Genomic DNA, 72,089 nt, shown 5'->3' with positions numbered 1-72,089 from the left:
TATAATGTTTACCAATTGGTATTTTTTAGTGTTATTAACTCACCTCAGTGTGACAATCTGTCGCTTAATTTCTGTTAGTTTTTCGTGTTTTGTACTTTATTTCCTGTTCAGTGCTCTTATTTTGTTGTACTTCCTGTTTACTCAGCTGAGCACTGTTTTTCTCTCACTTGCTGTTGATTGGCAGCGGTCCTCAGCTGCTGTCAATCAACATAGGTCTATTTATGTTTCACTCAAGCACTCCTCAGTGCTCGAAGTTAAAACCATGTTGGGAACATCTCCATGCAAGACTGCTTTCTGTTTATATATTTTACTTTGATGAAATTAAAATCATCTTACCTGCTTTCTGCTCTCCTGGATTCTTGCATACTTGAGGTCACACAACTGCAGCCATGCGAAGTCCTAACAGTAACTTCGAGCCAGAAAATTGTGACCTCGCGAGAGTCCCTGTCGGCAATCCTCATTCGACGTTCTGGACCGCACAATTCCTGGTGGACTTGAAGGCCAGGTTTGTGCGGTCCCAGCCTACAGACGCGAACCCTCTCCCCGCGGCAACGCCACCGGCTTCGGCTCTCCGACCGGCGCGTCCCCCGCCGCCATCTTTCCTCTTGGCTCGACGGCTGGCTATGGCTCTGTGACCAGCACGTCCGCCACTTCCTGCATGCCTCGCGGCTCCCGCGGCAACGCTACCGGCTACGGCTCACCGACCGGCGCGTCCTCCGCCGCTATCCTTCCTCTCGGGAACGCTGCCGGCTACGGCTCACCGACCGGCGCACCCGCCTCCTCCTTCACGTCTCGCAGCTCCTGCGGCTCCGTCGCCAACTGCGGCTCTCCGACCGGCACGTCCGCCGCCGCCATCCTTCCCGTCGTCTGCTGAGCTGATTCTCCCTGCTCCTACGCAGCTTCCAGCGACTGCTCCCCGGCTGCTCTTTGTGCCAGCTCCCGCTCTCTTTTTTGGTCCGCCGAAAGCTCCAGTGGAGCCCACAGTTAGGTCGCTTTTGTCCTCCTGCTGGGACTCGGCACGGGACGTGTCTTCGTCCCTCCTCCTGGCCCCTCCCGCCCGTCCCTGGTTTTCGCACCGGGGGACTCCGACGAGCAGGCACGTCTTCCCGCAAGTGTGAACGGTATCTGGCAGCCACCTAGTGGAGGGGGGCCCACTACACACTGCGGTGTAGCCAGGCACACACCGCTGTCATCCCTGCCAGCGTCTCCTTCCACGGAGACATCTACGTCCCTGGCGGGCTTTCGCACAGCTCCAACGCTGGCTCCACGCAGAGTTCCAATGCCGGCATTACGCACCGCTTCAATGCCCGCTCCACGCCGAGTTCCAATGCCGGCATTGCGCACAGATCCAACGCCGCCAGTGGCAGCACCACGCCGGGCTTCGTCGCCGCCGGCATCTGCTGCTCCCCAGCCGGCATTTGCGGCTCCTCCCCCTTCGTCTTCATCTGCCACTTTCACGCCGCCGATGACGCCTGCCGCTTCAACACCGCCGATTACGTCTGTCTCTTCCACGCCGTTGATGACGTCTGCCGCTTCCACGCCGTTGATGACGTCTGCCGCTTCAACGCCGGCACCAACATCGGCTCCTCAGCCGCCTCCTGCAGAGGTATCTGTTTCGGCTGCAGTCCCCGCCGCTTTGTCTGCGGTTTCCGGGCCTGCTTCAGCGCGCCCGCCTCCACGTCAGCCGCGGATGTGGCCGTGCCCTGGGCGTCCTCCTCGCGGGATGCACTCATCTCTTTTTCGGCCAATGATGTGGCTGTTCCGTGGCCGCCCGCCGCTCCAGTTCCAGCGGCGCTCAATGCGCCGCCGCCATTTGACTCTTCCTTGTTGGGTGCGGGGACATTGGGTTTGGCGACCCTCCGCCAAGTCCTCCCTCCGCCCTCCCTTAAATGTTGGATTTTATTTTTCTATTTTTTCTAGGGAACATCTGGAATCTGTTCCTTGAGGGGGAGGTCCTGTGACAATCTGTCACTTAATTTCTGTTAGTTTTTTGTGTTTTGTACTTTATTTCCTGTTCAGTGCTCTTATTTTGTTGTACTTCCTGTTTACTCAGCTGAGCACTGTTTTTCTCTCACTTGCTGTTGATTGGCAGCGGTCCTCAGCTGCTGTCAATCAACATAGGTCTATTTATGTTTCACTCGAGCACTCCTCAGTGCTCGAAGTTAAAACCATGTTGGGAACATCTCCATGCAAGACTGCTTTCTGTTTATATCTTTTACTTTGATGAAATTAAAATCATCTTACTTGCTTTCTGCTCTCCTGGATTCTTGCATACTTGAGGTCACACAACTGCAGCCATGCGAAGTCCTAACACTCAGATTCTTAACGTCACCTCACTGGGGGAAGGAGCCTGAGCTAGTGCGCGAGGTGGAGAAGTTCCGGCTGGATATAGTCGGACTCACTTCGACGCACAGCAAGGGCTCTGGAACCAGTTTTCTGGAGAGGGGCTGGACTCTCCTCCACTCTCGCGTTGCCAGCAGTGAGAGGCAACGGGCTGGGGTGGCAATTCTTGTTGTCCCCCGGCTCAAAGCCTGCACGTTGGAGTTCAACCCAGTGAACGAGAGGGTAGCCTCCCTCCGCCTTCGGGTGGGGGGACTGGTCTTGACTGTTTGTGCTTACACACCAAACCGCAGTTCAGAGTACCGACCCTTTTTGGATATACTCGAGGGAGTACTGGAAAGTGATTCCCTTGTCCTACTGGGAGACTTCAACGCTCATGTTGGCAACGACAGTAAAACCCGGAGAGGCGGGATTGGGAAGAATAGCCGCCCGGATCTGCTCCAGAGTGATGTCTTGCTATTGGACTTTTGTGCTCGTCCCAGATTGTCCATAGGACCATGTTCAAACATAAGGGTTTCCATATGTGCACTTGGCACCAGGACACCCTAGACCGCAGTTCCATGATCAAATTTGTAGTTGTGTCATCGGATTTAACGCCTCATGTTTTGGACACTCGGGTGAAGAGAGGGGCGGAGCTTTCTACCGATCATCACCTGGTGGTGAGTTGGCTGCGATGGTGGGGGAGGACGCTGGACAGACCTGGCAGGCCTAAACGCATTGTGAGGGTCTGCTGGGAACGTCTGGCAGAGTCTCCTGTCAAAGAGAGTTTCAATTCCCACCTCCGGAAGAACTTTGAACATGTCACGAGGGAGGTGTGGGACATTGAGTCCGAGTGGACCATGTTCCGGAACCTCTATTGTCGAGGCGGCTGATTGGAGCTGTGGCCGCAAGGTAGTTGGTGCCTGTCGTGGCGTTAATCCGAGAACCTGTTGGTGGACACCGGCGTTGAGGGATGCCGTCAAGCTGAAGACAGAGTCCTATCGGGTTCTTTGGGCTCATAGGTGTGATGGGACACAAGTAGGGGATTTTATTCTTTATTTCATTGCCATGCGAGTTTTATAGTGTTTTTTGCTGTGGATTTTAAATTGCATGTTTTTATATTTTAAGATTTGATTATATTTTGAATTGCATGTTTTTATATTTTAAGATTTGATTATATTTTGAATTGCATGTTTTTATATTTTAGAATTTGTATTTTGAATTGCACGTTTTTACATTTTAGAAGTTGATTGTATTTTTAATTGTATGTTTTTACTCCTTGTGGGCTTTGCTGGTATTTTAAGACATTGCCCCTTTTAGCTGGTTGCCCCTAACAACCAAAGTGCCCAATCAAACGGCACAGGAAATTGGACGCACCTGAGGAGCATTAGGACTGCACGTTTAAAAGGAGCAACAAGAGAAGGAGTGAGAGAGGCAGGGGCGAGAGGAGGAAGGATCGACAGAGGGAAACGACAGGCTTGGACGACAGGAGAAAGAGGACAGCAGGATTCGGCAGGTTCTGGCCGGAACGGAGAGGAATCAACAGGCTTTGCCAAGGGCCACCGAGTGAACGCACGCAGGCTGGGAAGGAACCCTCGGACCACGCAGTAGACCCCGCAGGCTACCAGAACGAACCCCAAGACGTCCACAACCGGCAGGGGCAGAGGAAACTCTGCCGCCCAAGTAAGTGCCGTACTGTTGTGGATCTGTGGGGACACCCAACTGCCTTTGGCTGTGGGGTTGCGGGCTCGTGCGTCGTACGCTGGCTGTGTGGTTCTGTGGACAGGGGGCGATTTGGACCCAGAGACTAGCGGTGACTCCCGATAGTGACCAAGAAGCGGAGCGGGACGGGTGCGGCCACGTAGGTCCCGTGAGTGACCGAGACTGGCGAGGAGAGTGGGCGTGCCCCAACACTTTGACGTGGAACTACAGCAAAGGCAGGGGAAACCCTGCCTTGTTTGTAAGTGTGACGTCAGCCCGGATAGCGTCGCAGTTTTTGTTGATTTTATCTCCGTGGCCTGCCTCCCTTTTTAATTTTTGTGCAGGACGCTGTGGAAGGGGGCGTCGCCAAGACACCCACACGCCTGTTGGCCCCTCGCCCATCAAATTTGTACCATCTGGTATTTTAGCATCAACAACGTGACTGTTTTTTGTATTTTAATAAATTGTGAACCGGTTAATCATCTTTCCTTATTTTGGACAGCTGCTCACACTACATTGGGTTCTTAATATTTATATTGACAATTTTATTGGTTTTAAGCAACAACTGCATTAGATTTTAATATTTTTTACCACTCGGGCCCATTACACGGGTCCATTACATTTCTGGCGTTGTTGGCAGGATCCATATTGTGAGAGCACTGTTTTTAATAAGGACATGATGATGCCGGTGTATCCGGGCGCACCTTGGCTGTCCAAATTTAAAGGGCATGGGGCTGATCTTAAGTATTCTGAGTGGAAGGAGCAGATAAAGGGGCTCCTGGGCAGCCAGGATATACCAGAGGCACGAAAAGTAGCCATTTTGTTGGGAGCGCTTACGAGTGAAGCGAAGCTGCAAATTTCGGTTTTGGATGCGGAAGAGAAGGATAATACTCGGAAAATGTTTACTTATTTAAATTCTTTATATGGGGATGAAACTCCAACACCGATCTTGAGGGCACAATTTTTTAGCTGCTCACAAAACCTGATGAAAATGTAAAATAATTTATTTTGAGGCTGCGTGAACTTCATTGTAGGCTTAAATGGGGTGATAATGATGATCCCCCTCAGACTGTGCCCTGCGAGAGCAATTGCTGCTTGGATTCCGAGACGCACCACTAGCCCAGGCTCTGAGGGTATATGCACGACGCAACCCAGACCAAGACTTTACTGCTCTCCGCACAGAAGCTCTATTATTGGACTCCAAATACAGCTCAACGCCATTCGAGGTAACCTGCTCGGTAGTCAATAGACAATTTGTTTCTCAGAGAATAGAAGAAAATTGGAAAGAGCAGTTTAAGCGGGAGTTAATGGAGGACGTTAAGGGATATATGAAGGGTCTCGCTCAGGAGATTATTACTGAACTAAAGCCATGAACTGCCTGTGTTTTATGGGCTCCTGCCCCCCAGATGCTTGACTGGAGGCACCGGGTTCTGTGGAACAACCCGGGCGCTCCACTCGGACAAACAGTTGCCTGCCCGCTATGCAGACTAGAGCTCCCCCTTTGCAGGGACTGACAACGAAGGTGTGGGGGGATGTGATGGGACACAAGTAGGGGATTTTATTTTTTGTTTCATTGCCATGCAAGTTTTATAGTGTTTTTTGCTGTGGATTTTAAATTGCATGTTTTTATATTTTAAGATTTGATTATATTTTGAATTACATGTTTTTAAATTTTAAGATTTGATTATATTTTGAATAGCATGTTTTTATATTTTCGAATTTGTATTTTGAATTGCACGTTTTTACATTTTAGAAGTTGATTGTATTTTTAATTGCATGTTTTTACTCCTTGTGGACTTTGCTGGTATTTTCACATAGGGACCGACAAAACAAGCGGTGTGCGGCTTCAGCGGTCACAGAGGTAAAAATTCGGACATGGGAGGAGCTCGGGGAAGCCATGGAAAACTACTTACGGACGGTTTCGAAGAAATTCTGGACCACCATCCGCCGCCTCAGGAAGGGGAAGCAGTGCACTGCCAACACCGTGTATGGTGAGGATGGTGTTCTGCTGACTTCGAGTGCGGATGTTGTGGATCGGTTGAGGGAATACTTTAAAGACCTCCTCAATCCCACCAACACATCTTCCTATGAGGAAGCAGTGTCTGGGGAATCTCTAGTGGGCTCTCCTATTTCTGGGGCTGAGGTTGCTGAGGTAGTTAAAAAGCTCCTCAGTGGCAAGGCCCCGGAGGCAGATGAGAACCGCCTTAAGGCTCTGGATGCTGTGGGGTTGTCTTGGTTGACAAGACTCTGCAGCATCGCGTGACATCGGGGGCGGTGCCTCTGGATTGGCAGACTGGTGTGGTGGTTCCTCTCTTTAAGAAGGGGAACCGGAGGGTGTATTCTAACTTTTGTGGGATCACACTCTTCAGCCTTCCCGGTAAGGTGTATTTAGGTGTACTGGGGAGGAGGCAACGCCGGATTGTCGTACCTCGGATTCAGGAGGAACAGTGTGATTTTCGTCCAGGTCGTGGAACTGTGGACCAGCTCTATACTCTCGGCAGGGTCCTTGAGGGTGCATTGGAGTTTGTCCAACCAGTCTACATGTGCTTTGTGGACTTGTAGAAGGCATTCAACCGTGTCCCTCGGGAAGTCCTGTGGGGAGTGCTCAGACAGTATGGGGTATCGGACTGTCTGATTGTAGCGGTCCGCTTACTCTACGATCAGTGTCAGAACTTGGTCCGCATTGCCGGCAGTAAGTCGGATACGTTTCCAGTGAGGGTTGAACTCCGCCAAGACTGCCCTTTTTCACAGATTCTGTTTATAACTTTTATGGACACAATTTCTCGGCGTAGTCAAGGCGTTGAGGGGGTCCGGTTCGGTGACTGCAGAATTGGGTCTCTGCTTTTGGCAGATGATGTGGTTCTGATGACTATCTGGCCAGGATCTTCAGCTCTCACTGGATCGGTTCGCAGCCGAGTGTGAAGCGACTGGTATGAGAATCAGCACCTCCAAGTCCGAGAAAAGGGTGGAGTGCCATCTCCGGGTTGGGGAGGAGACCCTGCCCCAAGTAGAGGAGTTCAAGTACCTCGGAGTCTTGTTCACGACAGAGGAAAGAGTGGATCGTGAGATCGACAGGGGGATCGGTGTGGCATCTTCAGTAATGCGGATGCTATATCGATCCGTTGTGGTGAAGAAGGAGTTGAGCTTAAAGGCAAATCTCTCAATTTACCGGTCGATATATGTTTCCATCCTCAACTATGGTCATGAGCTTTGGGTTATGACCGAAAGGATGAGATCCCGGGTAAAATTAGTTTCCTCTGCCGGATGGCGGGGCTCTCCCTTAGAGATTGGGTGAGATGCTCTGCCATCCGGGAGCAGCTCAAAGTAAAGCCGCTGCTGCTCCACATCGAGAGGAGCCAGATGAGGTGGTATGGGCATCTGGTCAGGATGCCACCCGAACGCCTCCCTAGGGAGGTGTTTCGGGCATGTCTGACTGGTAGGAGGAAATCGGGAAGACCCATAACAAGTTGGGAAGACTCATCTCGGGTAGGCTTCGTGATCCCTGGGGAGGAGTTGGTCAAGGTGGCTGGGAGCAGGGAAGTCTGGGCTTCCCTGCTTAGACTGCTGCCCCCGCGACCCGGGAAGAAAATGGATGGATTATGACACCGTTACATTACAAATATTTGTCTAGTTTTTATTGATTATTTATTCAGTTAAAGAGCATGATATAGTCAATAGTTCTGAGTCTGTCTGTATAAAGCCAAATGTTTTTTATAAAGTAAATTATTGCATATAATTCTAAAGGGTGGCACCTTGAGACAAGAATATGTTGATTGAGTAATTTGCTCATGGTAAATTCTTAATGACAGGCGACACATTTCCACGGCTGCGATGAGTTGGCGACTTCTCCAGGGTGTACGCCGCCTTCTGCCCGATTGTAGCAGAGATAGACACCAGCGGCTCCCGCGACCCCAAAGGGAATAAGCAGTAGAAAACGGGGAAGAACCAGGACGCGTTGGAAAGTATGTCTCCCGGCTGGCCTGGGAATGCCTTGGGATTTCCCGGGAAGAGCTGGACCAAGTGGCTGAGGAGAGGAGATTGGATAAGCGGAATAAAATGGATGGATGGGCCACTTTCATTTCTTTTGTAAATCAAATATAACAAACCTATACAATGAATGTTAGAGTTCAATCAGTGTATGCTAAACCAATAGTTTTCAAACTTTTTTCACCAAGTGTCACTTAAAAAGAAATGTGGCTCTCCAAGTACCACCTAATGACCAACATTAAAATACAGTAGCGTAGTAGGCCTAAGTATTCAAAACAAGGCGAAGTATATTTAATATTTTTGGCCAATGCAACATTACACAGTGTGAACACTGGCTCTGTTTACACTGCGCACCAAATCTGAAGTGACAGATCACATTTTTTTCTGCTGTTCAAAATCCTCAAAATTGCTTCAAATCTGATCTTTGCACAGAAGATTCAGGCCACATTAGGAGGTAGTCCAATTCAGATAGGAATCTGATCCTTTCAAATGGGACTTAAGTTTAAGCCAGGCCTAAACCAGGGCAATTATTTGGACTCAGGGGGGCGGGGGGATGGGGTTGGGTCTTGGGCACAGTTGGGTGATCCAACATGACAATGACCCCAAACACACGTCAAAAGTGGTAAAGGAATGGCTAAATCAGGCTAAAATTAAGGTTTTAGAAGTTTAAGTCTAAAGGTTATAAGTCCTGACTGAAACCCCCGTGAGAACATGCGGACAATGCCGAAGAAACAAGTCCATGTCAGAAAAAACAACAAATTTAGCTGAACTGCACCTATTTTGTCAAGAGTGGTCAAAAATTCGACCAGAAGCTTGTGGGTGGCTACCAAAAGCACCTTATTGCAGTGAAACTTTCCAAGGGACATGTAACCTAATATTTACAGTGCTATATGTATACTTGAGTCACATTTTCAGTAGACGCATTATAAATTCATAAAATAAGAAAACTTCATGAATGTTTTTTGTGACAGACATTATTCTTTACAAGTGTACAAAGCCCATTTCCATAGGCGTTGGGAAATTGTGTTAGATGCAAATATAAACGGAATACTATGATTTGCAAATCATTTTCAACTCATTCAGTTGAATATGCTACAAAGACAACATATTTGATGTTCAAGCTGATAAACATTTTTTTTTTTTTTGCAAATAATCATTAACTATATAATTTGATGGCAGCAACACGTGACAAAGAAGTTGGGAAAGGTGGCAATAAATACTGATAAAGTTGAGAAATGCTCATCAAACACATATTTGGAACATCCCACAGGTGTGCAGGCTAACTGGGAACAGGTGGGTGCCATGATTGGGTATAAAAGCAGCGTCTATAAAATGCTAAGTAATTCACAAACAAGGATGGGGCGAGGGTCACCAATTTGTAAGCAAATTGTCGAACAGTTGTAGAACAACATTTCTCAACGAGCTATTGCAAGGAATTTAGGGATTTTACCATCTACGGTCTGTAAAATCATCAAAAGGTTCAGAGGATCTGGTGAAATCACTGCACGTAAGCGACCATATTACGGACCTTTGACCCCTGAGGCGGTACTGCATCAAAAACCGACATCAGTGTGTAAAGGATATCACCACATGGGCTCAGGAACACTTCATAAAACCACCGTCAGTAACTACAGTTGGTTGCTACATCTGTAAGTGCAAGTTAAAACTCTGCTATGCAAAGCAAAACCCATTTATCAACAACACCAATGAACGCTACTGGGTTCGCTGGGCTCGAGCTCATCTAAGCTGGACTGATGCAAAGTGGAAAACTGTTCTGTGGTCTGACGAGTCCACATTATAAATTATATTTGGAAACAGGCAACTTTACATACATACACCCGTATTCTTCATCTGCTTCATGCCTTGCTATGCTGTTCGTTTTTGTCCACGCCACTTAGGTTTTGTATTTATGCCTCAGTGCAAGTTTTGTTTTTTCATGCCACAGTGCAAGTGTTTTTGTTACATGTTTGTAGTTAGAAGGCTTTTGTGGAGAGGGGCGTGGCCTACACGTTCCCTGCGGGCGGGGCATGCGCAGGAGCCGGTCACGAAGCAGCAATCAGGTGAGCAGATACCTCAGCTGGGACGAGTTATCTAATCACCTGATCCTTTATCAGCAGGGCTGGAGATCATGAAAGGAGACGACAGGAGGGAGAGACTGGCGGACGGACGGGGGAGTGGAAGGAAGAGACAATGCTGTATAATCTGAGTGAGCTGAAAAGCCAAAAAGAGTATTGAACAAAGTGACTGTGTTTTATAAATTAAGAAACATTAAAAAGAAAGTGTAACCACTGAACAAAGTGTGTTGTGTCCGTGACAAAGTGGAGGATCCAGGTCGGAGACCTTCTACAGTGGCGCCCAACAAGTAGGAAAAACGCACAGCAAATGTCGGCACCGACCCCCCTCGAGGCACTTGGGCAAGTGCTGGCACAGGTGTCAGCAGCGAGCCAGCAGCAGACGCAAGTGCTAAAATTGTTAATGGACAGAGCGGAGACAGGAGGAGGTGGTTCGACCATGAAGCGCATGGGAGAAGGAGAGGATCCTCAAACATTCCTGGACGTCTTCGAGGTGACAGCAGTGGCAAACAAATGGCCGGAAGAGGAATGGGGAGCAAAACTGCTGCTGCTCCTGGTGGGGGAGGCACAGCGGGCGGGGCTGGGTCTCCCGGCAGCGGCCCGCCTGCAATATGTCAACCTCCGACATGCTATCTTGGACAGAGTCGGCAGCAGCCCCGAAGACCACCGCCGAAAATTCCGGGCGATGTGGCTGGAGCCAGATGACCGGCCGTTTGTATTCGCCTACCGGCTAAGAGATGCGGCGACCCGGTGGCTACAGCCCAACGGGCAAGATCAGAGCATGTTGGAGGCCATAATCCTGGAGCAGTTTTTGGACGGCATCCCGGCCAGGACCTCAGCGTGGGTGAGGTACCACAGCCCTCCGGAGGTGAAAGCGGCAGTCAAATTGGCGGAGGAACACCTGGCGGTGCAGCTGGAAACGATCCCAAAGACGGCCGCAGGACCCACCTCAGCGACCCGCCGCCGACTCGCCCCCCGATGGGGGGGGACGGAAAGGACCAAGGCTCCCGGTCATGAGGACCAGGTTTCCCACCCGAACGTTGAAAAATCAACATACACACACACACACACACACACACACACACGAAAAGGGTGGGCACAATACAGGGTATAACCCAAATGCCGTTTGCATGTTTCAGGATGCCAGCACTGCCGAGAGGGGGCTTCCCTCGCAGAGGGCACCTCAAATGCCAGGGCCGGGGTGTTGGGGGTGCGGACAGCCCGGTCACGTGCGAAGAGAATGCTCCGTGATGGAGGTGGGGCAGGTGATGCGGGTTGCCGGGCCTCCAGCACCCGCCCTCGATCCAGGGGAGACGTACTACGTCCCGGTAAGGATACAAGGGAGTACACACCGGGGGATGGTGGATTCGGGCTGTAAGCAGTCCCTGATCCACCAGAACCTGGTTCGGCCCGGGGTTTTGAGGCAGGCAACACGGGTGAGAATTAGGTGTATCCATGGGGATGTGCACGAATATCCAATTGTTCCAGTAGAAATTATATATGGCAACCAAAAGCATAGAGTTCAAGTTGCCGTAAGCGCGCAACTCACGCCCCCCGTAATTCTAGGCACGAATTGGCCGGGGTTTAATGTATTACTGACACAATGTGTGGGGGTGCGTTCACGGACAGTAGGCGAGGGGAGTATCCGCGCTGTTCTTAGCGGCGACGCGGTTTCATCCGGGAGTGCCGAGCGGGAGGCTTTCTCGGCTCCCTGATGGCCACCTACGGAGGACTTTCCCCTCGAGCAGTCCCGTGATGAAACTTTGCGCGAGGCCTGGGACCAGGTCGACTTTATTGACGGTCAGCTGGTGCGCCCGGGGAAAGCGCGGGTATTCCCACATTTTTCAGTGATTAGGGATAGACTGTACCGAGTGGCCCGTGACATGCAAACCGGGGAGGAATACACCCAGTTGTTGGTGCCAAAATGCCGCCGGGAAATGGTTTTCCAGGTGGCACATTTTAATCCCATGGCTGGACATTTAGGATATGATAAAACACTTAATCGGGTCATGGTCCGATTCTATTGGCCAGGCCTCCGGGCGGATGTGGGGATTCACCAGTGGCCAGCTGGTGAATCCAGTGGCCACTCCATGGGCACCGTTACGCCCATTGCCGCTCATGGAGGTTCCATTCGAAAGAATTGGCATGGACCTCATCGGACCATTTCACCCGAGTACACGGGGATATCGCTTTGTTTTAGTACTAGTGGATTACGCAACGCGGTATCCCGAGGCAGTGCCGTTGCGCTTTATTTCCGCCAAAAGTGTTGCGCAAGCACTGTTTCAGGTCATTTCCCGCGTTGGAATCCCAAAAGAGATTTTAACCGACCAGTGCACGTCCTTTATGTTGCGCACAATAAAAGAACTGTACGGATTAATGGGGATAAAAGCGATCCGCACCAGCGTGTATCATCCATAAACGGATGGGCTGGTGGAGAGATTGAGTAAAACGCTGAAAACAATGATCCGTAAGTTTATGCACGAGGACAAACAAAATTGGGATAAATGGTTGGATCCCCTAATGTTTGCGATGCGGGAGGTACCTCAGGCCTCGCTTGGTTTTGCACCGTTTGAATTATTGTATGGCCGGAGGGCTCGCGGAGTCTTGGACGTCATTAAAGAAAGCTGGGAGGCGAGAATCTCACAGCGCATGGTGTAGTCCCATTGTGTTGGTGGGGAAGAAGGATGGGACCGTGCGTTTCTGTGTAGATTACCGCAGGGTGAACGATCAGTCACGTTTTGACGCATACCCAATGCCCCGGGTCGACGAGCTCCTGGATCGGCTGGGCACTGCTAAATTTTTTACCACACTGGATTTAACCAAAGGCTACTGGCAGATTCCTTTGTCTCCAGAGTCCCGGGAAAAAACGGCCTTCTCCACTCCGGACGGATTGTACCTATTCGTGACCCTTCCGTTCGGCTTGTTCGGTGCGCCTGCCACGTTCCAGCGTCTCATGGACCAAGTGCTGCGGCCCCACGCTGCATACGCCTACTTGGATGATGTCATCATCCAGAGTGGCAGCTGGGAACAGCACATGCAGCGGGTGGGGGCGGTGCTCGAGTCCCTGAGGCGGGCGGGGCTCACTGCCAACCCGGCGAAATGCGCAGTTGGCCGGAGGGAGGTACAGTATCTGGGGTACCACTTGGGGGGGGCAGGTGCGACCGCAGGTGGAAAAAACAGCAGCGATCGCCGCTTGCTCACCTCCCAAAACTAAAAAGGAGGTGAGGCAGTTCCTGGGGCTGGCGGGTTACTACCGCCGGTTCATTCCTCGATTCGCGGACTGGACCGGCCCATTGACTGACCTCACCCGAAAGGGTGTTCCAGAACTGGTCCAGTGGACGGAGCAGTGCCAGCGGGGATTTGAGCAGGTAAAGAAAGCACTCTGTGAGGAGCCGGTACTGCGCATGCCTGACTTTAAGATCCCTTTTTGTTTACAGGCGGACGCGTCGGGTCGGGGGCTGGGAGCGGTACTGTCTCAGCAAGTGGAGGGCGTCGACCGCCCCGTGTTATATCTCAGCCGTAAATTGTCGGACCAGGTACAGCACGGTGGAGAGGGAGTGCCTCGCCATCCGGTGGGCGGTGGGGGCCCTCCGCTACTACCTGTTGGGGCGCGCCTTCAGCCTCTACTCGGACCACAAACCTCTCCTGTGTCTCCACCGCATGAGGGATACCAACGCGAGGATCACCCGGTGATACCTGGCACTACAGCCTTACAACTTCCGGGTGGTTCACAGGCCGGGTGCTCAGATGGCCGTGGCCGACTTTCTCTCTCGGCCCTCCACGGAGGGGATGGGGGGGAGTGGACGCGGCCGGACGGCTGCCCGGCCTGAATCGGGCGGTGGAGGCATGTGGAGAGGGGTGTGGCCTACGCGTTCCCTGCGGGCGGGGCATGCGCAGGAGCCGGTCACGAAGCAGCAATCAGGTGAGCAGACACCTCAGCTGGGACGAGTTATCTAATCACCTGATCCTTTATCAGCAGGGCTGGAGATCATGAAAGGAGACGACAGGAGGAAGAGACTGGCGGACGGACGGGGGAGTGGAAGGAAGAGACAATGCTGTATAATCTGAGTGAGCTGAAAAGCCAAAAAGAGTATTGAACAAAGTGACTGTGTTGTGAACAAAGTGACTGTGTTGTATAAATTAAGAAACATTAAAAAGAAAGTATAACCACTGAAAAAAGTGTGTTGTGTCCGTGACAAGTAGAGGATCCAGGTCGGAGACCTTCTACACCTTTATGCTAGTCTTTTGTTTTTTGTAGCCTAGTACTCGTACCTCCTTGTGAGCGCCCTTTGTTTGCCTTTTTGTAGTTTTGTTAGAATATAAATAAAATGTACCTTCATTTACGCCTTGCTCGTGCCAACCATCCTTTGCATCGAAGAAACAATCCAAGTTAAAGTCCATGTCTGACAGTTTTTTTGTTTTCATGTTAGTAATTTTTGTTCGTGCAACACATATTTGCTAATGTTTACATTTTGCTGCTTAAGGTGGACACTGTGCTGCTGGTCTGCAGGTCTGGGAGGCATCTGGCAGAAACCAGTTTTAATACTGGCTGACATGAGAAAGGATATTTACGTTACTAATCCCCTATAAACGTGTTGTAGAAACTCACCTGAATCAGTGGGGAAGAATGAGGCGTTAAAACGTTTTTGTTTTTTTTCAGGAAATGTTTCCAATAAGAGAGACTAGTCTAAGTCCTTTTTTTTTTTTTTTTAATCTTGCCAATTTCTTCTTTGATATTTTGTTTAAATTGGAGCGAATGTTGAATTAAAAACTGTTTGTGTTTTTACTGATTTTGGCATGATCCCAAACAATTTTAGTTAAAGTTGGCCTTTAGTTGATAAATAAGAGTAAGTCATCATTATAAATGTTTTAATATTGTGTCAAATTATTATATTTATACATTTTATGTCAAGGGCAGCACGGTGGCAGAGGGGTTAGTGGGTCTGCCTCACAAAACGAAGGTCCTGAGTAATCCTGGGTTCAATCCCGGGCTCGGGATCTTTCTGTGTTGAGTTTGAATGTTCTCCATGTGACTGCGTGGCTTCCCTCCGGGTACTCCGGCTTCCTCCCACCTCCAAAGACATGCACCTGGGGATAGGTTGATTGGCAACACTAAATTGGCCCTAGTGTGTGAATATTGTCTGTCTATCTATGTTGGCCCTGCGATGAGTTGGCGACTTGTCCAGGGTGCACCCCGCCTTCGCCCGACTGTAGCTGAGATAGGCACCAGCGCCCCCCGCGACCCCAAAGGGAATAAGCGGTAGAAAATGTATGGACTGATTTTATGTCAATTCTTCAGATTCTTTCAAGGTGATTTTTGCAGCTATTTTTGGGTCAATGGTTGAACTAATGGTATTTTTAAAAACATATTTAAATTCTATTACACCAGTTTCTGCGGCCACTTGTAGTAAATTTCAAAAACTGTTTTAGGTCTTCCAATTAGTTGCTTGTTTGATTCTTGTTGGAGATGATTTTTGAGAAATGCGAAAACATTGACCTGTATGCCAATTTACCATTCATCGGAATATAAAAATGGCATGAAATTTAAATTTTTCCTGTGTTTGAGTGCAGTATTCTTCCTTTTTTATCTTAAGAATTTTGATTTGATGCTTTAATTTTCCAGTGCCAACGCAACAGCATGTTTCAATCAATCAATCAATGTTTACTTATATAGCCCTAAATCACTAGTGTCTCAAAGGGCTGCACAAACCACTACGACATCCTCGGTAGGCCCACATAAGGGCAAGGAAAACTCACACCCAGTGGGACGTCGGTGACAATGATGACTATGAGAACCTTGGAGAAGAGGAAAGCAATGGATGTCGAGCGGGTCTAACATGATACTGTGAAAGTTCAATCCATAATGGATCCAACACAGTCGCAAGAGTCCAGTCCAAAGCAGATCCAACACAGCAGCGAGAGTCCCGTTCACAGCGGAGCCAGCAGGAAAACATCCCAAGCGGAGGCGGATCAGCAGCGCAGAGATGTCCCCAGCCGATACACAGGCGAGTAGTACATGGCCACCGGATCGGACCGGACCCCCTCCACAAGGGAGAGTGGGACATAGGAGAAAAAGAAAAGAAACGGCAGATCAACTGGTCTAAAAAGGGAGTCTATTTAAAGGCTAGAGTATACAAATGAGTTTTAAGGTGAGACTTAAATGCTTCTACTGAGGTGGCATCTCGAACTTCTACCGGGAGGGCATTCCAGAGTACTGGAGCCCGAAATGAAAACGCTCTATAGCCCACAGACTTTTTTTGGGCTTTGGGAATCACTAATAAGCCGGAGTCCTTTGAAGGCAGATTTCTTGCCGGGACATATGGTACAATACAATCGGCAAGATAGGATTTTATACGTAAGTAGTAAAACCTTAAAGTCACATCTTAAGTGCACAGGAAGCCAGTGCAGGTGAGCCAGTACAGGCGTAATGTGATCAAACTTTCTTGTTCTTGTCAAAAGTCTAGCAGCCGCATTTTGTACCAACTGTAATCTTTTAATGCTAGACATGGGGAGACCCGAAAATAATACATTACAGTAGTCGAGGCGAGACGTAACAAACGCATGGATAATGATCTCAGCGTCTTTAGTGGACAGAATGGAGCGAATTTTAGCGATATTACGGAGATAAAAGAAGGCCGTTTTAGTAACGCTTTTAATGTGTGCCTCAAAGGAGAGAGTTGGGTCGAAGATAATACCCAGATTCTTTACCGTGTCGCCTTGTTTAATTGTTTGGTTGTCAAATGTTAGAGTTGTATCATTAAATAGAGGTCGGTGTCTAGCAGGACCGATAATCAGCATTTCCGTTTTTTTGGCGTTGAGTTGCAAAAAGTTAGCGGACATCCATTGTTTAATTTCATTAAGACACGCCTCCAGCTGACTACAATCCGGCGTGTTGGTCAGCTTTAGGGGCATGTAGAGTTGGGTGTCATCAGCATAACAGTGAAAACTAATACCGTATTTGCGTATGATGTCACCTAGCGGCAGCATGTAGATGCTGAAGAGTGCAGGGCCAAGGACCGAACCCTGGGGAACTCCACACGTTACCTTAACGTAGTCCGAGGTCACATTGTTATGGGAGACGCACTGCATCCTATCAGTAAGATAAGAGTTAAACCAAGACAGGGCTAAGTCTGACATACCAATTTGTGTTTTGATACGTTCTAATAAAATATTATGATCGACTGTATCGAAAGCAGCACTAAGATCGAGGAGCAGCAACACAGATGACGCATCAGAATCCATCGTTAGCAATCTTTGGCAAGATGGCGGCGCCCGGACGGGCTGCGACACTGCGGTGCTCTTGCTAAAGATGGAACATTTGGCGGAAATGCCGGACAGTTCTGCATACTTCATGGCTGGCTCGCATCGTGGTCACTCCGTGATCACGTACGACCGCCAGACACTTCTGGATATGGACATATTGGGCCGTTTTGGACTGATAGACGCGGGCGTGCTAAACATGCTAACTAGCTTGGGGATACATCGGCGGCTACATCCAGCGGCCTGTGAAGCAGGGGAGTCTAGTAGCAGCGGGGGCCGTCTACGGAGCAGACGCCAGCGGTGTGATCGGAAACGCGGATGTCGAGCGGGGCTAAAAACAAAGCAGAAGGCTAATCCCCACAGTACACCACTTCCCTCCACCCTGAAGACGGATTTAGATGGAAAATGCGAGACTACTGGTCTGGGTAAGGAGTCTGTTAAATTAGAACAAGTTTTTTCTGCTTTGAGTGTTTCAGAGTTGGACATGTGTTTTACTGAGGTGGCTAACTATGATGCGTGCAGTTTATCAAAGCAACAAACAAACAATCCGAAAATCCCCGTTACTGAGGAGGCTAACTATGATGCGTGCAGTTTATCAAAGCAACAAACAAACAATCGGAACATCCCCGTTACTGAGGTGGCTAACCATGATGCGTGCAGTTTATCAAAGCAACAATCAAACAATTGGAACATTCCCGTCGTATCAATTCCTAGATATGGTCGTAATTATACTGTATGCACTGGGCATAATAAACACAACATTATTAATATTGCTACTACGGATAATTTGATCAAAAATTCCCTAAAACAGCCCACTACCTATAATGTAGGTTTTTTAAACATAAGATCATTGTCTCCCAAAACGTTTAGTTAATGATATTATCAGAGACAACAATCTTAACGTCATCGGTCTCAGCGAAACCTGGCTTAAACCAAACGACTTTTTTGCGCTAAATGAGGCATGTCCTCCTAACTTTACACATGCGCATATTGCCCGTCCGCTTAAAAGGGGTGGGGGGGTCGCACTAATATACAACGAAAACTTTAACCTTAGTCCTAACATAAATAATAAATATAAATCGTTTGAGGTGCTTACTATGAGGTCTGTCACACCGCTGCCTCTACACCTGGCTGTTATCTACCGCCCCCCAGGGCCCTGTTCGGACTTTATCAATGAATTCTCAGAGTTCGTTGCTGATCTAGTGACACACGCCGATAATATAATCATAATGGGGGACTTTAATATCCACATGAATACCCCATCGGACCCACCGTGCGTAGTGCTCCAGAGTATAATTGATAGCTGTGGTCTCACACAAATAATAAATGAACCCACGCATCGCAACGGTAATACGATAGACCTAGTGCTTGTCAAGGGGATCACCGCTTCCAAAGTTACGATACTCCCGTATTCTAAAGTATTGTCCGATCATTACCTTATAAAATTCGAGGTTCAGACGCATGTTCGTCAAACTAATAATAATAATAACTGCTATAGCAGCCGCAACATTAATACGGCCACAACGACAACTCTTGCTGACCTACTGCCCTCGGTAATGGCACCATTCCCAAAGTATGTGGGCTCTATTGATAACCTCACTAACAATTTTAACGACGCCCTGCGCGAAACCATTGATAACATAGCACCGCTAAAGTTAAAAAAGGCTCCAAAAAAGCGCACCCCGTGGTTTACAGAAGAAACTAGAGCTCAGAAATTATTATGCAGAAAGCTGGAACGCAAATGGCGCACGACTAAACTTGAGGTGCACCATCAAGCATTTAGTGATGGTTTAATAACTTATAAACGCATGCTTACCTTAGCTAAAGCTAATTATTACTCAAATCTCATCCACCGTAATAAAAACGATCCTAAATTTTTGTTTAGTACGGTAGCATCGCTAACCCAACAAGGGACTCCTTCCAGTAGCTCCACCCACTCAGCTGATGACTTTATGCAATTCTTTAGTAAGAAAATTGAAGTCATTAGAAAGGAGATTAAAGACAATGCGTCCCAGCTACAACGGGGTTCTATTAACACGGACACGATTGTATATACGGCGGATACTGCCCTCCAAAATAGTTTCTCTCGTTTTGAGGAAATAACATTAGAGGAATTGTTACAACGTGTAAATGGAATAAAACAAACAACATGTTTACTTGACCCTCTTCCTGGGAAACTGATCAAGGAGCTCTTTGTATTATTAGGTCCATCAGTGCTAAATATTATAAACTTATCACTTTCCTCGGGCACTGTTCCCCTAGCATTCAAAAAAGCGGTTATTCATCCTCTCCTTAAAAGACCTAACCTCGATCCTGACCTCATGGTAAACTACCGACCGGTGTCTCACCTTCCCTTCATTTCAAAAATCCTCGAAAAAATTGTTGCGGAGCAGTTAAATGAACACTTAGCGTCTAACAATCTATGTGAAACCTTTCAATCCGGTTTCAGGGCAAATCACTCGACGGAGACAGCCCTCGCAAAAATGACTAATGATCTATTGCTAACGATGGATTCTGATGCGTCATCTATGTTGCTGCTCCTCGATCTTAGCGCTGCTTTCGATACCGTCGATCATAATATTTTATTAGAACGTATCAAAACACAAATCGGTATGTCAGACTTAGCCCTGTCTTGGTTTAACTCTTATCTTACTGATAGGATGCAGTGTGTCTCCCATAACAATGTGACCTCGGACTACGTTAAGGTAACGTGTGGAGTTCCCCAGGGTTCGGTCCTTGGCCCTGCACTCTTCAGCATCTACATGCTGCCGCTAGGTGACATCATACGCAAATACGGTGTTAGCTTTCACTGTTATGCTGATGACACCCAACTCTACATGCCCCTAAAGCTGACCAACACGCCGGATTGTAGTCAGCTGGAGGCGTGTCTTAATGAAATTAAACAATGGATGTCCGCTAACTTTTTGCAACTCAACGCCAAAAAAACGGAAATGCTGATTATCGGTCCTGCTAGACACCGAACTCTATTTAATAATACAACTCTAACATTTGACAACCAAACAATTAAACAAGGCGACACGGTAAAGAATCTGGGTATTATCTTCGACCCAACTCTCTCCTTTGAGGCACACATTAAAAGCGTTACTAAAACGGCCTTCTTTCATCTCCGTAATATCGCTAAAATTCGCTCCATTCTGTCCACTAAAGACGCTGAGATCATTATCCATGCGTTTGTTACGTCTCGCCTCGACTACTGTAACGTATTATTTTCGGGTCTCCCCATGTCTAGCATTAAAAGATTACAGTTGGTACAAAATGCGGCTGCTAGACTTTTGACAAGAACAAGAAAGTTTGATCACATTACGCCTGTACTGGCTCACCTGCACTGGCTTCCTGTGCACTTAAGATGTGACTTTAAGGTTTTACTACTTACGTATAAAATACTACACGGTCTAGCTCCATCCTATCTTGCCGATTGTATTGTACCATATGTCCCGGCAAGAAATCTGCGTTCAAAGGACTCCGGCTTATTAGTGATTCCCAAAGCCCAAAAAAAGTCTGCGGGCTATAGAGCGTTTTCCGTTCGGGCTCCAGTACTCTGGAATGCCCTCCCGGTAACAGTTCGAGATGCCACCTCAGTAGAAGCATTTAAGTCTCACCTTAAAACTCATTTGTATACTGTAGCCTTTAAATAGACTCCCTTTTTAGACCAGTTGATCTGCTGTTTCTTTTCTTTTTCTTCTATGTCCCACTCTCCCTTGTGGAGGGGGTCCGGTCCGATCCGGTGGCCATGTACTGCTTGCCTGTGTATCGGCTGGGGACATCTCTGCGCTGCTGATCCGCCTCCGCTTGGGATGGTTTCCTGGTGGCTCCGCTGTGAACGGGACTCTCTCTGCTGAGTTGGACCCGCTTTGGACTGGACTCTTGCGACTGTGTTGGATCCATTGTGGATTGAACTTTCACAGTATCATGTTAGACCCGCTCGACATCCATTGCTTTCCTCCTCTCTAAGGTTCTCATAGTCATTATTGTCACCGACGTCCCACTGGGTGTGAGTTTTCCTTGCCCTTATGTGGGCCTACCGAGGATGTCGTGGTGGTTTGTGCAGCCCTTTGAGACACTAGTGATTTAGGGCTATATAAGTAAACATTGATTGATTGATTGATTGATAGATCATTAGTCATTTTTGCGAGGGCTGTCTCCGTGGAGTGATTTGCCCTGAAACCAGATTGAAAGGTTTCACATAGATTGTTAGACGCTAAGTGTTCATTTAACTGCTCCGCAATAATTTTTTCGAGCATTTTTTAAATAAAGCGAAGGTGACACCGGTCGGTAGTTTACCATGAGGTCAGGATCGAGGTTAGGTCTTTTAAGAAGAGGATGAATAACCGCTTTTTTGAAAGCTAGGGGAACAGTGCCCGAGGAAAGTGATAAGTTTATAATATTTAGCACTGATGGACCTAATAATACAAAGAGCTCCTTGATCAGTTTCCCAGGAAGTGGGTCAAGTAAACATGTTGTTTGTTTTATTCCATTTACACGTTGTAACAATTCCTCTAATGTTATTTCCTCAAAACAAGAGAAACTATTTTGGAGGGCAGTATCCGCCGTATATACAATCGTGTCAGTGTTAATAGAACCCAGTTGTAGCTGGGACGCATTGTCTTTAATCTCCTTTCTAATGACTTAAATTTTCTTACTAAAGAATTGCATAAAGTCATCAGCTGAGTGGGTGGAGCTACTGGAAGGAGTCCCTTGTTGGGTTAGCGATGCTACCGTACTAAACAAAAATTTAGGATCGTTTTTATTACGGTGGATAAGATTTGAGTAATATTTAGCTTTAGCTAAGGTAAGCATGTGTTTATAAGTTATTAAACCATCCCTCCATCCTTGATGGTGCACCTCAAGTTTAGTCGTGCGCCATTTGCGTTCCAGCTTTCTACATAATAATTTCTGAGCTCTAGTTTCTTCTGTAAACCACGGGGTACGCTTTTTTGGAGCCTTTTTTAACTTTAGCGGTGCTATGTTATCAATGGTTTCGCGCAGGGCGTGGTTAAAGTTGTTAGTGAGGTTATCAATAGAGCCCACATACTTTGGGAATGGTGCCATTACCGAGGGCAGTAGGTCAGCAAGAGTTGTCGTTGTGGCTGTATTAATGTTGCGGCTGCTATAGCAGTTATTATTATTATTAGTTTGCCGAACATGCGTCTGAACCTCGAATTTTATAAGGTAATGATTGGACAATACTTTGGTATACGGGAGTATCGTAACTTTGGAAACGGTGATACCCCTGACAAGCACTAGGTCTATCGTATTACCGTTGCGATGCGTGGGTTCATTTATTATTTGTGTGAGACCACAGCTATCAATTATAGTCTGGAGCGCTACGCACGGTGGGTCCGATGGGGTATTCATATGGATATTAAAGTCCCCCATTATGATTATATTATCGGCGTGTGTCACTAGATCAGCAATGAACTCTGAGAATTTATTGATAAAGTCCGAATAGGGCCCTGGGGGGCGGTAGATAATAGCCAGGGGTAGAGGCAGCGGTGTGACAGACATCATAGTAAGCACCTCAAACGATTTATATTTATTATTTATGTTAGGACTAAGGTTAAAGTTTTCATTGTATATTAGTGCGACCCCCCCACCCCTTTTCAGAGGACGGGCAATATGCGCATGTGTAAAGTTAGGAGGACATGCCTCGTTTAGCGCAAAAAAGTCGTTTGGTTTAAGCCAGGTTTCGCTGAGACCGATGACGTTAAGATTGTTGTCTCTGTTGATATCATTAACTAACAACGTTTTGGTAGACAATGATCTTATGTTTAAAAAACCTATATTATAGGTAGTGGGCTGTTTTAGGGAATTTTTTATCAAATTATCCATAGTAGTAATATTAATAATGTTGTGTTTATTATACCCAGTGCATTTAGTATAATTACGACCATATCTAGGAATTGATACGACGGGAATTTTCCGATTGTTTGTTTGTTGCTTTGATAAACTGCACGCATCATAGTTAGCCACCTCAGTAAAACACATGTCCAACTCTGAAACACTCAAAGCAGAAAAAACTTGTTCTAATTTAACTGACTCCTTACCCAGACCAGTAGTCTCGCATCTTCCATTTAAATCCGGCTTCAGGATGGAGGGAAGTGGTGTTCTGTGGGGATTAGCCTTCTGCTTTGTTTTTAGCCCCGCTCGGCATCCGCGTTTCCGATCACACCGCTGGCGTCTGCTCCGTAGACGGCCCCCGCTGCTACTATACTCCCCTGCTTCACAGGTCGCTGGATGTAGCCGTCGACGTATTCCCGTGCTAGTTAGCAGGTCTAGCAAGCACGCGTCTATCAGTCCAAAATGGCCCGATATGTCCACATCCAGAAGTGTCTGGCAGTCGTACGTGATCACGGAGTGACCACGATGTGAGCCAGTCATAAAGTTTGTAGAATTGTCCGGTATTTCTGCCAAATGTTCCATATTTAGGAGGAGCTCCTCGATTTCGCAGCCCTTCCGGGCGCCGCCATCTTGGAAAAAGTTTCTCTTATTGTCTGTTCTAAAAATATATTGACAACCTTGTTTTTCCCCATTTTTGAAAGTGTATTTGTGTGCTGTGCTGTGAAAAACATGTTTTGATTATTTAAATGTTTGTATTTATATTTAATATTTAGACACTTTCTGTGCTATGGGGTTCAGTTCACATGTAGAAGTCTCAAAACATTTTTTTTCTTAACATTTTTTTGTGGTATGCAGTTTTGTGACCAATCATAGTTTAATCTCTGATAGACCTGTATCATTTTTGACCAACTCCTTGTCGACCTAAACTATTCATGTTTGTTCAATAAATAGTCATGACTTTAATCAGACGATAGTGTGGTTGCATTTGTGTTTGTACACGTTTGGGAAGATTTGGACAAGGTGAGGGTGCGGGGGACAACTTTACTCAGGTGAATCACCAAACATTAACTTTAAAAAAAAATGACACTATTTTTTTTACATGTTTGCAGCATAAAGGAATAGGACGTTTTTGGGGAGATTTTGAAATACTGTAGTTGGCCTATTTATGGTTAATAACACATTGTGAGAATGCTGCAAGCATTCACACGTTATTCTACACCATTTTTAAAATCAGTTTATTATTGTGTGAATGCTTGAATATACAGTACAGGTCAAACGTTTGGACATACCTTCTCCTTGTTCAATGTGTTTTCCTTATTTTCATGACTATTTACATCGTAGATTGACACTGAAAGCATCAAAACTATGAATGAACACGTGGAGTTATGTACTTAACAAAAATAGGTAAAGTAACTGAAAACATTTTTTATGTTCTAGTTTCTTCAAAATAGCCACCCTTTGCTCTGATTACTGCTTTGCACACTCTTGCAATTCTCTTGATGAGCTTTAAGCACACTTGTGAAGTGAAAACCATTTCAACAATTTCCTCTTGAAGCTCCTCTAGAGAATGCCAAGGGTGTGCAAAGCAGTAATCAGACCAAAGGGTGGCTGTTTTGAAGAAACTATAATACAATACATGTTTTCAGTTGCCTAAAGTGCAAAACACGTTAACATTTCATGAAGCAAATTACTATTACAGAACACCAAATAACAAATGACAAAAAAAACTTTTAAAATGGCAACCACAAATTGCAAAAGATAACCTTTTCTTCTCCCCCTTTTTATCGATAAATTACCACCGTTCAACGGAGCATTATCACCATAAAATATCTGCCAGCTTGACCCCGTCCCCCACTTATCAATTGTACAATATACCCGTGTCACAATGTAAACAAACGCCATGGGTGGATCTACACCAGACATCCACTGTAATGATACAAAGTACACGAGCATATCTAGTCGATACAAAAACGATTACATCAATATTTTTTATCGGCACAAAATATTTGTTCTTTTTTCTTTTCTTTTTTAATTCATATTGTATTCATAAACTCAGGAAATACACTCCTGGACACGTGATGACTTAAATCATGCCCAATGTATGATTCTGTAACTACTTTTTGGATCGATACCTAAATTTGTGGTATCATCCAAAACTAATGTAATGTATCATAACAACAGAAGACTAAGTGTTTATTAAATCTTAACAGAAGTGTAGATAGAACATGTTGAAACGGAAAATAACCAGATATTAACAGTAAATGAACAAGTAGATTAATAGTCAGGTTTTACAGCTTGTCCTTCATAATTTTGACAAAGTAATAGAATGGAAAATGACACAATATGTTACTGCATACGTCAGCAGACAAATAGGAGCCTTTTGTTTGTTTACTTACTACTAAAAGACAAGTTTTCTAGTATGTTCCCTATTTTATTCAAGCAAAAACAAACGTGTTCGATGTACCAAAAGATTTGAGTTTAAAATAAAGCCAATAATGCCATTTTTGTGGTCCACTTTATTTAGAAAAGTATCAAAATACATTTTGGTACTGGTACCAGTACCAAAATATTTGTGTTAAAACAACCCCAGTCTATTCTACCCCTGTGTAACCAAGATGTCAAACATTGTTGGTGACTGTTTTGAGTGCAACATTCGGATACTGACAGTACACTGTATTTTGACATACTTCTGCAGTGTGCACTCAAAATACCGAGCGTACTGTAAGTAAGAACTGCCTTAATTGAGACAGCCAACGGTCCTTGCAGAACCCTCCTTTCCAAAGGAGACACAAAGTCAAGCCCATCGCCAATTTTGACAATTTTACTTTTCACAAAATTATTTATTTCACTGAATTATTCTCCTAAATTTATCAAAAATTAAATTGCCTTTTATTTGTTGACTATGATTATCCTGGGTATGAGTGTTCTGGGTATGACGTTAAACTACATCCAGGCATGAGATGTTAGGTTGTGTGTGGGGTTAGTGAGTCCCAACTAACGTCTATAAAATGCACACAAAGAACCGTTTGCACCTTCTCTTGTGACTGGCGGGCGGTCAGCGCCAAAAAGCTGAGCGGGTCCCTGGGTAAATGGGGCGCGGACAACAAACAGGACAGACTACGTTCAACAGCCCAGTAAGGCAATTAGTCTGGGAGAAGGATCTCTGATATAAAATACCCCTTCAACCCGCACCAAGCCAGCGTGGAAGGTGTAGGCTAATAACCAGCATGAAAAGTACGCCAAATGGCAGAAACATGCTGAGGCTTTTGTCCAACAGTGGACTGACAACAGCTGATGAAGATGATGATTATAATCTGGATAAAATATTTTACGAAACCAAAAGTATCCATTTTATTGACAGTTATTTTTTGTTTTAATTTGTTTAAGTATTTTTTTGTGATCAATTAAACATAGCCGTATCAACAAAATATTACAAAAAAAACCTCTTAATGCATTTAACAACCAAATAAACTCAATAGTAGGCTTCACATTCAAATATGGCTTGTTTCCCCAAATCACTGTGTCCAAGTGTGTAAACAACATAAGAGTATACAAGTCTACAATGCCTGAAGTGCCAAACACTTTTCATGAAACAAATTACAATTACAGAAAACCAAATAATAAATGAACTTTTTTTTTTTTTTTTACAATTTCAGAAAAAACAAAAACGAAAGACTTAAAGGGGTGTCAAACACGGTTACACTGAGGGCCACATCGCAGTTATGGCTGCCCTAAGAGGGCTGCTTGTAACGGTCTATAATTTATGAATATAAATGAATAAGAATTCTCCTCATGATACTATAAAATTAAGTGCTGTGCATTTGATTATTATATTTATATACACTGGTGGCGAATTGTTCAGGGTGTACCCCTCCTTCTGCCCGAATGCAGCTGAGATTGGCTGCAGCGACCCCCCGCGGCCCCGAATGGGACAAGCGGAAGAAAATTGATGGATGAATGTAAAAAAGTATATATTTTTTTTTCAGTGGAAAAAAAAACACTGGAAGCTGAGTCGCCACAACTTCAGTGTAAAATATACAAAGCTTTTTTTTACCGCATATTACTGCAAATGGAAAAATGGTACGATATTTTTTTTTTACTGTAAAATTCTGGCAACTGAGCTGCTATTTTGTTTCATTGTAAAATTAGTTTTTGTTTCTACAGTGTGCAATTTGATGAATAACTTGCTTTGATATAACCCAGGGGTGTCAAACTCAATTTACCTGGGTGCCAAACTCAATTTACCTGGGTGCCACTGGATGCAGAAACTGGGTGAGGCTGGGCCGCAAGAAAAGATTTCTTTAAAAAATCTGACATGCACTTTTTAATAAATTCACCTTCTATGAATGGCTTTCCCGCCCTGGCAACTTACTTGCCAAATCTCGCGACCTTTCCGGGAAACGCCCGAATATCAGTGCCCCTCCCGACAATCTCCTGGGGCAATTATTCCCCCGGTTATAAACCAGATAATAATATTAAGGGCGTGCCGTGATTACACTACCTTTAGCGTTCTCCACAACCTGTCGTCTCGTCCGCTTTTTCACCATACAAAGTGTGCCGGCCCAGTCACATATTGTACGAGGTTCCTGCAGACCCATGGATTTGACTGCAAAACATAATTGTTCAACAGCCATACAGGTCACACTGAGCGTGGCCGTATAAACAACTTTAACACTGTTCGAAATATGCGCCACACTGTGAACCCACACCAAACAAGAATGACAAACACATGTTGGCAAGACATCCGCACCGTAACACAACAGAACAAATACCCAGAATCCAATGCAGCCCTAACTTTTACGGGCCACAATCGGGGGCGGGGATGTATATTGTTGCCTGGAAAAGTTAGGGCTGCATTGGATTCTCGGTATTTGTTCTGTTGTGTTTATTTGTGTTACGGTGCGGATGTTTTCCTAAAATGTGTTTGTCATTCTTGTTTGGTGTGGGTTCACAGTGTGGCGCATATTTGTAACAGTGTTAAAGTTGTTTATATGGCCACCCTCAGTGTGACCTGTGTGGCTGTTGATCAACTATGTCTTGCAGTCACTTACTGCGTCAACTAAAGGTAAATACAACATGTATCTAGGCCAGAGGGGCCCATTACGTCGATCGCGAGCTACCGGTCGACCGCGGGGGGTGTGTCAGTCGATCCCAGCCAGGCTTTTAAAAAAAAACAACTAAAAATTAGCGATCATCAATATTCACCAAGACGTCACTTGATTGACATCCACGGCACCCGAGGGTCTTGTGAGATGACGCTGGCTGCTGCGAGATCATTATTATGAAAAAATGACCGAGAGGAAGGCGAGAAACACTTTTTATTTCAACAGACTCTCGCGCCATACCTGCCGTCAAAAGCCTAAAGGCCGACTGCACATTTCATATCTTCACAATAAGAGCCCTGCTTCATGCGCTTGTGCACGCCAGCTTTCCGAGTGATCGCTTGTGCAAGCCAGCTTTCCGAGACTCTTTATTTTGTTAGCGCGGGCAGCATGAAGCAGGGCTCTTATTGTGAAGATAGGAAATGTGCAGTCGGTCTTTAGGCTTTTGACGACAGGTATGGCGCGAGAGTCTGTTGAAATAAAAAGTGTTTCTCGCCTTCCTCTCCGTCATTTTTTCATAATAATGATCTCGCAGCAGCCAACGTCATCTCACAAGACCTCCGGGTGCCGTGAATGTTAATCAAGCTAGGTACGGAATTTGCCGCCAATGTTTTTCTTGTAAAGTGTATGGAAGCTGGATAAATATGATGCAAAAAACTAACTGCTTTCATGTGGTATTGTACAGAAAGGAGGACTTTTTTTTCTCCTCCATTCGAAAATGTGGGCGTTATCATCACTACTGTCTGATTCCAATCCATGCAAGTCATCAGAATCAGGTAATACACCAACTTATATTCTTGTCTTCACGAAAGAAAGACATATATATGTGTTACACATGCTTGTATTATCATTAAACACATTTGACTTGTCAACAAAATACATCCCTTTCATAAATAAATAAATATAAATTATATCTATGAATGAGGTCGATCCCCTCAATTTGGTCAATTGAAAAGTAGCTCTCCTGCAGAAAAAGTGTGGGCACCCCTGATCTAGGCTGTCACGCTGTTCATATGGGTTGTAGAGGACGTTAAAAGCACTGCCACCGTGATGCACCCTTAATATTGTGGTTATTGGTTGAATTTCTGGAGAATGACTACCCCTGGAAGTGCGATGAAAATTGGGAGTCTCGCGGAAAAACGCTGTAAAACGCTATTCATATAAAACTTGCGGGCCGCACCAACATTAAATTTTCACATCAAGACGCGGGCCGCAAAATAACGTCTCGCGGGCCGCAATTGGCCCGCGGGCTGCGTGTTTGAGACCCCTGATACAACTCAATCAGATTACATTATATTTGTTGCATTATTAGATATTAAAGTTTAAAATATATTTGAACACGTGCAATACATGTATTTCTTTCTGTCACAATGAAAAGATTACATTTAGTAAATTATCAAATACTTTATTGACTCATAATATTTCAGGGCTTTTTCGTGGGCCGCATTAATTGATGTGGTGGGGCCCACCCTTGAGTTTGACACCTGTGGACTAAACAATTTACAATTTCAAAAACCTGAATAGGAACGTTCCAAATCAAAGATTAACAGTTAAATCAACCAATCGTTTTGGTCAGTTCCACTGAGTCTTTATTTCCTCATAGGCACTCTGCTGACACGAACAAGATAACTGGTTGATTTTGCTGTCAATCTGGGATTCAGGACATTCCCTTTTCAGTTTATGAAATTGTAAGTCTTTTCAGCTTTTGTTTCTTTGTTTACAATTTAAGAAAATTGTTTTGTCTTTTTTTTTTCTGTCATTATTATTTGGCCAGCCACGACAATTAGAACAATACAAAAGCATATTTGTGAAAATAAACATAAAACACAGAGAAATATCAATCATACAGGGATAGTAACGCTAATATTTATATTACCCAGGGTGTCGATTTTACTGATAACTAGAGCGATCCGTTCAAACCCATGAATAATTCGTCGAAATAAACGAGTACTTTCTGTGTGCCGAGACAAAAGAGGCGGCTCGTTAAAAACGAAGAAACTCCCATCACCAAGGGCAACCCTTTGCCAACACACGCCAACTCAACACTTGCTGGCGAAGTATAAACATGTCTCGGGCTCAGGCTGAACGAGTGATTGAAACAATTTTAATAGAATTAACGCAAATATGCTTGGCAGGACCTTTGTCAGGGGACTCAGTGGATTCCATGGTGGTGAGAAAACTATTAAAGTTAACGTTAAAAGTTAACTACCTTGTTTCCATGTTTCATTTCAGTAGGTACAGTCATGTTGTCGTCCATACACCTTCAACTATAAAAAAAATGTGTAATTTGTATCGTCCATACACTTTCAACTGTAAAATAATCAAGTATGTTCGAAGGAAAGCGAACAAATGTCAATAGAGGCTTTCAATGAACGTTGTCTCTCTCCAAAGACGTGGCGACGTCACTGGCGACCACCTGTGTAACAAGCCAGTAGCATTTTGAATTAAATGAATCTTGTATGATTTTCTGAGGACCAAAGGGGAACACAGTCCGTAAAAGTTGGTAGAAAGTAGTGACCATTCCTGAATCCCACAATCTATTGAGAAATAAAATCAGTGTGAAAATATCGTGAGACTAGAAAATATTCTCTGTATATAACAACGTTTCATATAAGGAGCCTTTTTTTACGTAATGCTTTTTTTTTGTTTTCAGATTTATTTAGTTACTTTGTTAATGTACCATTTTTCTGTTTTTCAGGAGATGTGTGTTGTGCAGGACACAAGGGATATGTATAATGTTGATCAGACACTGACCAACTATGACATGCAAATATTTAAAGAGGTGAGTTAATTACACCATGGGCTGGCTCTCAAAATCTCAGTACAAACTGATACCTAGTAAAGGACCAGCAGTATTGCCGATACCAACACTGGTCCTTTTTACATTTGTACATTTTTCAAGCTCATCAAATTATTTGTTTGCCTTTAATTGAACTTAATTTACTGAGCAAATTATTTGATTATGATAATCAGAATAAAACACGGACAAAAATATTAGTCATAGCTTTTTTTTCATGTAGAAATGTATTTGTTGCCCAAAGTTTGGACACACCTTCTCATTCAATGCATGTTCTTTATTTTCATGACTATTTACATGGTCACTGAAGGCATCAAAACAATGAATGAACACATGTAGAGTTAATTACTTAACAAAAATTGTGAAATAACTGAAAACATGTTTTATATTCTAGTTTCTTCAAAATAGCCACCCTTTTCTCTGATTACTGCTTTGCACACTCTTGGCATTCTTTCGATGAGCTTCAAGAGAAATGGTTTTCACTTCACAAGTGTCATAGTTTTGATGACTTCAGTGACAATCGACAATGTAAATAGTCATGAAAATAAAGAAAATGCATTGACAGGAGAAGGTGTGGCCAAATATAACAAGATTATGTAACAAAATCAACAAAATAATACAAGTATTATCTTTTATTACATACAATTGTTTAAGAAAAATAAATTCATTGCAATTCACCATTCAAAATATATATATATATATATATATAGAGAGAGAGAGAGAGAGAGAGAGAGAGAGAGAGAGAGAAAGAGAGAGAGAGAGAGAGAGAGAGAGAGAGAGAGAGAGAGAGGAAGCAGGTAAATATTACTAAGTAATTATTGGTAAGTGCGCAAAAACCGTAAATGCTTTAAAATAGCACTGCACCGTCAAAATCCACACAATCAAAACTGTACATAGGGTTTGAAATGGAACACTTCTGTCAGTACACAGAATACAGTATAAGTATATTGTATTCACTGTGTACTTACAGTTCCTGAGTGCGTGGATTTTGAAAGTGAGGTATAGTTCCCTGAAATGAGGGTTGCAATAATTACCCACTTCCTCTTCTCTCTTTTTTAATGGGGAATTACAACCACTCATGTTAGTCTTCTATGTCAGTGGTTCTCAACCTTTGAACATTTTTTTAATTCAGGTACCCCCTAATCAGTGCAAAACATTTTTGGTTGAAAAAAAGAGATAAAGAAGTAAAATACAGCACTATGTCATAAGTTTCTGATTTATTAAAGTGTATAACAGTGCAAAATATTACTCATTTATAGTGGTCTCTCTTTAACTATTTGGAAAAAAAGATATAAAAATAACTGAAAACTTGTTGAAAAATAAACATGATATTCAATTATGAATAAAGGTTTCTACACATAGAAGTAATCACCAACTTAAAGTGCCCTCTTTGGGGATTGTAATAGAGATCCGTCTGGATTCATTAACTTAATTCTAAGCATTTCTTCACAAAAAAATACATCTTTAACACCAATATTTATGGAACATGTCCACAAAAAAAATCTAGCTGTCAACACTGAATATTGCATTGTTGCATTTCTTTTCAGTTTATGAACATACATTCATATTTTGTTGAAGTATTATTCAATAAATATATTTATTTATATATTTTTAGAATATTTAAAAAAAACGTACCCCTTGGCATACCTTCAAGTACCCCCATTTGAGAACCACTGTTCTATGTTATGTAGTCAAGATGGCGACTAATGAGGGTTGCAAGTGTCCATCACTGCACACTTATAATTTTTGACCATTATATGATAGTGTACTGCATTTTGCAGGTATTGGATTTGAGACGCAGAAACATTGTTGTCAACTGCTTTTTGAGAAAATTAGTTGTTGGTTGTCCCACAAGCTGCAAAGATGATTCCATCAACTAGTTTGCCCAATATGTCATATGCATCTAATTGATTGATAGGGGCTTGCAACAGTCTGTTTGGCTCATTTAGGACATTATCAACAAACAGTTCAAGTTGCCAAGAGGGTCTGAAAAGTTGCTAACCAAACAGACCAGTTGTGCCTAGAGTTAGACTGTCTGCAGTACAGGTCGACCACTATTTTTTTTCAGGGTTGAAACCAATTATTAGTAGTCAAGAAGGCCGACAACCGATATCCGGAGCCAATATTAATTTGAACTAAAAGTTCATTAAACATGAATAGTATACGTTAGTAACAGCTGGACATGGCTTTAAGTTTTTTATTTCAATATATATATTTTTAGGAAAGGTCAGGTTATTTACAACATAGTTTAGCACAGCGGTGAAAGAAGCTGAGCGGACCAGATAAAAATTCTCACAAAAACTCAAATAAATGTCCCGTCAAACATCAACACATATTTAGAGAAAATTATTGACACTGAGAGCAAATTAAGTTTTTTAATAAAATAAAAATATATATTTTCTCATGCAGGGCATAAAGACTGGGGCTTGAGTAGTGGTTGTTACCATTTACTTCAATAATTATGTTTAAAAGTACTAATTATTGGTGTCTTATGTCTATATTGTATCTTTTGATGTAGTTCTGTTGTAGTTGTAAAAGAAAAAGTTGGTGATCGGCCTTGCCGATTACCGGTCGGTGACATGCATCAGAGCTGTCAATCAATCAAACAACGTTTATTTACTGTGTATAGCTCTTAATCACACATGTCACAAAGAAATGCACAAGCCACAACGACATCCCACATCAGGGCAAGAAAAAACTCAACCCAATGGGCACAATGACTGCTGATGTGCGGACAAACTATAAAATGTAATTTAATATTAGAGGGTGTGTTGCATTTGATTTACTGAGACTTCATGTACAATTGATAACACGTGCAAAAGTGGCGCAGAACACATTTTTTTTTAATTAGTTTTTATAAATTAGTTTTTTAAAATTTGTTTTTTTTTAAATTTCCCTCCACATTCATGTCATCATGCTCCACCTAAGGGGGGTTGCAATGTTAAACAAGCAACACACATCTATATTATGTGGCACTTTTTCTGCAATATAGAATCATAACAATAAACTTGTTTTAGCACGATGACGGCATGTTCTGTGGGGAGGCGGTGTACCATTACAACACCGCTGGGCATTCAGACGTCTGGAAGGATCTAAACGGAAGAAAAGGCATATTACAGCACGTCTTTTTTATAAAGGAGATATGCTGTGATAATATATTTTCTAAATGAAACGAATGCTATTAAAAAACACCAACAGACACCAAAACACTGTACATCAATTGAATGTTGTAATCAGTCCCTTAAGTCATCAGCAGCTATAAAATTTGAATAAATATTGCTGACTAGAAGATGTCTAATATTGCTTTTTTTTTTTTTTTTTTTTAAGTTTACGTATTTTGACAAGCATAAATAGGACAGAATTGGAGCGCGAACAACTCGTTCACTACAGCCATTTTTGCGCAACTGCCAGTTTAACAAGTTTTTTCTACACAAAAAAAAAGTGACACTATGTGTGGCAGCACAGGACAGGGGTTTGCATCCGCCTCACAATATGAAGGTCCTGAGTTCAATTCCGACTCGGGATTTTTCTGTGTGGAGTTTGCATGTTCTCCCCGTGACTGCGTGGGCTTCCTCCTACCTCCAAAAACATGTACCTATGTGAATGTTGAAACTGTACAGTGACCAATTTATGCTACATCCTTTTAGTTTGTAGTTTATGTTTTGGTGTGTTACGGTGGTACCAGTCTTGCACAAGAAAGCAATTGGTCATGGATAACCTTCTCGTCCTCCTTGTAACGTTTACACAGACGTTCCCGTATGTATTTTTCTTGTGTAAATTCAGTCGGAACAACGTGTAACAGACAGTACAGTATATTAGCTCTTTACTGCTCAAACGGCTACTTCAACCAACAGTTGAAATACTGGTAACTCAACTCAACTACCATGAATTGATTTACGTGGACCCCGACTTAAACAAGTTGAAAAACTTATTTCAGGTGTTACCATTTAGTGGTAAATTGTACGGAATATGTACTGTACTGTACTGTACAATCTACTGAGTAAGCTGCCACAAATAAAGGAATGTAGGGGAAACATTAGTGCTCTCTGATGACACTATTTGACCTTTAGAGAGTCTGAATAATTATTGTGAATATAAACAGTTATATGACACTTTAGAAATAATCCCTCCACCCCTTTTTCCAAAATAATTGCTTGAGTTCAGCCTGTGTGGATATGAATCCTTAAAAATGTAATTATTTTACGCTATTTCTTACAGATCTGTACGGCGAGACGCACAACTTCAAGCAGTCCATCCCTTGACACAATCAAAATGCAAGTGTATTTTGATATGAATTACTCTTCTCGACGTAAGTGAGATTCCTGTGTTACACACATGGTCATATGCAGTGTTTCTGTGTAATTGGATAAAGTTTCAGAAATACTTGGTTGTATTCTTTTTAAATTCAAAAGATAAACATAACTCTTAACGCACATGACGAACTAGAAATCCAACAAAAGCCTGAAGCCCTTTAACCAATGAAACAATGTTTTTAGTATTAACCTATACATGAGAAAATATGCAATTTATTATTATTAGTAGTAGTAGTAATAGTAGGAGTAATATTGTTTTTATTGTTATTATAACTATTGCTGTTTTTATTGTTACTGTTGTGTGAATGCTAAAGAGCCCCAATGTCCCTTTCCTCATTTTATTTACTTCCAAATCTCTCAACTGATTGAAACCATTAAGTTTCAAAATGTTTCAAAAGCAGTGGTCAGTCTATTCCCGAAAATATTTGTACATTACATGTAATTCTATATTTTCTATGAAAAAATCCCCATTGAAAATTAATGGGTAATTTTTTGAAGCTTTCAATTTTTCACATTTCTGTAACCGATTCAAACCTGTCAAGCTAGGGCTGTGGATGTTTGTGCTTCCTCGATGCAAGGATGATGTGGGACGAGTCAGGCATGAATATAAGTACATGGTTTATTTAATAAACAACAAAAAGCGCTCACAATGGAGGAAGAAACTTGGCTAAACAGTACAAACGTGAAACAAAAACACCTGCTCAAAGGCATGAAAGACAATTTAACTATAAACTTAAACAGCACGATGGCAAGACTAAAGACATGAAACAAAAGAGTGCACTGTGGCATAAATATATAAACTTACTCGGCCTGGAACTGTGGACAGGACGTAAAGGTTTGGACAGCATGGGTAGGGTGCGTGTGAGTGTGAGGATTCCAGGACGAAGACAAGAAAAAGAGTGACTTAAATAGCTGTGATGATTAGTGAAAACAGGTGAGGCTGAGAACAGGGACGTGACAGGTGAAAACTAATGAGGTTGGCATGGAAACAAACAAAACCAGGAAGTGCAAAACGTGACTAATTGTCCAAAATCAAAATCATAACATGACAAAACATGATCCATATGTGTGACAGAGCCCCCCCCCCCCCATTAAAGACAGCTCCCAGATGTCCAAAACAAAAAAAACAAAACTAAGATCGAGAGTCATGGGAGGGCGGGAGGGGGACATGGCGGCGGATCGCCAAACCACGTGTCCCCGTATCCAACGGGGCAAGGTCAGGTGGCGGCGACGCGTGGAGGACCGAGGTGGGCGACCCGGGAACGGCCATATCCGTGGCCGACGAGTAGGGCGTGGCGGACGACCACGTAGTGGCCACAATTGTGGCCGACAAGGTCGGCATCTTTGGCATGGTGGACACCCACGTAGCAGCCACATCCGTGGCCAACAAGGATGCGGGCTCGCGGTCGGCGTGGACGTGGGCTTGGCGGTCGACGTGGGCTTGGCAGTCGACGTGGGCTTGGCGGTCGACGTGGAGCTGCCACTGGGGGCACTTGGCGGTCGACGCGGAGCTGCCACTGGGGGCACTTGGCGGTCGACGCGGAGCTGCCACTGGGGGCACTTGGCGGTCGACGCGCAGCTGCCACTGGGGGCACTTGGCGGTCGACGCGCAGCTGCCACTGGGGGCACTTGGCGGTCGACGCGGAGCTGCCACTGGGGGCACTTGGCGGTCGACGCGGAGCTGCCACTGGGGGCACTTGGCGGTCGACGCGGAGCTGCCACTGGGGGCACTTGGCGGTCGACGCGGAGCTGCCACTGGGGGCACTTGGCGGTCGACGCGGAGCTGCCACTGGGGGCACTTGGCGGTAGACGCGGAGCTGCCACTGGGGGCACTTGGCGGTCGACGCGGAGCTGCCACTGGGGGCACTTGGCGGTCGACGCGGAGCTGCCACTGGGGGCACTTGGCGGTCGACGCGGAGCTGCCACTGGGGGCACTTGGCGGTCGACGCGGAGCTGCCACTGGGGGCACTTGGCGGTCGACGCGGAGCTGCCACTGGGGGCACTTGGCGGTCGACGCGGAGCTGCCACTGGGGGCACTTGGCGGTCGACGCGGAGCTGCCACTGGGGGCACTTGGCGGCCTGGACATGGACTTTGGCCTGGACGTGGACTTGGAGCTGGACGTGGAGGCCTTGCTGGAAGCTGCAGCTTAATCGGCCGAAAGACTGGTGGAGGTGGCCATGTTGGCCGCTGTGGCTTGGCAGGCTGAAAGACTGGAGGTGGAGGACGAGCTGGTCGCTGTGGCTTGGAACCGCACCGGGCAGAACCAACCCACAAGGAGTGGCTGCCAGACACTTTCATCATGGTCTGGAACAGTCTTTTGGGGAGGGTGGAGGGCAGTGAGGAGGAGGGCAGAATCTTCCCCTTTGAATTTTGTTATTGTCTTGGTTTGAATACTTGAAAATAATTTGTGTGGCTTGGGGGGGCTTGAGTCCTGGGGGGCATAACATGAACTTTGGACTTATTTTGATTATTTGCAGAAAAAAAATGTGTGCCTTGGGAAGGGAGGAAAAGCCGCACGGTGCGAACCTGTCAGACAGCGTTGAAGGACAAGTCCTGTCCCTCTTCTGCGCGTGCCTGTGCGCTGCTCCGGACCGCCGCCGGGGCGCTCGCGTCCCAGGTGGTGTGTCGTCACCGCGCGATGAGCCAGGTGCTGGGGAGGACATCCGGCTGACCCGTGAGTGGGAGCGGAAGCGGTCCTCTGCATCTGCCACTTTCGCCAGAAGTTGGCTCCATGCTTCCACCGCGCCGGGAGGAAGCTCTTCATCGTTCAACTCCTCTTCGTCCTCGTGCGCCCATGGCTGAGCGTCCGCGACGAGCCGGAGGAACATCTCCTGCTTGTCCGCTCCGTGAGGAATATTTCTTCCACATCATTTGCGAGGAAGCCCTTTAGCTGGGATCCTTCTGTCAAGCTTGGGCTGTGGATGTTTGTGCTTCCTCGATGCAAGGATGATGTGGGACGAGTCAGGCATGAATATAAGTACATGGTTTATTTAATAAACAAATAAACAACAAAAAGCGCTCACAATGGAGGAAGAAACTTGGCTAAACAGTACAAACGTGAAACAAAAACACCTGCTCAAGGGCATGAAAGACAATTTAACTATAAACTTAAACAGCACGATGGCAAGACTAAAGACATGAAACAAAAGAGTGCATTGTGGCATAAATATATAAACTTACTCGGCATGGAACTGTGGACAGGACGTAAAGGTTTGGACAGCTTGGGTAGGGTGAGTGTGAGGATCCCAGGACGAAGACAAAAAAAAAGAGTGACTTAAATAGCTGTGATGATTAGTGAAAATAGGTGAGGCTGAGAACATGGGACGTGACAGGTGAAAACTAATGAGGTTGGTATGGAAACAAACAAAACCAGGAAGTGCAAAACGTGACTAATTGTCCAAAATCAAAAACATAACATGACAAAACATGATCCATATGTGTGACAAAACCATTTCAATATGAAAATATTTGGATCATTCAGGCTATCAATTTTCCACATGGTAAGAATTTCCACAGCTGAGATAGGCTCCAGTACCCCCCTTTGCCCCAAAAGGGACAAGCGGTAGGAAATGGATGGATGGATGGATGGAAATTCCAAATTTTCCAAAGAAAGATGCCAATTGATCTTTAAAAATATGCACTTTAGTACTTCCACATTTATAAAACCTTTCCAGCAATTAAAAATTAAGGTTAACAATGTTCCTCATCCCTAAACTTCAGCGTCTTCTTCCTATGAAATTGTTTCATTTGTTGTAGACACTGTGATGTCATGTGTAGAGTTCTGGTAAGTACAACTGTTTGTGTTCTGCGTGAAAATTTAATTTCAAATGTCAAAAAATCAATTGAGAAAAGCTACATTAAGCATTTTAAATTATATACTCAAATTGTTCGAAGATGGCCTGACCAGCTGAAATCATTGCATGCATTGAACATCCGTTAGCTCCAGCAAGATGTCCAGAAACGGCCAATACATGTGGTCACATTTCTCTTCAACTCTAGTAGATGAGACAATCATGTGCATTAATTCAGACTCTCCTGGTCCTTTAATCCTTTTTCAACAGAATTGATAAGAATAGATTTGATATCTTCAAGACGTTTCTTTTATTTATTTATTCTGATTGATGTACACTGCATCCAAACTTTAAGTGCAATATAATGTTTCTCTTTCCCAGGGAGCTGGACTTATTGCAGCCTCAGAGGTGCATAAGATAAAAAGTAGTTAAAGCGATGGACGAATACAGAAGGCCAGTTTTTACAGGGAATCTTTAGGTTGTGCGCATTTCAAATCAAATCAAATCAAATCAACTTTATTTATTACGCACATTTAAAATTTACCACAGGGGTAGCCAAAGTGCTGTACAACGGACAGGTTAAAAGATAATACGAGGACCGAGCAAACAACACAACACAAACAACATGATAAAAAAAAATAAAAATAAAACATAAAAACAGGTTCACAGCAGGTGTATAATGGGGCGCCATTGCAGGATGGATATCACTTAGTGGTAAAAGCCAAGGAATAAAAGTATGTTTTTAAGAGAGATTTAAAAACAGGAAGAGAGGAGGCTTGTCTAACACTCAGAGGTAGGTCGTTCCAGAGCTTGGGAGCAGCAGCAGCGAAAGCTCTGTCACCTCTAAGCTTCAGCCTTGTGTCAGGGACCGTCAGTAGCAGCTGATCGGCTGATCATAGGGATCGAGTGGGGCAGTAAGGCTGAAGGAGGTCGGAGAGATATGTAGGCGCGAGGTTGTTTAGACATTTAAAAGCAAATAGAAGGAGTTTAAAATTGATTCGATAACGCACTGGGAGCCAGTGAAGGGACGCTAAAGTAGGGGTGATGTGCTCACGTCTGCGAGTCTGTGTTAGCAGACGAGCCACAAAGTTCTGCACGAGCTGCAGGCGGGCGAGGGAGCCCTGGCTAATGCCTACATACAGGGCATTGCAGTAGTCTAAACGATTCAAGATAAAGGCGTGAATTAATTTCTCGAGATCAGACAGAAGCTGTTTCACTTTCGCTATTTGGCGTAATTGATAAAAGCTTTTTTGAACGACGCTGCTGATTTGTTTTTCGAATTTAAAATCTGAGTCGAACTTTACCCCCAAGTTTGTGACACAGTCGCTGAGATACGGGGTCAGAGTGCCGAGGTCAACGTTGGGGGAGGGAGAGCGACTTGGACCGAACAACATAACTTCTGTTTTGTCTTCATTTAGACTCAGGAAGTTAGCTGAAAGCCAGGCTTTGATGTCGTGCAGGCACTCAATGAGACGTTGAACTATGTTATTTTGTACCATGGGAAAATAGATCTGGCAATCATCGGCATAAAAATGAAATGCAATACCATACTTCCTAAAAATAGAGCCAAGGGGGAGAAGGTAAAGCGCAAATAGGATTGGGGCAAGGATTGAGCCCTGGGGGACCCCGTGTGGTAGAGGAGCTGTGGAAGACATAAAACTGTCTATCTTTACACAAAAACTCCTGTCGGCTAGGTACGACCGGAACCAGTTGAGGGCGGTGCCCTTAATACCCACACAGTTCTCAAGACGAGTGATTAAAGTGGCATGGTCGACGGTGTCGAACGCAGCAGACAGATCTAAAAGCACCAAGACGACATATTTGCCAGAATCAGTTGACAGGAGGATATCGTTAAAAACTTTTAGAAGTGCTGACTCTGTGCTGTGGAGGGCTTTAAAACCGGACTGGAACAGCTCAGTGATACCATTATTCTCTAAGAAGGGCAACAACTGACTGTAGACAACCTTCTCTAATATTTTGGAAATGTCTGGAAGATTAGAGATAGGCCTAAGGTTAGAGAGGAAAGAGGGGTCGAGGCTTGGTTTTTTAAGTAGAGGTCGTACCACTGCATGTTTAAACTCTACTGGAACTATTCCAGAAGAGAGGCTACTATTGATATTGTTAAGGACACTTGATCCAATAGTAGCAAATACCTCCTTAAACAGGCGTGGTGGGAGGGCATCTGCAGGAGAACCAGAGGGCTTCATATGAATAACTGTGTCATTTAAAAAAGAAAAGGACACCGGCTCAAACTGATGGAAAACAGAAGAGAAATGCAGAGGAACAGAAGGGTCATATGAAGGCTGGGATAAACTGGCTCTAGTTGACGCAATTTTGTCAGTGAAAAAATGGAGACAATTTTCACACAATTCAAAAGAAGCATCAAAACCAACAGATTTGGGAGCATCAATGACAGTGTTGATAGTTTTGAACAGAACTCTGGGGTTGTTACAGTTAGAAGATATAATCTGAGATAGATATATATATTCATCTCTGCTTTTACAGTCATCTGAAAGGAAAGCAGGCTTTCTCTAAAAATGGCAAGGGACACATGCAGCCTGTCCTTTTTCCATCTGCTTTCTGCTCTCCTACATTCGCGCCTGGCTGTACGAGTGACGTCATTCAACGAGGGCTGAGGCATGGCTTTAGAGTGGCGGCACTTGAAAGGAGCGATCGTGTCCAGTGATTGTAAACAAATAGAGTTGAACCCAGAAACCAACTCTTCAGTATTTGGACATACAGAGGCTGCAGAATTATCATCACAAAGAGTTGAAAAAATGGAGGAGAACAGAGCAGGAGATGACGAATTAAACATGCGAGAGCGTTGGGGCGGAGCGCACAATTTAACCGGACACTGAGTGGGAATATCAAACAGGATCGGCATATGATCAGAGAACACAGCGTCGCAAATGTCCAAATTAAAAACACACAAACCATACGAGAGCACTAAATCGAGTGTATGCCCAAGTTCATGTGTGGAACCACACACAGACTGTACAAAGTTAAGAGTCAATGACATTCAGGAAGCTCCTGGATAAAGGTTCATCTGGGCAGCAGGTGTGAATATTAAAATCACCAACAATTAGGACACGATCATATTTGGGGAGGATTTCGGCCAGAAATTCAGAAAAGTAATTTATAAAGTCTTTGTGGTACTTGGGTGGTCGATATACGACGGCACACAGGACGACATCAGAAAGACCCAGTTCAAACATGCATAGTTCGAAGCTTGAAAAGGAGGATTGCAGGCGGATCTGACAGCATTTAAAGTCATTTTTAAAAACGGCTGCTAATCCTCCTCCTTTTCAGCCGTACAACCGCGGAGAATGAAAGTAGATCCACTCGAGGGGCAGAAGTTCATTAAGACGGGCGGACTCAGCGGCTCTCAGCCATGTTTCTGTCACACAGAGGAGGTCCAGTCCGCGGGAGACGAATAAATCCTTCAGGATAAATGTTTTGTTTGTCAAGGATCTTGCATTAACAAGACCGAACTTAACGGGGGCCGGCGGGTCCAAGGCCGTTGCTAATCCAGGTAGGGCCCGACACACAGCCCGCAGGTGGCAGAAATTCACGCAGCGCATCCGGGGCCGGGGACAGCAGGAGCGAGGCGGGCGAGCTTCCCCCTGCGGACCCACGACGGGAATAATCCAGGACCCGGCGGGATCCAGCGAACGCGGGTGCAGGAAGAAACCAGGCACTGGACAATACCTCCTTCGGGAAGCCACGGAAAGCCGGGCCAGGAGTGCTCTAACTCTCACCAGCTGGCTGCCATGTTTGCCGCGGCGCCGGTGGCGCTTTCGCCGGGGAGGAGGAGCCAGTGGGCGAAAAAGGAAAGCAGGAATCCGGCCAGGTGAGAACGCTGACTTGGACTTGGAAAAACCAACGTCGAAGTTAATCATGTCCAGGTGAGAGGGACACAGATCTAACAGCGTTTGGCGATCATACACCAACAATGAGCAGACAGGGACAACAAAAAACGTGAACAGCACAAAAACAAACAGAGCTGACAGAGAGACGGCAAGCCACAGCACATGCTGGCGCCATCTTGGATTTTCCCATCATATTGGATAAATGTTCGTATTGACAGACCTAAGTCAAAGGGGAGAATACTGCACATCCAGAAACTGTGATTGTGCAGTTTTTTTTACCTTAAGCACATGAGAGAAAGGAGCCCAATAGTGCGTATACAAACTTATCAGTTTTATGCAGTGCGCCATGTCCTGAGTGCACTGAATGAATACTTTCATAGAAACAAAACAAGACAGTGCCTCATATTTGTTTTCTCATATAATGCATTCGCAAGTATCTCCTGTCTTCTTTAGTGCGCAAGCAGGTCAGGCTATTTCTGTTTGTGAGCAACGTCCCCAAAACATTGTTTTCAGTAACTTTTTTACACCATCACTTTCTACACTGTACAATCTACAGCTAATGTAACACATTTAATGGAAGTGTGACATCTGATCATTATTCTTGCTAATAGGACTTCAAATACAAAAAAAAACATTCTGAGAGGTGCTGTAGCACTGTGAGTTGGTACACACACCGAGTCAATACACTGCAAAAAAGAGTTAACAAATATAAGATAAAAAGACTATCCATCCATCCATCCATCCATTCATCCATTTTCTACCGCTTGTCCCTCTCGGGGTGGCGGGGGGTGTTGGAGCCAATCCCAGTTGCATAGAAGGCGAGGTACACCCTGGACAAGTCGACAACTTATCGCAAGGATAAAAAGACTAGATTTTAGGAACTGCTAAGATTAATCAATCAATCAAAATTTGTTTATAAAGGCCTTAATCACAAGTACCTCAAAGGCCCCCATAAACCACAACGACATCCCTGGTTCTGAACCCACATTTCGGCAAGGAAAAACTAAATCCAATGGGTCCCAACTTAGAACAGCTAATTCTTCTCCTGTAGAACCTGATCTGTCGCCACCTGATAATCTGTCCACAAAGGAGAGGAGGGCAAAGCAGAAAAGCGAAGCGGCAGGTCAACTGTTCTAAAAAGAGGTCTATTTAAAGGTCTTAAATGAGTTTTAAGATTAAGAGGGATTTAAATGCTTCTACTGAGGTAGCATCTCTAACTCTTACCCGAAGGGCATTCCAGAGTAATGAAGCCCGAATACAAAACGCTCTATTGCACCCAGCTCTGGCAATCACTAATAACGCAGCTTTCTGTCTGGTACATATGGTACAATACAATCAGCAAGATAGGATGGAGCCAGACTATTTAGTATTTTATACGTAATTCAACCTTAAAGTCTCATCTTAAGTGCACAGGATGCCAGTGCAGGTGAGCCAGTATAGGCGAAATATGATCAAACTTTCTTGTTTGAGTCACACATCAAGAGTGCTACTAAAACGTCCTTCTTTCATCTCCGTAATATCGCAAAAATTTGTTCCATTTTGTCTTCTAGCGACACTGAGATCATTGTTCATTATATTCGGGTCTCCTATGTCTAGCATTAAAATATTACAGTTGGTACAAAATGCGGCTGCTAGACTTTTGACAAGAACAAGAAAGTTTAATAATATTACGCCAATACTGGCTCACCTGCACTGGCTTCCTGTGCACTTAAGATGTGACTTTCAGGTTTTACTACTTATGTATAAAATACTACACAGTATAGCTCCATCCTATCTTGCCGATTGTATTGTACCATATGTCCCGGCAAGAAATCTGCGTTCAAAGAACTCTGGCTTTTTAGTGATTTCCAGAGCCCAAAAACAGTCTGCGGGCTATAGAGCGTTTTCTATTCGGGCTCCAGTACTATGGAATGCCCTCCCGGTAACAGTTAAGAGATGCTACCTCAGTAGAAGCATTTAAGTCCCATCTTAAAACTCCTTTGTATACTCTGCCCTTTAAATAGACCCCCACATCTGCGGTCCTCTCCATGGTTTCTCATTGTCATACCACTGGGTTGAGTTTTTCCTTGCCCTGATTTGGGATCTGAACCGAGGATGTCGTGGCTTGTGCAACCCTTTGAGCCAGTTGTGATTTAGAGCTATATAAATGAACATTGATTGATTGATTGATGATCGCTAATACTTGGTAAAAATTCAGGTCACAGAATGTAAATATAGTATTGTCACTTTTTGGACGGTTATTTATTGGGTTTTATGGTCGAAATAGATGCAATGACGTCATGGCTCCCAATGGCTCCATCGTAAGATGGTATGTGTTCTTGTATCTCATAAGGATTGTGAATTATAGACAAAATTCCACCAAAAAGCAAAGTTCCCACAAGTTACCCGGTGATGTTCATATCTATCTATCTATCTATCTATCTATCTATCTATCTATCTATCTATCTATCTATCTATCTATCTATCTATCTATCTATCTATCTATCTATCTATCTATCTATCTATCTATCTATCTATCTATCTATCTAACACATAAATCAACATAACGGACAAGTTTTTCATAGTAATGACCACTTTGGCTCTCAAATTTTATGTCGACCAAAAATGTCAACATCCGGTTAAGCAGACACTATGCGTCTTGATTAGTATCCTGACATAGACGGTTTTGTCGACATAAACGTCTTCAATTGTAGTAACGTGTCAATCAACAGAATATATTTTACAAGCATGACAGTCCTTATCTTTGCAGGGGAGTTCCTCAAGGAAATCAACTGGAAGCTAGAGTCGAGACTTCACCAAGTGAGCAGGGACATCACAGACAGCAGGGTTAAAACAAAAGAGCAGCTAGATGTTCTTTATCGTAAAATCATCACTTATATCCTGCTGGGCTCTGGCATGGGCTCACCTTCAGATGTCAACTCTGTACAAGAGGCAACAGGTATACTATTAAACATACACTGCAGAGAACATTTCAACTGTGCATTGACTTGATGAACAGCATAGAGCTTTTTTATGAAAAATACATTTCTCAAATTGTGATTCAAGTCACGTGACTTGGACTCGAGTCAGACTCGAATGGCAATTTTGATGACTTTAGACTCGACATGCTCATCAAAGACTTGCAACTAGACTCTGACATAAACTGAACCGGGACTTGTGTGTGTGTGTGTGTGTGTGTGTGTGTGTGTGTGTGTGTGTGTGTGTGTGTGTGTGTGTATCCCAGCTGCATTCCACCTGAATGCAGCTGGGATAGGCTCCAGGCGACCCCGAAAGGGACAAACGGTAGAAAATATACGGATATATTTAATATATAGTAAAGTCAATCATTTATATACCCATTTTCTCTACTGACTCAGCGCGTTTTACATAGTGGAATCCATTACCTAAGTCAGTGTTTTTCAACCACTGTGCGGTGGCACACTAGTGTGCCATGAGATACAGTCTGGTGTGCCGTGGGAGATTATCTAATTTCCCCTATTCGGGTTAAAAATATTTTTTGCAAACCAGTAATTATAGTCTGCAAATAATGTGTTGTTGTTGAGTTGTCGGTGCTGTCTACAGCTCAGCGGAGTAACCGTGTAATACTCTTCCATATCAGTAAGTGGCAGCCGGTAGCTAATTGTTTTGTAGATGTCGGAAACAGGGGGATGCAGCATGCAGGTAAAAAGGTGTCTAATGCTTCAACCAAAAATAAACAAAAGGTGAGTGCCCCTAAGAAAAGGCAATGAAGCTTAGGAAAGGCTATGCAAAACGAAATTAAATCTGAACTGAAAGTAAAGAAAAACAGAATGCTGGACGTCAGCAAAGACTCACTGTGGAGCAAAGACGACTTCCCCAATGTACACCCAAACATGACATGACAATCAACAATGTCCCCACAAAGAAGGATAAAATCAACTGAAATATGCTTGATTGCTAAAACTCCAAATAAGTCACGGTGTGATGTGACAGTACACCTACTTTGAGACAAGAGCTATATTGATGTTGGTTTCGTTTTTTTAATGATTTGTGCTGGGGGTGTGCCTCCAGATTTTTTCAAGGCAAAAAAAGTGTCTTAGCTCAAAAACACAGAAAAACACTGATCTTATTTACATTTAAACCAGTGTGGGTGGCACTGGGAGCGGGTGGGTAAAGTGTCTCTCCAGAGGAAGTGGGGATCGAATCTGGAACCCTCATGTTGCTGGCACGGCCGCTCTACCAACCAAGCCACACCTCCCCATATATATATATATATATATATATATATATATATATATATATATATATATATATATATATATCTATCTATATCTATATCTATCATATATATATATATATATATATATATATATATATATATATATATATATATATATATAGATAGATATAGATATAGATAGATATATATATATATATATATATATATATATATATATATATATGTGTGTGTGTGTGTGTGTATGGGTTAGGACTCGGCTGGCATGGATGCTGAGTTCCGTATGATGATTGGATGATCTCTGTCTGAGGCTGAATCCTTTTTTGACTGAAGGGAAAATGAGTGAATCTGCGATCTTCAAAATATAAACCACTGTCAGGGCATTTTTCAACTTTCATTACTTTTGAGTGGATCTGGAGAATTTTCGAATCCTCTCAGTAGTGTTTTTTTTTGTCAAATTTAGCATTTTTATATCTTTTATCTGTTATTGGAGACTATTTGTGTTAAAAGAGTAGCCACTGCATACTTGAGTTTGAGCTATTTAGACTATGAATTAGAGAAGATCTAAAATGCAATTAAATACATTACTTAGTATGCATTAAATAAAGTACAATTAAATTATATGGGCCGATTGTCATTACCATAAACAATTTAAAGAAAAAGATATATATATTAATCAAGTATACAACGATAAAATATATGAGCATGCTTGTATGATATCACATCTCTGGATGTCCCTTCACTTATTGCTTGCATTAGTTGCCTTACAGAGCATTTTTCCACCCACTGAATTGGGAGCCTTCTCGATGCTCTCAAAGAGCGAAAAGGAGCAGCAACTCTCTGAACTCACCATGACTGTCACAGGAATTCGACTCTTCAACAAAGCCAGCAAGAAGGATGAACAGGAGATGAACTTCTCTGAACTAAGTACAAAACAGTGAACTTAATACTTTTACAATTACTGTATGTCTTGCCAGTCCAAAAGCATTATTACCCACACTAACATGCCAATGACACAAACTTTTGTGTTAACCCAAGTAACCATTTACATTATATTTGTTTAAGATCAGTTCCCATTTTTGGAAACTGTTTCAATCACATAGCCATTCAATGCATGGAAGGGGAAGTAGTAGCTGCCCCAAAAGTTGCTCAATTATGTCATTGTTCAACTAGAATAATTTAGCATTTTCCTTTGTGTACCTATATGTATTGTAAACCTTGGCGAATATCTTGTCCTCCAATTTCGGATCAACATTTGCAATAAAAGTGACTGCTGTATTAGTTCCAGTCCTCCAAATACAATGGTAGGGGAAACGCTGTGTGTAATAAACTCAAGTCATTCTGAAACTTTGTTACTTGCTCCGCAGTGCCTGCAGTTCTTTGTGAAGCACTGTCTGTCACCAAAGCAGCAATCAAGAAGGAGCTGACGGGCTCCCAGGATTTGGCTTGGAAATACACAGCACTGCTAGAAAAGTATACAGACAGTCTGCCTGGCGAATGTGACGTGTCTCTGGTTCAGCTCACACAGATGCTGTACAATGTCAGGCAGCATGAACTTTTTCTTCAAATACTACTAGTGAGTTCATGTTTTGTTACTGCTGTTGCTGTCCCTGATGTAACGCGGTCAACATGTTGTTAAGCTGCTTGTTTTTTTTCTTGTTTCATGTCTTATCTGTCATACTACATGGGCTTCATGGGGCTTCAAACGACTTGCTTTCAGTTTCACTGATATTTGTCTTACTTGTGCAGTATATCTATGCAGGAATCTTATTTGAATGTCCTAAAAAAGATGACTGAGGAAGTCATCAGTACTCTCAAACCATACAGCTAGAAAGTAAAACACAACATAAAAAGAGCAATGGATAATACAAGTTGCGCACATAGAATGGCACGATGCATAGGCAAACAACATAAAAACACAATTTCAACTGTCACATACGCCGTGGTGGCTTCTGTGGTGTTTCACGCCGTCGTCTTCTGGGGTGGCAGACTAGAGACAGGAACAGACTCAATAAATCACCCAAGGGAGCCTACTTCGTTCTAGGCTGCCCCTAGCTCACAGCCAACATCCAGTCAATGTCCGTTCTGCGCGGATGGTGGAGAATCCGTCCAGGGAGACCAAAGTGTCCGATGCATGCTTGTTCAACCAAAGCTCTGTGAAGCTTATCCATCCCGATGCGCTACGCTAGCTCTGCAGCCCCGTCTCTTCCTCAGATTGTTGAGCGGCCATGCCAGCAACTTGAGGGCTCCAGGTTCGATTCCAGCTTCCGCCATACTAGTCACTGCCGTTGTGTCGTTGGGCAAGACACTTTACCCACCTTGCTGTCAGTGCCACCCACACTGGTTGCAATGTAAATTAAAGATGTAGATAATGGGGTTTCACAATGTAAAGCGCTGAGTCTCTAGAGAAAAAGCGCTATATACAATAAATGTAGTTCACTTCACTGCACTTCCCCCGCATCGTCTCCGGTCTCTCCACACGGACTCAGGTGAGGCCAAGAGCCAGCAGCTAGTCTCCAGTACAGACATGGCCATGACTACCCAAGGCAGATCCAAAATTTTACAAAAAAATCACCACAGACACCATTCTTAAAGAGGCCTGGTCCAAAAAGGGGGTAACACAAGAGTGCAAAGCTCCTGCAAGAAGGGGCCATCTAGAATATGTGCCAACATTCTAACTTCTTTCTGTTTTGAAATTCCTTTACTTCTAATACTGAAGTTAGTTTTATATCAGGTACTTTGAGACTTCTCAAGGTGACTTCAATTCTGTCTACTGATATTTTTACTTTTTATTCAAGTATTGCTTTCAAGTACTTTCCACAAAACTGGGCCAAAACAAAGGGTGGTCTCTAAAATATACCACATAATCATACATACCATTTTCAAGGTCATACTTTATTGATAGCATGTCCTCAAAGCCATCCGTTGAAAATAATGTACTCCAATACTTTATAAATTGTGGTATGGGGCTAAACTCCTCACTCATGGTGCTGCTGTAGGCCTACTATAAAAACGCTGTTTGGCCCACAGCCCATTTGCACATTCTAAATTTGGGTCTTAGAAGCACAACGTTTGGGAACCCCTGCATTAAGTTAGTCTTCAAAGTCAAAAAATAAAAATGTGTTTCAATGTAATTGCTCATCTACACACAAGAGAGAGCAGATGAAAACTTGTAAACATGTAGAGACAGAAATAAAATGCGGATGTATAAAACGGTGAATTAAATTAGTTCAATATATTTCTTAACATATAAATGTATACATCTTGTTTCCTTAAATTACTTATGTTGTGATCGGGCACTGTATAATTAATTACAATTAAATGAATTTCACTTTTTTCTTTCTAAAATAATGCTTGGGGAAACACTGTCAATTTTTCACTGATGTCTAAGCAACAAATAATCATGTCACCTATTTTCTTTCACCACTAGGCTGATGCAGGCTTAAGTGAAAACAGAATTGAAATACTGCAGAAGGATATATGCTCACAGATAAACCTTCTCAAAAACTCTGTGCAGCCGAAGACTGCTGTACCCACAACCAAGGTTTTTGTAAGTATATTTTTGTTTGCTATTTTGTGATTAAAATAGTGCAACCATTTTAAAATGTTATTTGTGTAATACATTTTATAACAAATGTTTGATTTGCTGAATGTATTTATTTTTAGTTGCAATCACGTGACCTGGAGGCACTTCTGGGTTTCAGGTGGAGGGCGAGAGTCCGATTAGGCTACTGTTTATGTACATGCATAAGTGCAGATTTGGGTGTATTTCTAAAGGTTTATAGTCAAACAAACAAGCTATCATGAAAAGATATTGAAATGGGATGTAGTGGACTTATAATAACACTCTTAGAATTTTTTTTCTTCTAAGATTTAAACCAATCAACATCACCAAAGTCAACTGTTCACATTACTGTTCGACTGCACTTTCTTCTTCATTCACAAAGATTTAAAGTACAAAAGATTAGAGACACATATGGGGAGGTCCACAAATTAAGCATTAATTTGTGGACCAAATAAGTCCAATGTTGGACTTATTTATGTATCGGCAGTGTTGAGTAGCAAGCTATATGTAGCTCAGCTTCGGAGCTTAACTCAATTTTCCAGTAGCTTGGCAGTAACTTTGCTACTTTTTATCATTTAGCTTTTCCTGTAGCTTAGCTACTTTTAGACCCATGTAGCAAGGTAGCTTACATCAAAGCTACACGATACAAAGAGAGAAAATGGACTGCAAATCCAGGCCATGAAAAATACGGAGAAAATCAAATGACCTGGATGAATGAGAACATCTACACATATGGAGAAAATCCACAATGTTGTCCGAAACATTACAAACTGGCCAATCAGAGGCAAGATAAGGTGGACCATCGAAACTAGTAAACAAAATCATAACAGTCAAGAACTCATGTCACACGTGGACAAGGGAGTCAGAGACGGAGCATCCCTCTTCAGTCTGACGCCTAAAAAAAAATAAGAAACATACTTGAAAGTGGCAGAGGAATTCTCTACTGCAGATTAGATTTTTCCTTTAGTGTTGAAGATGACGTGCAGGAGACCCACAATAATGCGTGTCTTAAGCCATATTTAGACATATAGTAGAGGTCTAAAGTTTGGACACACCTTATTTAATGTATTGTCTTTATTTTCATGACTATTTACACTGTAAATTATCACTAAAGGCATCAAAACTATGAATGAACACATGTGGAGTTATGTACTTAACAAAAAAAGGTGACAACTGAAAACATGTTTTATATTGTAGTTTCCTCAAAATTGCCACCCTTTGCTGTGATTACTGCTTGGCACACCCTTTGCATTCTCTCGATGAGCTTTCCAACAGTTCAAGACTGTTGGAAAACCATTTCAGGTGACTATCTCTTGAAGCTCATCGATAGAATGCCAAGTGTGCAAAGCAGTAATCAGAGCAAAGGGTGGCTATTTTGAAGAAAGTAGAATATAAAACTGAATTTTTTTCAGTTATTTCACCTTTTTTGTTAAGTACATAACTCCACATAGTTTTGATGCCTTCAGTGACAATCTACAAAGTAAATAGTCATGAAAATAAAGAAAACACATTGAATGATAAGGTATGTCCAAACTTTTGGACTGTACTTTATGTATGTGTTTAAAGAAAACAATGTAAACTCTGTAAACCCAAATCATACTGCATTCTTCCTCTTAGACGTCCAACACAAATTTAGAAACACATTAAGGTGAGTTGAGTTCATGAAAAGTTTTACTGCACATAACCATTATCAACTGTTCCCAAACAACACACACTGGGTTTTTTTTTGTCAAGATATAAATAGATGCTGTTTTTTTTTTGTTTTTTTTACTTTAGGTAGAGACAATGAATAATATTTTATGGGTGGGACAAAGAAAAGACTAACTAAATAAATACATAAAGTGAGGTGCGGGGACCCCTAGAGGTAGTTGTATGGTGTCCCCATCTAAATGACTGATAGTTAATATCAATCAATCAATCAATGTTTACTTATATAGCCCTAAATCACTAGTGTCTCAAAGGGCTGCACAACTCTAATATCCATCCATTTTCTACCGCTTATTCCCTTTTTGGGGTCACGGGGGGCGCTGGCGCCTATCTCCGCTACAATCGGGCGGAAGACGGGGTACACCCTGGACAAGTCGCCACCTCATCGCAGGGCCATTTTACTCTAATATTGATATTATATATGTGGCCCATAGATATAAAAACCGTAAAATGTAGCTTTGATGTAGCAAGCTACTTTTGTACTACGTAGTTTCGCTTGGTACTATTCTCTGGGGATAGCTTCCCCTGTAGCTCAGCTACATTTAATTGAGAGTATTTTGTAGCTTGGCTTACTACATTTTGGTGGAGCAGTACCGTTTTTAATTCATTAGCACAGCGGTAGTTTATTAGTACGTGTAATACCTATTGTACTATAGTACTAGGACTTAACATAATGTCAGTTTATGCCCACAAACAAATATTTTTGTATTAACATAACAGAACACAAACAAACAAACAAATGTGATCTCTTGTACTTAGTTTACTCTTAGTTCTGCTCTCAAACGCTAACTATATAGTAAAAAATAAACCTGACTGCATCACATTGTGTTTCTCAATCAAATTAAATGTTCAAACAAACTTTTTCCCAAGTGATCGCTGCAGACACGAGTCTGACTGTACTCCACATGATGAAAGCACCAGATTTCCCCTCGAAGCACTTTCATAATTTCTCTTACTTTATTCCCTCTAGGAACCACTTATTTTGGGACTCTGTAAAAGCACTTTCCTATCTCTCGATGTGAAAGCTTGGAACAGCACGTCAAAGTGGCATTTTTAGCTGAAACTCTATACTGACTAACGGGTCTTCCACATGATTCATCGTTCAGCTCAAGCTTGTTTGACCACCATGTGCATTACGCTGCATCGAGGCAAACACCCCTTCTGATGTCATATACAGCCCAAGAATTAAGAATTAGTGTTACCACTTTTTCATGTCCAACGCGGATACTGCAACCTTGTATGTCTGCTCAATCTAATGCAAAACCTTCCTTCCTTCTTTTTTGTTATATTTATGGTATAAATTGCATTATGCACATGGACTTTGCTTGATATACGCATGAAAAATATTTTATTCAAACTGAAGCAAGAAAGAAGGAAGAAAGGAAATTGCCCACAGCATGACATAAGTTATTTCTGCTGCATATTAATTCAACCTTTCAAACTTTAAACGCTCATACTGCAGATGTCAATAGTATTTTTGATTATTTACAGGACTCAGCACCAACCTTGAAAATAATATTAAATAAAGTGAAACTTTATGCAAAAGTTAAAATCTTAAAACAAATTAGAAATTACTGACAATCCCAGTGTACAATGATATACTAAAACAACTTGCATTTACTAACTTCCCCAATTATTAGATACGAATAATAGCATATATACTTGAAAATACATAATGGAACACAATTGGAACAATGCTGTTGTAATCCGGAAATAATTCACAGTATTCACTTGTCCTTCTCAGGGTCGCGGCGGGGCTGGAGCCTATCGCAGCTGCCTTACACCCCTATTCCAAAATGGGATGAATTCATTTTTGTCCTCAAAATTATATACATTTTCCCATAATGACAATGTAAAAAGTTTTTTTGTTTTTTTTTGCAAATGTATTTAAAATAAAAACAAAACAAAAATCACATGTACATAAGTATTCACAGCATTGGCTTATTACTTTTGTTCAAGCACTTAAAGCCTCAAGTCTTTTTGAATACAATAATCATGCAATAATGATGCTTTAGGAGCTTGGAACACCTATCTTTGTGCAGTTTCGCACATTCTTGGCCCATTCCGCTTTGCAGCACCTTACAAGCTCCATCAAATGGGAAGTGTTGGTTTTCATCCAGGATGTCTCTGTACATTGCTGCATTTCCTCCAAATGTTTGATACCATTTTTTGGCATTAAAATGTCTAATGCTACTGCTGAGATTACAATGGCGCTAAACTAAATGACTCATGCTTTAGCAACTGTGGTAGCTTGCTACTGTGCTACAATGCGTCGTATCTCTGTTTACGGCCTGAATTGAGCATTTACGTGATAGTGTGGGATTGTGGATACAATTGGAGGGATTTTTTTTTCAGAGAAATTGCCCATTGTCAGTTTAACTTGGATCCTGAGTTTGGGATATGACCATCCCTAGTGTTTATAAGATAATTTTCAAGGCAATAGCCCCAAGTTCACAAACCATCCTGGTTCATTTTTTTTGCTTTGAGCAATGACTCAACAATGCCATGTTCCCCTGATTATTGATTTTCCTTTCTTCATGCACTGTTTCAGCCATTGTTCAAGGCCCTATCAAAGTTGTGGTCAGAACTTCAGGACGAGGCAGAGCTGCTGAACATCTTCAGCAACATTCTACTAAGACTGCAGTCCTTCCTTACCTCTGAGGCCAAGATTTTTTCTAAAAATTCTTTAGACAGCTTGTTGGAAGGATTAGAAGTAAAAACAGACGGTCAAAGAATAAACGAGTCATCATGTACGTTTAGAATTGATCAATGACAAATATGCTAACGAGTACAGCGAGAACTTAAAACTATGAGCAATCAGAACTGTTATTTCATGCAGGTGAGCGCATCGATCAAGAACAGATGAAGCAAAATCAGTGGTTCCTATTTGAAAGTACTGACAGCCTCACTGGACTATCATTACAGTATAATGGATACTGTGGCTACACACTTGCGCAGAAAAATGGAATTCTTCTTCCAGGTAATAGTGTCTTTTATGGGTAAGTAATGTTTGTGTATTGTATGTATTCTTCCTTTTCATTTGCTTGACAGGAACCCTAGAGCAGGGGTCACCAACCTTTTTGAAACCAAGAGCTACTTCTTGGGTACTGATTGATGCGAAGGGCTACCAGTTTTACACTTTACATTTTAAGTATTTATATATATATATATATATATATATATATATATATATATATATATAGTCATTTGTAAGTTACATGTAAGTGTGATTTGAACAAGAATAGCTAAATAAATAAATCTCTCTATATATATATATATATATATATATATATATATATATATATAAATATAAAAAATGGGTATTTCTGTCTGTCATTCCGTCATACATTTTTTTTCCTTTTACGGAAGGTTTTTTGTAGAGAATAAATGATGAAAAAAACACTTAATTGAACGGTTTAAAAGAGGAGAAAACACGAAAAAAATTTAAATTAAATGAACCAAAATGAACCATTAAATGAACCAAAATATGACATATATATCTTTGTGTAAAATATTGGACACAGTGTGCTGTCAAGCTTATGGGATGCGATGCAAGTGTAAGCCACTGTGATGCCACTGGGACACTATTGTTCATTTTTTTTATTTTTTGTGTAAATGTTTTTAATGATAATATCAATGAGGGATTTTTAATCACTGCTATTTTGAAACTGTTACTAATATTGATAATATTCATTTTTGTTCCACTACTTTTAGATTGTACTGTGTCATGTTTGTATGTCCTCAATTGCTCTGTTTATTAATTGCTGTTCTGAATGTTGCTGGGTTTGGTTTTGGAATTGGATTGCATTGTTATGGTATTGTTTTGTTGGAATAATTAATAAATTCATTAAAAAAAAAAAAAAACGGCCAGCGGGCTACCAATCTGGTCCTTGCGGGCTACCTGGCGTGTTGGTGACCCCTGCTTTAGAGGTTCTGGCAAAGGCTGCTGTACCCTAAAGGCATTCCAGGGGTCCAAATATGTTTTCCCTCATCAGTGTCTCGGCAGGTCAAGCTGTTGATTGGTGGTTGTAGTGTATTGTTATATTCTGAAGGACATGTTCTACCGTCAGGGTAGTACCGCAGGGGCACATTGCAGAGTCTGGTGTCTTAACCTTCAGTGTCCAGTCCTTAGTCTAGTCTAAAGATGGTTACTTGGTCTGGTCTGAAGAGGTGGTTGAGAGTATTCTGGTTGTTGTAGTTTGGATGTTCCTGTAACCATTGTTTCATCTGTTTGTTCTTAATGATGGTCTTTGCTTCTTCATGGGTAATGTTTTAATCCCTTTGAGGCTGTTTTCCTCCCTATTTTGCTAGCTAGCTTCTTCATTGCCCTGTAAATTACAGTGAGCTGGTATTCACTGAATGAAGGTGCTATCAGTGGCTGATTGCAGGCTGGCCTTCACAAAAGGATTCAGTTCTTTATTTTAAAGATATTGCACAACCTGTATTATGAACAAAACATCAGAGAACATGACAACTTTGGAGTGTGTTTCTTCTTTTTTCTTCTATATGTTGTATTCACCTGAAGTCATGTCCGGCTCATTAACTATGCGAGGCTCGAAGTGGTGGGCCAGTGTTGTCATTGTGTTCTGGTGGCATTTTGCCATTCTCGAAGAAAAATGCCCTATGCTTGCGGTGTTTTATTTAGGCTGTTGGAACCGTTCAAATCACAGAGGATAAGTTTCATCAGAGTTTCTTGAGAGGGCATCAATAAGGGCGAAAGAATGCAATATTTTACAAAAGACGACAAGTGTTTGCACGAGTTTGCAATGTTCACTTTGTTAAAGGTTTGTTTGATATAGTTTTAACAATTACTATTTCCTATTTGTGTATTTGTTATCCCTTGGCGAGAATGAGGACTCAGATGCAGATTGGGGACAATTGACACAGGCTTTATTTCAGCAGTTTCTTAGCACTCTTTAGACAGAGTGATTTAAACAAAATGGCTACAAACTCTACTCTTGATACACTAGAGTAACAAAAGAAACGTAGCACAGGGAAAAAAAACAGGAAATCACTCCATAGGGAGGAAAAAGGCAATAGCAAAATTCTAGATTGATCTAATAACGAAAAAACAATCTATGACAAGCTACACAAAAGGAAAATTGCTCATGCAGAGGAGGAGACAAGAAGCTGTAAACAGAAAGTACCCTATAAAAAACTAAGAAAACTACAAACTAAAGCGCTCCAAGAGGAGGAAAAAAGGAAGGCAAAGCACTATGAAATTAGCTAAAAAAAACTGACCAAAAATGTTTAGCATATCAAAATCATTCTTCAAAAAGTACAAAGAAATCAAGGAATAAGGCAAGGCAATACAGTACTTAACAACTTGGGACAAGACTGTAGAAGCCACCTGGAGGTACACAACGAGACAAGGAAAGACGAAGACTATTTATACATGAGGGAGGGTGACACAGGTGGGCACAATCAGGCAATCAGGAAAGACATCAGACCAGTGACACAGGAGGAAGAGCAAGTGGCCTGAAACGAGAGGAGGATTACATTTTCAACATAAAACAGGAAGTTTGCCAGACAACCCCAAAACAGGGCTTCCCTCACCGCTGTGTGACAGTATTACAGGGGTGCCCACACTTTTACTGCAGGCGAGCTACTTTTCAATACACCAAGTCGAGGGGATCCACTTCATTTATATATATAATTGATATTAGTTTATTTATTAAAGATACATTTTTGTTAACAAGTTAGAGTTTAATGATAATACAAGTATGTTTAACACATATAGATTCCTTTCTTTCATGAAGACAAGAATATAAGTTGGTGACTTGCATTGATTGGAATCAGACAGTAGTGCTGATAACGTACGCATTATCTGTCCAATACCACATGAAAGTGGTTGGTTTTGGGCATCCTATTTGTCCAGCTTCCATACTCGTTTTTATACACTTTACAAGAAATACATTGGCGGCAAATTCCGTAGCTTGCAAGCTTGTGCACACCAGCTTTCTGAGACTCTTTATTTTTTTAGCGCAGGCAGGATGAAGCAGTGCTTTTATTGTGATAGGAAGGATAACAAATGGGAACTGTGCAGTCGATCTTTAGAGTTTTGACGGCAGGTATGGCGTGAGAGTCTGTTGAAATAAAAAGTGTTTCTCGCCTTACTGTCGGTAATTATTTCTTAATACTGATCTTGTAGCAGCCAGCGTCATCTCACAAGACCCTCGGGTCCCATGAATGTCAATCAAGTGACGAAAGTGATGTGTTGGTGAAGATTGATGATCGCTAATTTTTAGGTCTATTTTTTTCATGCCTGGCGGGCGATCAACCGGTAGCTTGCGATTGACGTAATGGTCACCTCTGATGTATTATCTTAATATTATTTGTATTTAATTGTTTTTTTGAGTTTCATTAAAAAATGTTGCTACGAGTGTTTCATAAAGAACCAACTCGGCGAGTCTGAATTAAAAAAAAAGTAAATGTAAGAAAAACCTAAAAGAGTTTAGATTTTACCAAAGGCAGCCATCATGAATGAAGCTTTCATCACATACACAACATTGAGATCTCTAGTTATATTTTGGTGAAGACGGTGAAAAACATGCATACTCGTAAAGAGCGTGTGCAACTACAACAAGGCAACAAACATTGCTGTAGACGTGAGGTTAAATCATGAAATGCAATATTACCCCAGCAAAAACAAACCATGATTTATCCGGGAGAGTTTATATAATTCCATTGACCCAGCCACACACAAATAAGTTGTAAGCCTCTGTGCTTTGCCAAGTTTTCATTGGTTTTGTTGTGCAGAATGACGTCTGGCGATAGTTCGAAATGTCTGGGACTGCAACCGACACTGGACACATCTTTTTGAAATAAATTATAGAGATGGATTCCAATGCATAGTTGGATTTTTTTGCTGGTATCTATCTGCCTTTGGTTATTTGGTCAGATAGTTCGCTCTCTGTTTGCTGCACAGTAGTCATTGGTTTGGTGACCCACAGGCTATCACTTTGTTTACATCCGTTCAAAAGTCACGTGACAGAATACGAACTGTACTGTTTTGGCTGTTGTCAGTACTGGGGGATTAGGGGTGGCTCTGGGAGAGGTAGCACCTTTGATGTACAGTACAGGCCTAAAGTTTGGACACACATTCTCCTCATTCAATGTGTTTTCTTTATTTTCATGACTATTTACATTGTAGATTGTCACTGAAGGCATGAAAACTATGAATGAACACTAATGGAGTTACCGTATGTACTTAACAAAAAAGGTGAAATAACTGAAAACATGGTTTAAATTCTAGTTTCTTCAAAATAGCAACCCTTTGCTCCGATAACTGCTTTGCACACTCTTGGCATTCTCTTTATGAGCTTTAGGAGGAAGTCGCCTGATAATGGTTTTCACATCACAGGTGTGCCTTATCAGGGTTGATTAGTAGAATTTCTTGCTTTATCAATGGGTTTAGGACCATCAGTTGTGTTGTGTCCATTCTTTTGGCCTGTACTGTATATCGACAGCTGTACTCCTTGTTGAGAAGGCGAGCACATTGGTCCTCTCTTATTCTCCTAAATAGCCCAGTAAGGCAACAGAGTATTTAATTGCTTGTATTCATATTGTATATAATCATCACTTCCTGTCTGGATGTTCGCTGCCTGAGCTCCCTATTTGCTATGGCTGTTTTGGATTATTTGAAACTTTCCTGAACACAGATCTTGATCGCATAAACAAGATAGATGGCTTGCTAACATCTTCGGTTTAAACTTTGTCTGGAGTGAGGTACAGATTTTTTGAGTTACGTTAGCCGCTAACGCGCCAATCTACCTGTTGCAAACAAGTGAACTTTAAAGCAATAGCTGAGCAACAGAATGCCTTGCAAGGATAATATCCAACAAATGTATGGCCAGGAAGAAATGTCAGTGAAGACAAATCAGTAACGTGAAAAAAGATTTTGATAAGATAAAATAAATATCACAAGGCACCTTTTGAGAGCTAATTATAATATATATATATATATATATATATATATATATATATATATATATATATATATATATATATCACAATTACTAATTATATTAAATACAAGTTGGTACTTTGTGTAATTCGTAAATAAACACAGAATACACTGATTTGCAAATCCTTTTCAACTTAGATTCAATTGAATAGACTGCAAATACAAGATATTTAATGTTAGAACTGAAAAACTTACTTTTTTTTGCAAATAATCATTAACTTAGAATTTAATGGCAGCAACACATTGCAAAAAAGTTGGCGCTGGGGCATTTTTACTACTGTGTTACATGGTCTTTCCTTTTAACAACACTCAGTAAACGTTTGGGAACTGAGGAGACCAATTTTTGAAGCTTTTCAGGTTGAATTATTTCCCATTCTTGCTTGATTGTAAGTACAGCTTAAGTTGTTCAACTGTCCGGGGTCTCCGTTGTGGTACTTCATATTGCGCAACACATTTTCACAGGTCATGTCGACAGACAGGCCAGTCTGGTTCCCGCATTCTTTTACTATGAAGCCACGTTGTTGTAACATGTGGCTTGGCATTGTCTTGCTGAAATAAGCTGCTTGGATGGAAACATAAATTGCTCCAAAACCTGTATGTACTTTTCAGCATTATTGGGGCCATATGTAAGTTACCCATGCCTTGGGAATTAATACACCCCCCTACCGTCACATATGCTGGCTTTTGAACTTTGCGCCTAGAACAATCCGGATGGTTCTTTTCCTCTTAGGTCCGAAGGACTTGACGTCCACACTTTCCAAAAACAATTTGAAATGTGGACTCGTCAGACCACAGAACACTTTAACACTTTGCATCAGTCCAGCGTTTCCGGGTGTTGTTGATAAATGGCTTTCGCTTTACATAGTAGTTTTAACTTGCACTTACAGATGTAGCGACCAACTGTAGTTACTGACAGTGGTTTTCTGAAGTGTTCCTGAGCCCATGTGGTGATATCCTTTACACACTGATGTCGCTTTTTAATGCAGTACCCCCTGACGGATCGAAGGTCATGGGCATTTCTACAGATTCTCCGAACCTTTTCAGGATCTTACGAACTGTAGATGGTAAAATCCCTAAATTCCTTGCAATAGCTCGTTGAGAAATGTTGCTCTTAAACTGTTTGACAATTTGCTCACGCATTTGTTCACTAAGTGGTAACCAATACCCCATCCTTGTTTGGGAATGACTGAGCATTTCATGGAAGCTGCTTTTATACCCAATCATGGCACATACCTGTTCACCTGTGGGATGTTCCAAATAAGTGTTTGATGAGCATTCCTCAACTTTCTCAGTCTTTTTTTCCACTTGTGCCAACATTTTTGAAACATGTTGCAGGCATCAAATTCCAAATTAGCTAATATTTTCAAAAAATAAGAGTTTTCCAGTTTGAACAAAGAGTATCTTGTTGTTGCAGTCTATTCAATTGAATATAGGTTGAAAAGGATTTGCACATTATTGTATTCTGTTTTTATTTACGATTTGCACAATGTGCCAACTTCACTGGTTTTGGGTTTTGTACTTCTGCAAAACAATACCTTTTGAAGTTATCTTACTGCTACACTTTTTCCTGTTCGAGACCATTGTGTTTTCTTTTGAGGTGCTCGTGTAGCAATGTCATGCTCCCATATCACACTAAAACATTTCCAAATGTGCATTGTCATAAAGTCTTTGAACTCTCCGCTACTGTTTCCACTATCTTCCTTTAAGGCGCTGTTTGCAACATAACGCACAGACACATACATTTTTCGAAACCAAAAATTATAACAATGTCACTTGCTAGTTTGGTTACAATTAGTATTTTAACCGAACACATACTTTTTAAAAGTTTCTACAGTATATTTTTCACAATTACTAATTATATTATATACAAGCTGCACGTCAGCCCAAAATGTTTTGTTTGGAGGTCAGGCTTGTCAGGGTCACTCACCGCTGTCTTTACACATGTCCATGCAGGAAGCATGTGCGCACAAACATAAGATGTCCCAGAGAAGCAATTAACAATTGCAGTCCTGTTGTTGTTATGATAGAATATACATTCAACGATAGCTAATATTAGTTATCCAGACCGCTATCATTAGCTATCAACACATAAAGCTAATGCACAATGGAAAGTTACCGCCCTTTAGGCATCTTATTAAAGTTTGCAAACAGCCCCTTAAATGTCCATCAATCCATCCATTTTCTACCGCTTATTTCCTTTGGGATCGTGGGGGGCACTGGTGCCTATCTCAGCTACAATTGGGCGGAAGGCGGGGGGCACCCTGGACAAGTCGCTAACTCATCGCAGGCCCAACACAGATAGACAGACAACATTCACACTCACACACTAGGGCCAATTTAGTGTTGCCAATCAACCTATCCCCAGGTGCATGTTTTTGGAAGTGGGAGTAAGCCGGAGTACCCGCAGGGAACCCACGCAGCCACGGGGAGAACATGCAAACTCCACACAGAAAGATCCCGAGCACGGGATTGAACCCAAGACTACTCAGGACCTTTGTAATGTGAGGCAGACGCACTAACCCCTCTTCCACTGTGCTGCCCTTTAAATGTTTTATAAATAAATTATAATTGGAGTTGAATACATAAATGTGTTAATAAATAAATCATTGTCATTCATTTATTTAATGTAAAATTACATTTAATCATTTAGGTTATTATTTATTGAATTATTCTATGATTTAATTAGTTAATTTATTAATTTGATTATGTATCAAGGGGCGGCATAGTGGAGTGGGTAAAGCGGCCGTGCCAGAAACCTGAGGGTTGCAGGTTCGCTCCCCGCCTCTTGACCTCCAAATCGCTCCTGTTGTGTGCTTGGGCAGCGATACCTCACCCTGGTCCCCAGTGCCGCTCACACTGGTGAATGAATGATAGGTGGTGGTCGGAGGGGACCGTAGGTGCAAACTGGCAGCCACTAGGGCTACGCCAGGGCATCTGTGGCTATGAAAGTAGCTTACCACCACCAGGTGTGAATAAATGGTGGGTTCTAACTTTTCTGTGAAGCGCGTTGAGTGTCTAGGCAAGTGCTAAATAAATCTAAACCATAATTTTTTATCAATTGTATTAAATATATCACGATACCATTAAATATTTAATGCTTTAATAATTATATTATATTTCCAATGTAGGAAATCCATACATCGGAATTCTCAAACACAAGGATAAGATGTATGTCTTCAGTTCCAAAGAAGCTGCTTTGAAATTTGTCCGCAGTCCAGATCACTTCATTGCACTGGTGACAGAGAGAGCCAAGGCTTCCCCTGAGCTGATTAAACTACTCCAACTCCATCAAAATCCATCTTATGTAAGATCTTGCTTTTGTAAATGCATTCAGGAAAATATTTATCTGAAGAGCCTTGTCAGTTAGCATGCTGTTCTTCATGAGAATATACTGTCACATATACAAAGACATAGTTGGATGATTGTAGTTATTCCACTGTTTGTGCTGTTTTATAGAAGAAGCAAGGAGAGGCAGTACTTACCAACCTTAAGTGTGAGGACTTCACACAGACTGATGTCCACCCGATGGAAACAAACATTGTCAAGTCATATGAATGGAATGAGTGGGAACTGCGAAGGAAAGCTATCAAACTGGTCAGTCATTAATTGTTTTGTACATTGTATCATGTAATGGTATATGCATCTGCATCATGGCAGAGTAATAACTATGCCAGACCTGGGCAAATTAGGTCCGTTACGTTTTTCAATCTGGCCCGCCGGACATTCCCAAATAATTTTTTTTAGATCTTTAAGATCGAAACTGTAGCTCCAATTATGATATGTGCAGTGATGTTTTCAAATTACAATAAGTTTTGAATTATACAAAGTATTTCAATTGTTGGAATCTGCGCTTTTGCATGAGTACTGCTTTTCCCACTCTTGGCATTCTCTCTGTAAGCTTCAAGCACACCTGTGAAGTGAAAACCATTTCAGGTGACTACCTCTTGAAGCTCATCAAGAGAATGCCAAGACTGTGCAAAAAGTAGTCAGAGCAAAGTGTGGCTATTTTGAAGAAACTAGAATATAAAACATGTTTTCAGTTATTTCACCTTTTTTTTGTTAAGTGCATAACTCTACATGTGTTCATTTTATAGTTTTGATCCCTTCAGTGACAATCGACCATGTAAATAGACATGGAAATAAAGAATGCATTGAATGAGAAGGTGTGTCCAAACTTTTGGCCTGTACTGTATATCAGATTGTAGAAGACAGTTTTTTTAACATTCACGTTCATATTTACTTAAATGTTAATTTCCAAGGCATCAGTAACCATGGCCATTCATGTGATATTGCATTTTTGTTGTGTTTCGCTTAAATGTAAAATATGTCGATCAAGAGGAAGTGTGACGTTCATTTGTTGTCAATGTCCAGTGTTTTATCGTTCATAGTTAATATTATTGTAAGCTTTTTCCTACTCACAGTGCCACAGATCCACGCCAGAAGCCAGTTGCTCAGAGTTGACAGGGTTTTTTAATGTAGTTCTTTTCGACCAAGTGCATTTTCGTGTAGACTTTTCAGTCTCTCCAATTCTCAATCCTCCTCCTCTGCCGGGTGCTCATTCTTAAAGACAACAGTTGATTAGATTCACGCGTACCACCTGCGAAATCTAATCACCTGCCAGCTGCGTCTCGCCGTCCCGCCCCCGTCTGAGGGTGCACTGTCTCCAGTAGCCCAGACGGGGTCACTGACATTTACATCTGCAGTGGGCTGATCACAACCTCCCTCCACATACCTCCACCGCCAGACTTAGGCCGGGACATCGTCCGGCCGCACCTACTCCCCCCCCGCCTGAGCGCAGGAGAGGAAGTCCGCCACAGCCATCTGCGTTCCCGGCCTATGGATCACTCTGAAATTGTAGGGTTGTAAAGCGAGATACCACCGGGTGATCCGCGCGTTGGCATCTTTCATGCGGTGGAGCCACTGAAGGGGCTTGTGGTCCGAGCAGAGGCTGAATGGGCGTCCCAGCAGATAGTACCGGAGGGCACCGACCGCCCACCGGATGGCGAGGCACTCCCTCTCCACCGTGCTATATCTGGCCTCTCTTTCTGATAGTTTCCTGCTGATATACAGGACCGGATGGTCGGTGCCCCCCCCCAGTCCTCTGCCCGACGCATCCGCCTGCAACCAAAACGGGATGGAAAAATAAGGCATGTGCAGTACCGGCTCCTCGCAAATTGCTTTCCTTACCTTCTCGAATGCCTGCTGGCACTGCTCTGTCCACTGGACCAGATCTGGGGCACCTTTCCGGGTGAGGTCAGTTAGTGGGCTGGTCAGGTCCGCAAACCGGGGGACAAACCTCCGGTAGTAGCCCACCAGCCCCAAGAACTGCCTCACCTCCTTTTTCGTCTTCGGGGTCGGGCAGGCCGCAACTGCTGCAGTTTTATCTGCCTGTCCCCCAAGTGGTACCCCAGATACTGTACCTCCCTCCGGCCAACCGCGCACTTCGCCGGGTTGGCGGTGAGCCCCGCCCGCCTCAGGGACTCGAGTACCGCCCCCACTCTCTGCATATGCTCCGCCCAGCTGTTCCCCTGGATGATGACATCATCCAGATAGGCGGCGGCATATGCAGCGTGTGGTCGCAGCACCCGGTCCATGAGTCTCTGAAATGTGGCGGGCGCACCGAACAGGCCGAACGGAAGGGTCACAAACTGGTATAAGCCTTCCGGAGTGGAGAATGCCGTTTTTTCCTTGGACTCTGGAGACAAGGGAATCTGCCAGTAGCTCTTAGTCAAATCCAGTGTCGTAAAAAAACGAGCAGTGCCCAACCGGTCCAGGAGCTCGTCGACCCGGGGCATTGGATAGGCGTCAAACTGTGACACCTCATTCACCTTGCGGTAGTCCACACAGAACCGCACAGACCCATCTTTCTTCCCTACCAGAACTATGGGGCTGCACCACACACTGTGTGACTCTTCTATCACTCCCAATTCCAGCATGGCTTTTAATTCTTCCCGAACTACTTTGCGTTTGTGTTCGGGCAGCCTATAGGGCCGGGACCTCACCGTCCTGTCTGGGCTGGTCTCTATGTGATGCTGGGTGAGAGTCGTGCGGCCTGGCAGGGGGGAGAACACGTCAGCAAAATGTTGCTGCAATTTGGCCACGTCTGCTTTCTGTGACAGCGTAAGATGTTTATCATAGCGGAGACGGGGGCTGGGGGGAGGGGGGAACCTCCGGCCCCAGCTCCTCGCTCTCTCCTATCGCCGTCACCATGGAGACGGGCTCCGCTTCCCTCCACCCTTTTAGTTGGTTGAGGTGGTATATTTGTGTTGCCCCGCCCCGGTCAGATCGCCTGACCTCGTAGTTCACGTCACCTACTCGTCGCGTGACCACAAAGGGCCTTGCCACTTGGCGAGTGATTTGGAGCTGGATGTTGGGAGTAATACAAGTACTTTCTCTCCCGGTGAAAATTGTCTAAGTTGCGCTCCCCTGTTATACAGGCGCTGTTGACGTTCTTGGGCTTGGAGCAAATTCTCACGTGACAAGTGCCCTAATGTGTGGAGTTTTGCTCTGAAGTCCATGACGTACTGAATTTCGTTTTTACTGGGGCTTGGACCTTCCTCCCAGCTTTCTTTAACTAGGTCCAGTACCCCACGCGGCTTCCTGCCGAACAACAGTTCAAATGGAGAAAATCCTGTTGAGGCCTGGGGAACCTCCCGCACTGCAAATAACAGGGGATCCAACCATTTATGCCAATTTGGTTTGTCCTCGTGTACGAACTTCCGGATCATGGATTTCAAAGTTCTATTCATTCGCTCCACCAACCCATCTGTCTGTGGGTGGTAAACGCTAGTTCGAATAGATTTGATCCCCAATAAACCGTATAGCTCCTTTAATGTGCGTGACATAAAGGACGTGCCCTGGTCAGTTAGAATCTCTTTCGGGATTCCAACCCGGGAGATAACTTGAAACAGTGCCTGCGCGACACTCTTTGCAGAGATGGAGCGCAGTGGCACTGCTTCGGGATAGTGCCTTGCATAATCCACCAGGACTAGTACTGGGTGCTCGGGTGAAATGGCCCCGACGAGGTCCATGCCAATTTGCTCAAATGGGACCTCTATGAGTGGTGATGGCCGCAAAGGGGCTCTAGGAGTGGCCGCTGGGTTGACTAGTTGACAGTCCGGGCAGGCCGCGCAGCAACGGCGCACGTCTGCCCGAATGCCTGGCCAATAGAACCGGGCCATTATCCGATTAAGTGTTTTGTCATAGCCCATGTGTCCGGCCATCGGGTTAAAATGTGCCGCCTGGAAAATAATTTCCCGACGGCTTTTTGGCACCAACAATTGGGTGATTTCCTCCCCTGTCTGAGTGTCACGGCTCACTCTGTACAATCTGTCCCTAATCAATGCAAAGTGAGGGAAATCCCGCGTTTTCCCGGGCGAACCCGCTGCCCATCAATCGAAATCACTTGGTCCCAGGTCGCGCGCAGAGTGTCATCTCGAGACTGCTCGAGTTGAAAATCATCCATGGGGCGCCATTGGGGAACCGGGAAAACCTCCTGGGAAGTCCCCACCGGCCCCCCTTCCCCCTCCCCCTCGGCAGCGTCAGATAATCTCGCGTCGCCGATGAGAACAGCGCGGGTATCCCCTTTCCCTACCGTCCGTGAACGCACCCCTGCACACTGCTTTATTAATCCCTTAAATCCCGACCAATTTGTTCCCAGGATTAAGGGGTACGCCAGGCGCGAATTTACAGCCACATTAACACTATGTTTTTCTCCTCTGAAAAAAAATTCCACCGGCACAACGGGGTACGCGTGAATATCCCCATGCACACATTTAACCCGCACCCGTGTAACCTTACTCAATACCCTGGGTCGAACCAGGTTTTGGTGAATCATGGACTGCTCGCAGCCCGAATCCACCATCGCCCGGTATATACTCCCTTGTATCCTTACCGGTACATAGTATGTCTCTCCCGGTCCGGGCGAGGATGCTGGAGGGTTGCCCACCCGGATCACCTGCCCCACCTCCATCGCTGGACACTCCCGTTGCAGGTGACCTAGACGTCAGCACCTCCAGCACACCTGCCCCGTCATTCGAGGCGCCGTTTGCGGGGGAAACGCAGTGTCTGCCGCGGCCTGGCCCTGAGGAGGAGAAAGCAGATTCATGTTGTTTTGTGGGCTGGGCCACGGCTGGGCTCCCTGTGCTGGTGGCGGCCGCATTCTGCGCGGCGCCGGTACTGGCCGCTCCGCTCCTCCTGCAGCTTTTTCCCGCTGTACCGCCAGGTGGTCCTCTGCCAAGGCTACCGCCGCTGCTAGCCCTTGTGGCCAGTGGTAGCGGACCCATGCTGACGTCCGCGCCGGTATCGCCTCTAGGAATTGTTCTAGAATCAATTGTTCCATTACCTCTTCTGTTCCTCCGGGTTGCAGCCATCTTGTCGCCGTGTCTTTTAATTGTTGGCCCAGGGCGAAAGGCCGCTCCTCCGGTCTGAGTCTCAAGTTCCGGAACCTTTGTCTGTGGTCCTCCTTGGATCCTCCCGTCCGGTCCAACACCGCCCTCCTCATTTCCCGGTAGCTCACCCGGGACACTGGCGGCAGGCTGAGCGCCGCTCGCTGCGCCTCTCCCGCCAGCAACGGTAACAGCCGCACCGCCCACTCCTCTTCTGGCCATGCGCATGATTTTGCTGTCGCCTCGAACATGTCCAAAAAGTTGTGGGGATCTTCCGTTTCCACCATCCTGTGCATGCCCACTGCCGTCAACGCTGGCCTCGCTGCTGCGTGTGTCCCCACTTCAGCCTTCTCCGTCAGCACCTGCAGAATCTGGCTCTGCTGTGCTACCATCTGCCGGTGGTTCGCGGTAGACATCTCAAGTGCCTCTATGGAGCTTGGTGACAACATCACAGCTTTTTTTTTTTTTTACGTTGGGTGCCAGTTGTAAGCTTTTTCCTACTCACAGTGCCACAGATCCACGCCAGAAGCCAGTTGCTCAGAGTTGACAGGGTTTTTTAATGTAGTTCTTTTCGACCAAGTGCATTTTCGTGTAGACTTTTCAGTCTCTCCAATCCTCACTCCTCCTCCTCCTCCTCTGCCGGCTGCTCATTCTTAAAGACAACAGTTGATTAGATTTACGTGTACCACCTGCAAAATCTAATCACCTGCCAGCTGCGTCTCGCCGTCCCGCCCATGCCACGCCCCCGTCTGGGGGTGCACTGTCTCCAGTAGCCCAGACGGGGTCGCTGACATTTACATCTGCAGTGTGCTGATCACAACCTCCCTCCACAATTATAAATCGCACATTTTTCATTTTCATGTACATTCTGGGTGTCTCATTCAGTTAAAAAGGTCAAATTCCATTCTGTTTTTTTAAGGCAGTCTGTCATAACGTTTTTAGCATTCAGTCTGACATTATTGTGAGGTTTTGTATTAATGTTCCTAAAAATAGATACACCGGCCCCTAGACACATTTCTCTTAATTTGGCCCCCCGATTTAAAATATTTGCCCTGGCTTGAAATAAACCAACATTAGATGTTAGTATTTAAATGTATTATTAACTTTTTACGTAAACATTTACGTAAATCTACAGAATGTTGAAACAAGTGTAACGTAGCAACACAGATGCAACTCAACTACCCTTTTATTAGGGGCTGATGGTTTTAAAACATTTATTACAGTATATGTGAGGCATGTGACAGTTTTTAAAACATTATATACTTAATTCTAGGCTGATCTTCGAACGACAGTCACACACTCAACGCAGACCCATCTGAGCCACATGAGACGGGAAAATGACACTCAGACTTGGCTCCCCAAGGAGGTTGGCTGTCAAACTAAGAGAGATGGTTTTACTGGTGTACCCAAACCTCAGATATTCTTGGCCGGCCTGAGAGGACAAAGGGGCGGCTGCATGGAGAAAGTAGACCTCACCAGATCTATTGATGAGGAATAAAGTTAGCCAAATTTACTGGTGACTAAACATCCATCAATCCATCCATTTTCCACCGCTTGTCCCTCTTGGGGTTGGGGGTGATGACTAATCATTGATTGAACAAACTTGGGAAATTGTATTAAATAAAGAAAAAAATTGTCTGTATCAACAAATAGCGATTCTGAGTATTAAATTGGGCCATCCCACCCTTAAGGATCGAAAAGCTGCTGTCAGGGCAGGAATTTCACGGCGGCCACGACATCCATTACTCTCGTTGCCCCTCTGCTTGGCCGTGTGCCCCTCCAAAAAAATTGCGTGCGCCACGACAGACACATTTTCATGTCATTACGGCATCTTTGACCAATGGTAGGTTTAACTCTGCCTCGAATGAACCGCCGGAGTCCCACAGGCAGCACAGTGCTATAGAACCAAAGCATCACTAGGCCAAACAAGAGTGAAAGCCAACGCACACAGCAGCCTACAATCCAGATGTGCGGATGTCTCCGACTCCTCTAAGCCCAATGCACTGATTGAAGAATTCAGATGAGCTAAGTTAAGGTAAGAAAGTTTGATACATTTATTAAGAGCATAAAAAAACAAATTCCAAACATACAATATGTAACACACTTTTACGTATTTAGCAACACAACGCAACAATGTGTGCGGGTTTGTAGTTATCCCTAACCCACTCGACTATGCTAGTTTTACAAGAATGAAAACATGGCCGTATTTACCATTGAGGACCCCAAGGTCATGTCCTCTGTATTTTTTAAGTGACGAAAAACAACGTGATATGACTGACTGCAAATATACTTTGCGTCGGACATTGTGTGCATTGTACACCACCAAGGATCAATATACGATCCTTGGTCATGCACAGCCTGCTACAACTCCAGAAACGCAATTAAGTATTTCAAACATTATCCGATCCAAAATTTGCTGTCAAAATAACATTAACATTAAAGTATACTGACGTTACTAAGGTTGATTCCACCTGAATGAAATTGATGTGAAACGCTGACGGTATAATACTAATGTCATGTCATGTCAGTCAAGTGCCGCGCCGCCCTAAACGCAGAACACGAGCTTCGTCCGTGGGGGGCCATGTTCTGTGTGAAGAAGCGCTTGTCAAATGTAAATTATTGAATGACAAGGCGCTTCATATAAAATTTTACCCCAGATGTATTCCTGGCCACATCATGCTCTGTTGCTGATTGGTGCATCTCATGGCGCATCTCATGGTCTCTCGAACTTGAAATTCAAAGCACAAGGTCTTGGGTTCAAACCCATTTTGAAGAGGAAATGTTCTAAACTTTTTAAATGTATGTCTTATCCATCCATCCATATTTTACTGCTTGCCACTATCTGGGTTGCGGGGGGGAGGGGGTTAGAGCCTATGTCAGCTGGATCCGGGCGGAAGGCGGCGTACACCCTGGACAAGTCGCCACCTCATGGCAGGAACTTATGTTTTAATGATGTTAAAAGCGTTGAACACGCTAAACTTCATTCAGCGTACTAATTTTAAAAAAATTTTTTTATTGTGTTGCTCAAGGTAATATTATTCATATGGTGTCGGGATACCGATGATTTCAGCCTTTCAAAGCTCCTCTTGGATGACTTATTTTTGACCTGGGTGTTTGTCAACTCCTGGTTTTGGTCCTGAAAACCGCATAATAAAAACACTCCAGGCCGTGCACTAAATAATATAAAGTCCATCCATC

General features: G+C 43.4%; 1 protein-coding gene across 2 annotated transcripts; it reads left to right on the top strand.

Moving 5' to 3' along the window:
• The first annotated feature begins 30,334 nt into the window (after positions 1 to 30,334).
• cfap206 (cilia and flagella associated protein 206) lies at positions 30,335 to 70,532 on the top strand. Of its 2 annotated transcripts, XM_061900410.1 has the most exons (12): positions 30,335 to 30,470; positions 30,999 to 31,082; positions 35,316 to 35,406; positions 45,821 to 46,009; positions 48,026 to 48,193; positions 48,634 to 48,842; positions 50,697 to 50,816; positions 55,090 to 55,288; positions 55,378 to 55,518; positions 63,633 to 63,808; positions 63,961 to 64,098; positions 70,165 to 70,532. In XM_061900410.1, the coding sequence occupies exons 1-12, from the start codon at positions 30,366 to 30,368 to the stop codon at positions 70,387 to 70,389; spliced, it is 1,845 nt and encodes a 614-aa protein (XP_061756394.1). In that variant the 5' UTR covers positions 30,335 to 30,365; the 3' UTR covers positions 70,390 to 70,532. The 2 variants fall into 2 exon arrangements, with proteins under 2 accessions (XP_061756394.1, XP_061756395.1); XM_061900411.1 differs by lacking the exons at positions 30,335 to 30,470; positions 30,999 to 31,082; positions 35,316 to 35,406 and adding an exon at positions 38,074 to 38,257.
• Positions 70,533 to 72,089: the final 1,557 nt, after the last annotated feature.

Source organism: Nerophis ophidion, linkage group LG05 (assembly GCF_033978795.1).
Source record: "Nerophis ophidion isolate RoL-2023_Sa linkage group LG05, RoL_Noph_v1.0, whole genome shotgun sequence".
Taxonomy (NCBI): Eukaryota; Metazoa; Chordata; class Actinopteri; order Syngnathiformes; family Syngnathidae; genus Nerophis; species Nerophis ophidion.
This window is presented reverse-complemented; position numbering and strand designations above follow the sequence as displayed.

Excerpts from the sequence above, each read along its gene's own strand:
- cfap206 (XM_061900410.1), top strand. The coding sequence starts at position 30,366 with ATGTCTCGGGCTCAGGCTGAACGAGTGATTGAAACAATTTTAATAGAA. Across the intron at positions 48,843-50,696 it reads TTTTTCTTCAAATACTACTA|GCTGATGCAGGCTTAAGTGA; the intron begins GTGAGTTCATGT and ends TTTCACCACTAG. Across the intron at positions 64,099-70,164 it reads GAAGGAAAGCTATCAAACTG|GCTGATCTTCGAACGACAGT; the intron begins GTCAGTCATTAA and ends ACTTAATTCTAG.